Genomic DNA, 67,487 nt, shown 5'->3' on the forward strand with positions numbered 1-67,487 from the left:
ACCGCGTGCTATACCGCTACACCACTGATGGTCAACGGTACCGACACGAATTTCCCTATGCACCTCATATCTCAGATATAATAGATAGAATCATAGATATAATATTACATTACTGCCGAGGCCGGGAAAAAGCAATTCGTGGATGAGTAGAGTTTGACGAACGAAGCGTAGCTAGCGTAGCGTAGTATCCACGAATTGCCATTTCCGCTAAGGCATATATAGTGCTTTTTTTAATAATGCGAGGAAATAAAGCAAAATAATTAAAATATTAAATCAAATGCATATAGGCACGGTTTTAAAATGTTTGCCCGTATACTTTTTTTTTTGAGTACATGACACGACTCATAATGCCATTTCATTAGAAATAATAATGTTATTTAAAAACATTGTATTACCTCAGGAATAAATATAAAGTTTAATGCAAATGAAGCTTTGTATCACTAATTTACGGTTTAAAGTGCTACTGAACGCTTTTTAGTTAATTCAGCCATTTTGAAAACAGGAAGGAAAGAAAGAAAATACATTTATTTTCTTTTGTCACCGTTATTTCGGTTTCTTAAATTGTGCTTGAACTTGAAATATAAAAAAAAACAGTGACACTGTTCGAGTCATTTTGAAAGACTGTTTCTTCCTAAATTAAATCTTAGACTAGGACTTAAAAACAAAAGGTAGAAGGAATTTGCTCTTCAGGAATTTTTGGCTGTTTAGATTGACTTATCGTAGTCAATACGTGAATTTAAAAAGTAAAAAAAACTATACGCTCAAAGCGGCCGGGAAGTGTTTTTTTTATTTTTATTTGTGTCAGTCTATAAGAAAGAACTTCGCGGACTATGTTTGCGACAGATAGACGGACATTTCCGAGCATATTGGAGAAAACACGTATTTTCTAACTCTAGCTACAATAACATTGCAAAATACATCTGAAAACATTTAAATAATTATTCAGAATAATCTTAAAAGATAATCTATACATAATATTTCTATAGGTATTTAATTTTGTAAGCCTTGAATAGTCGACCAAGAAATTGGGTACCACCCTAAGGTTTAATGTCATTTGTAGCGCTTAAAACTTCAAAGCCTATTTTCACTCACAATTCAACATGACAATCAGCCTTATTGTTTTATTTCTGAACTAAGAACTGTCATTAAAATTTGTATCTATAGTACATTACTGCAGAGGCCGCGAAATAGGGGTTTGCCGGCCTAGTAGTTATAGATGACCGAGTGTTAACTTGGCCATCTAGAGAAACGAGGCCGACAATCCCAGTTCCCGGACAAGGCTTGTATGCTTTTTTCAAATAAATCCAAGAAAATAATACCATGTCACCACATCACTTGATGATGAACTTATAACAGAATCAATAACACTTATTTGAATTAATAACCAATCTTTTAGTTTAGGTATAAGTATTTGATTTTTTTTTTCTATTCCCGCCATAATATTCTATTTCATCGGTTTTTTTGTAAGCTGTTCGGGTTACTCAATGTTTTTGTTTTTTGTTTTCTCGAGATGATTTTGTTTATAAAAAAATGACCGCATTTTTATTTAAATAAATTATTACCAATAAATGTCAATCCTTGTTTATCATTGAATCCCTGATTTAATCTTAATAAATAATTTAGTCAAATGAGAGATTAAAATAAATTCACAAATACATTCACAAATCATATTTTTCTTAATTGGCAGTATGCCATAGATAGATAATCAATAAAAAAACCAGTAAAACAAAACAAAAGACAATCTCTTTGCTGGCCATGGCCAGGTAATGTTGTTTGAAATCCCATTACTCTCCTCTAATTTGAAATTAGAACGAATGATCAATAAGTGCTATACAAAGACGTACTTCGCGTTCTATCATCACGAAATCAAGGACGACTTTTCCTTGGATGTTTGAGAAAAAGCACTTTCTTGGTCGACCATACAATTAAGTTTAAAAGAAAGTACCAATGAGATGCGTATTTTGAGGTAGTTTTCTGTAATATAAAACGAATGAAATAGTCAAGTCACTCAAGAGTTTTTATACTAACACAAAACACATATTAGTGGTACCTAAGAATTGATATTAGTAAGTATAAAAATTGTACAGCCAAATAAAACAATGGATTGGTTCTTTTTTTCTATCATTTTTTAATCATTTTCTCGGCATGACTCACAATGTCATGTCTAAAAACGAAAATACAAGAAATTAACTATTATAACATGTGTTAAATACGTTACAGTATCAAGAAAAAGGTACTGTTACAGGTACAAAATTACCTACAATAAAATTATAATTATTGCTTTTATGACATACAATACACAGCCTGTTTAACGCAGTCGTACAATTTGTAATTCAATGTAGCAGGAACTTTAAATCTTAATATTTAGTGAAAATCGCAGTTATCCGTCATTAATTGATCGAGATGATCGAAATGAAATGGTATTTAGGTTATTTTATTTCTAATTTGGAGTGACATCGACGAAATTTTTATCATGTTTGTACGACTGCGATAGTTATTTGAATACTTAGGTACTTTTCTTGAGGATAAAGCGCTTCATCATCCCATCATCATCCCAGCCTATATACGTCCCACTGCTGGGCACAGGCCTCCTCTCAGAACAAAAGGGCTAATTGCCCTAAAGCGCTTATTGGAGTTCAATTGCTTGTGGTGATTTAAGGTTAAGGGGCTATTTCACCATCGACGGTTAGATGTGATGCCGTCTCTATTTGTTTTGTTCAAATAGACGGAGATGGCATCATATTTAACCGTCAGTTAATACTAATCAATGGATGGTGAAACAGCCCCTAATACTCGTATTCTAGGGTAACTCTTTATATTATGTCTATTCTTATCTTTGTCCTGCATTGTTATTGAGTTTTATATTTACTTACACACATTCTTTCACGATTCAATTGTAATTTATGTTTTATTCTAGCGTTTAGTTAATTAATACTAATTAAAGTAGCACTACGCTACGAAGAAACGAAATCAAATGAATGAGGATTATTTTAAGGCGTAATTTTGGTTACAACGCATTATATCAAATATGAATTTTATTCTCCAGTTTTAGCCAATGCATGTTGTTTTTTTTTTTAACAGATACAAGTATCAATGGGTAATTTTACTTTTGTGTACCTATCCAGTAATTCAAAAAATCGTATAAAATGAAATGTAATACAAGTAATTCGTTGATAAATATTTATGTAACTGTTCAAGTTGTGCGTTGTTCATAATTTTTTATTTTTCGTCAAATTTTCCTCAAAAACGCAATTGGGCCAATCAACTATTTTACCGCCACTTTGAGCGTCTCCTGCGTTACCAAAATTTTCTCTGGCGTTACCAAAAAATCCTACTTCCAAAAAGATATTTCACGGTTTAATAGGTTGAACTTACGTAGTATGGCATGTATTCATGCACACCATCTATTAAATTACAGAAAAAACATGTTTACTTACAAAAATCTGCAATTGTTTGAAAAATGTGGCGGACAGATTAGTGTCGGTAAAAAAGTTGATTGGCCCAATTTTACTCTAAAATTAGTACGTTAATTTTATGTCTACCTTTATTATATTGCTTAACATTGACTAACACTTTATTTGACACTTATGACACCCATAGAAGTGGTTTGAAAGCTTAGCATGCCTAGCTCATCGGTTCAACTAAAAAAAAAAAAACGGAAGAGCGTGTCGAACACGCCCGAAATAGGGTTCTGTAGCCATTACGAAAAAAATAAGTAAGATTTATAACGTTTTAAACTTTTGTGATTTTCACTTATAGTCAAAATACCACCAACGGGACTTATCACGCTAACACACACAAGTAATATTTACTTCCACGTTTCGGCAACATTGCAGTGGCCGTGGTCACGAGTAGACGACGAGTCGGTAGAGTGAGTCTACTCATGACATGACCACGGTCACTAAGTTTTTCCACCCACCGGTTTAGATTTTAGAATTTTAATGAAAATTTGCACTTTAAAGTTGAATATTTTGCAAACAAACACTGAATCGAAAAAGCAACCCTAACCAACCCTAACGGTTTTAAAAAAGATATCCAACGATACACCACACTACAAGGTTGGATGAGAAACAAAAATCACCCCCACTTTACGTCTATGGGAGGTACTCTAAAAAATGTTTTTTCTTGTACCAATAGCTTACATTCGTGCAGAATTACAGCTTTAGCATTGATAGTCCCTGAGCAAAGCCGCGGACGGACAGACAGACAGACAGACATGGCAAACTATAAGGGTTCCGTTTGCCACTTTAACCCTGTGATACATATTTGACCACGGTACTATAAAAATAAGCAAATTTTCATACTAAACTTACCCACCACTTTGTAGGGAAATCAACAAATAACTGAAAAATCTGAACTGATTATATACGAAATGATCATTCGACTTACTTATTGTTTCTTTGATGCCGGCTAAGCGTATCCGGACATTCAATATTATAATGTAAGAGGTAATCCACATGTCAGAACTTGAAGCTATTTTGTCCTACTGATTAAAATTAATGGCATAAATCGGAAAAAGGTGTTTATATTTATGTATAGGTTAATAATTATCCCACTAATTATAATAAATGCGAAAGTTTGTTAGTATGTTTGTTTATTTGTTACTTCATCACGTCTAAACCGCTGAACCGATTTAGATGAAATTCGGTATACATAGTTTGAGTCCCGGGGAAGGACATAGGTTAGTTTTTATCCCGGAAAATTTCATGGTTCCAGAGGGATAGTGAAAACTGTCGCGGGTAAAAGGCTAGTGTATAAATAAACATTAGCAGAATTTTCAGTTATTTGCGTTCCTTTTCCATCTAAATCCCTGTTTCATTCATTGACTCTACATAAACGTTACATTCGGTACCTATTTTACACACATACAATATTCTAAAACGTTAAAAACTAGTTCTCGTTAAAATTATCAATCATATCAACTATAAAAGGAGTTGTTAATCATTCTTTATTACAATCGTAAGGTACTAAGTTTCAATCACTGGTAGAAGGATTCAAATTAAAAAAATATTTAATATTATTCATTAGTATTTTTACACAAGATTCGTTACGTTATTAAAATTCATAAGATAGAGGAACATTATTAAAATACAGCATTTTTAAAAGTCTCACTCTCACTTAGAGGAAGATATTAGTTTTAAAACTATTTAAATTCTAAAAGTTTATAAGAAAATGGTTATGATCCAGTTTATATTACAGCAGTAAATGCATTCCAGTTGTAGTATTAGTAAATTGTAGGTCCACGGTGCTAACGAGTCAATAATGTGATCGTTCTAGGTCAGTGATTCCCAAAGTGGTCCAGGTGGACCCCCAGGGGTCCACGGGAGACTTGCTGGGGGTCTACGTAGGCGTGAACAAAAAATGCGGGTCCATAAGATGTTAATGGGGGTCCACGAAAATTTATCTGCTTTTGATAGTAAAGAGCCAAAATGTAAGCATAGTTTTTATAAGGGCCTACCTACATTGTTTTAAGTACCTAACTAAGCAGATAATATTTTAATAGGGCAAGCGACTGGACAGAACTCAGAAGCGACACAATTTTTATTTTTTGGCGACTTTAAGAATGTGGTAGAAATGTAGCAGCAGGGGATCCACCGAAACCAGTAAAATTTTGAAAGTGGTCCACGAGAAAAATAAGTTTGGGAACTACTGTTCTAGGTAGAACTCATTAGTTTCACTACTTCATTCTACTGAAAGGGTTTTACTGGAGCAATGAAAACAGGACATTATATAATCTGCGGATTTTTGTTATCATTTCTAGCGTCTACGCTACACATCACGGATAAATAAATAAAAAATCTTGTAAAAATCATTTTTGTCTCATACTGAAACTGCAACACTTGATCAGCTGATATTTTCTTGAAATATATTGAATTCTCTCAATTGCATCTTTAATGATCACTTAAATTTAACTGTTTTTGTTTAAATAACGTCAGTTGAAGAATGTGCACAAATCTGGAGAATGGTTTAGCGGTCATTCTCCCTCCACGGTCAGTATCCAGATTTGTGCAATTTATACCTATACTCTGTTCCAACGGGCGGCGAAAAAACGAACATTGAAGAAGTATATATTTTGTGTTAAGAGCAAATAATTTGCTCTTAGTACAAACTTTCAAAATAGACAATGTGCTGTTAGTGGTCACTCAAGACAATTAAACTTGTTGTAAATATAATGTTTAAAATGACGTTGGGAGATACATGGGAAAGGTTGTTCTTAGTAAGATTTTTCGCTTGCCGTTGGAACACAGTATAATACATGGAACGCTTTCGTAGCTGGGTAGGATTCTGAAGCTTTAACTGCCGTTTCCCCTGTGTTAAAAAATCCACTAATTAGGTATAATAAGTCCGTCAACAAAAAATCCAGCACCACGCGTGGTGTGTGTGTGTGATCGCAGAATTGCAATGAGTTAATCTTAAAAAATATATAATTAGTTCGTCAGTTATTTAGATGATCAGAAAATATGGGACACGTATTTTTTCTTTTTTATTCAATTAAACAAAAAAGTATGGAAATATAACCAGCGTGACGTCACGCTGAGCGACCTTTTTGCCACGAAATCTTCTGGTAATCTGGACTAGAAAGAATAATATCTTTTGCCCATAAAAGATTTCAGAGACATTCATGGTCATTATTATTAGATTTTCGTAGCAGTCGGGATACGACAGTTCTATCGCTTCAGACCTCCACCACCAACTTGACTTGCTAATAAGGGCAGCTGATCAGGCAAACGTATTTTCTGCAGAGTATCAAAATATTGGATTCCTCCTTTTTTCAATTATAATAGAAATAAGAAATACTCTACATGAAGAATATATTTACTAGAAAACCTAAGATTTTTAAATTTCACTTTTTTAAGCGCATCTTTTTTAGTTTTGAACTTTAATTGGGACGTGTTCTTAACTACTATGTTTCTGTGTTATAGATCTAGCACTTAACTCCGTTGGTTATTGGTTATTTTTTTGTGAAATGAGCTCGTGTTTGATTACAATGCTTAATGGTAAGCGTAAATTTGGTCTTAGATGGTGCATGCTTGCCTAGTTAATTCATTTGCTCTAAATAAAATACTGTCAGGATCACTGTTCCTTCACCGTGCAGCTTTGCTGCGGTAAGAACTTACATAAGGTGCTTTAGGTAATTAAACGGGGTTATTCCATTTATTTAAAATTTCTCCTAAACGTGTTGATGTTGTAACCACTGGCAGCACTTAAATGGACGCCCCATTTACCGCTCCTCGCGTCTCTCCAGATGATGCGAGGCGCTGACATCGGTTGGACGTGCAATATATATTTTTTTGGGTGCGAGTGCATTTTCGTGCCAAAAAGTTAAATACGAAATAACCCCAACACCGCTAACTCTAAAACCTGATAAGTTACAAGATTGAACTATTAATGTTATGACAAATAATCGTTTTTTGCGAATGACTGTGTCAGTCTAAAAGGCCTAGCTATAGTTTAATTTTTTTTCCCGAATTACCCCTTTAGGGGTTATTCCAGTGAAGTGATTCCCGAAATAACCCAGCTTTACTTTAGTATGGTAATTGTTCAAACTTTCAACTTTTCAAGATTTACATTTTTTTATTTGTGGTGCCATCCTCCATCTATGGACCCCAAGCCAACCTTACCTGCCCGTGGTGCACCCTGCCGTCTGACAGACTGGGCTCTGGCAGCTGGCTGATTGCGGCATAGCGCAGCCAAAATCGGCACAGTTAAGTCCCCGGGCCCCGGATTGGCTGCAGCATCGGCGGTGCAATAAAATGTGCCCTACGATCGCCAACTCGCATGCCCAGCGTGGGGGTTATGGGCAAACCCCTACCAGAATTAAGCGCACGGCAAAGAGATGGCCCCAGTTCCCGGTCGCCCCGCTATTCCTTGTCATAGTAGCGTTCATGGTAACGGTAGGGCAGAGGATGCTAAGAATCCCGGTCGATCCAAGGCTACCTAAGTAAACTGACCCTGGCTACCTAGAACGGACGGACTTTTAGGACTCTTCTAGCGCAGTTGGAAGTGGAGCTGGAGAACATAAGGGTGGCATATTCAGGAGTTAAGTGAAATACATAAAGAGGGCACCATCATCTTAGACTCGGGCCACCTTCTGTACTTCCGCGAGGATGATCAAACATCACAGGGTGGCGTAGGGTTCCTTGTTAATAGATCCCTCTCTAACAACATTAAAGAGATCTCCAGTGTGTCGAACAGGGTAGCGTACCTGATACTTCGGCTATCAAAACGATGTAGCATGAACTTTATTTAGTTGCTTGCATACTTGCTTCTTTGAAATGATTATGGTTCACGCGAGCGAAACATGCTCACTTGCAAGCTTGCTTAAATGTTTGCTTGCATGCTTGCTTGCTTGCATACTTGCTTGCAAGCTAGCTTAAATGATTGCTTAAATGCTTGCTAGCATGCTTGCTTGATTGCTTGCTTCATTGAATGTTTATGATTCACGCGAGCGTAGCCGCGGGTAAAATCTAGTTCAAAATATTAAAGTGACATGGCATTTCTAATTGTTTTATATACTTACTAGTATATTCCCGCGGCTTCGCTCCTCTCCCCCTATTCTGCTATTCGGGGCGGAGACAAAATCTACAATCCACACATCAAAGATCATAATAATCTGTCCAGCTGTTCAAGAGTTATAAATGGTGTAACTAATCCAGCTTTGTTCTATAATATATGTAGATTTAATATTCCTTTGCGGCAAATTTTGAGAACCACATTGCGTTTGTGGGGTTATTTCGGAATACAGATATTGAAAAAATCTGTAACTGTGGATATTACTAACGAAATAAAAAATAAAAATGAATGGGGTAATTTCAGCCTAAAAAGAAATATGAACCTTGAGCCAAATTATAATAAAGTCCACCTTTCAATAACACGCAGAATAACCCCGCTATATTCCGAAATAGCCCCTGTGCAAAAAAAATAAGTAACTAGTTTTTGAATACCAATATTTCCATAAATCGATCATATTTTAGAAACTTTTTTATATAGTATATAAGATCGATTAGTGGAAACGACAGAAATATCCTAAGACTTTAAATATAATTTACCAACTCGGAGTAATTAACGAAATTACAAACGTCATGTCAACTCATCAAAAATCCACGTGGAATTACCCCAAAGCACCTTAGTCATTTATGTGCTAGACCTGTGCTTTATTTCACGAAGGTAGAAGTTACAATTGACAAGCGGTAGTCTTCGTTTAATAGTATGCATTGAAAAGAGACTACCGACCGCCTGTAAATTGTAACTTGTAGCTGCGTGAAATAGGGCATTGTACAGTCGCCATCAGATATTTCGGAGCGGCCAGGGTGGTCAAAAATATCGGCACATGCACTCTATTATTAAGGTATTAGAGTTCATGTATCTATATTTTTGACCACCTTGGCTGCGCCGAAATATCTGATGGCGACTGTACTCACATCGGCAGAAATTAAAAATATCACGAGTGTCATTTCTTAAAATACGTTCATAAGCGATTTGAAATTATAGAATATGTTCAATAGTGAAGGTAATGAAGAAATGATTGTTTTATTATCTCTTTCTACTTTTCTTCATTCCGTTCACTAAGTAGTCTTTGTTTTAGAAAATTCCTGTTTAAAAGTTTGATCCAAAAATATTGTACACTCTCAGGTTATTTTTTGCTCAGAGTTGGATGCGCCACCAACGCCGCACCTGTAAACAAAATTGATAACTTGATTAAATATTCAATGAAACGCGCGAACTTCTGAGAGGCGATCGACTGCTAGCCAAATTAATACGAAACTTGTTATTAGTTTCGCAAAATTATCAGGTGAGCTACGATCGGGCTGGAAAGCTATTAGCAATATTTAACAGAAAGTATATATTTAAGTACTATATATAATTATTATTTAAACGCCAATAAAACATTATTTTTAGTTGGAAGTACAAGTGATAGCTTATGAAGCTGAGGAAGGTTCAATCGTGAAAGTTCCAGCAGGGCTACTACGAAACTCGAAACTCGAAGTTCGTGTCGTGCGGTCCCTCTGACACTTATACTATTTAATACGAGAGCGAGAGGGACGGTAGGATACGAACTTCCAGTTTCGTAGTAGCCCTGCTGCTTCAGTGTAAACAACTTCGCAAGAATAACATTGTCATACCCAGTGTTAATCAGTACCTATTTTATTTGAGAAAGAGAAAGATAATAATAAATAAATAAATATCACAGGACACTTGACACCAATTGACCTAGTCCCAAACTAAGCAAAGCTTGTACTATGCTATGGACACTTGGCATCGGATAAACATACTTATATAAATAAATACATTCTTAAATATATATTATAATAATAATACATTACATTTGATTATTATTATTACATTACATTTGAAATTTACCGCGAGCTTTGCGGTCAAGGAAAACATCGCGAGGAAACCTGCACAACCTGCGAAGCAATTCAACGGTGCGTGTGAAGTTCCCAATCCGCACTGGGCCCGCGTGGGAACTATGGCACAAGCCCTCTTGTTCAGAGAGGATACTTGGCCCAGCAGTGGGATGTATAGGCTGGGATGATGATATATTATTATAATTATATTATTTCTTATATTTCTATTTCTGGTGTACAATAAAGAGTCTTCGTATTGTATTGTATTTGTAAACATCCAAGACCCGAGAACAAACATTCGTATTATTTATACATATATCTGCCCCGGCCGGTGATCGAACCCGGGACCTCAAGCTTCGTAGTCAGGTTCTCTAACCACTTGACCATCCGGTCGGAATAATGGTAATGACAATTAAGTATCTATTATAATATTATTTACCCGGGAAATCAACCGTTAGAATTGACTCTGCGGCGGCGTGCAGTCGAACGACTCCTCGTTGATGAGGCGAAGCTTGACAGACTCGCGGCGCAAGTTATAACTTGTTGAGATATGGCAGTGTTTCACGTCCACCGTTAGAAGATCTTCGTTCAGTTCGACCCCACTCCTCTCCACGTCGGCAGCAGCGCTCGGCTTCCTCTTGTTCCTAAACGATGTTCCCCTCTGAGAACTCAAGTAACTATCCGTCGTCGTATTCCCATTGAACGTCTTCTCTGATGGACCCATTGGATCCAACTGAATGTTAGCCCTCAAATGAGCCGACCTGTCCATACAAGGCAATAACTGCTTGAACTCCTTTCGAAAATTCTCGTTCATCCAAGCGTAAATGAAGGGATTGTAACACGTCGACGACATCGCTACCACGTGACACGTGAAAAACGCTACCAGGTAATACTTCCAATGTATAGCGTACATGTAGTAATCATTGCACAAATTTATCACGTTCAGTGGGAGCCATGACATACCGAAGATTGTCACCATGGCTATCAACATCTGATTCGTCCGACGTTTTCTATTCTTGTCTATTTCCTCTTTCCGAGTATTCTTCGCTACGGCTTTCGCTTTGGCTCTGTCGTTCAACTTGAAACTTACGCAAGTGTAGCAGAAAGCGATTACTATAAACGGCAACACAAATTGCATGATCGATGTTACGGAACCGAACAATTGCCTAAACTGTTCAGAGGGCCAAGTTTCTTCGCAGTACTGATCGGCTTCATAGTACGTCATAAATATAGCGTAAGGCATCGTCACAGTCACAGCAAACGTCCATATCATAAAAATAACTGTGACACACGTCCCTATCTTCATTCTAGGTCTGAATGGGTAAATAATCACAAAGAATCTATCGATAGCTATAGACATAAGTGTCAATGTAGATATGTATACGCTGCAACCTTGTGCAAAAGGCATAATGTGGCATAGGAGAGAGCCCCAGCTCCAAATGCCGTGGAACGAGTAGAGCGGAGTAAAGGGGACGGCGAAAATGCACAGCAATATGTCTGACAGAGCCAAGTTGGTGATGAAGAGATTAGTGACGGTCTGCATGGCTTTGTTCCTTATAACAACGAAGCAAACTAGGGTGTTCCCTAATAGTCCGAGGACGAAGATAACGGTGTAGACTATGCAGAAGCCGGTTTGAACCCATTTGCTGTCGATGATGTTTTCGAAGTCGTCGGGGTGGGGTAGCGAAGCGTTGCGTGTCTTGCCAGAGAGGTTGTGCCGCAAGGCGGAGTAGCCAAACGTGCTGTTCATCTCGCTACAGATTCGGGCAAATAATTCACGCTTCGGCCGGCTTGAACTTTTACGACCTTCGACGGTGGAATTAACAACGGCAATTCAGACCTGTAACAAAACAGATTACACTTTAGCATTCAGTATTGTAGCGGAATGTTAAATTTTGTCGCTAATAAAATAGCAATTACTGTTTTCAAGGTGTTCCAGTTTCAAGGAAATGCGGTGAAGGTTCCATCTAACAAGGTGTCACTTGCGAACTCAATTATTAATTTGTTGTTTGGCTTGTGAAAACGTGAGGCAGAGTTTGTCATTATGCGGAAATGCAGAAGTTTTAATAAGTTTCTCATTTTGTGGTCGCGTAGATAACTTTAGCATCGCATCTCAGTTTTATGTTTAGGGAAAATTCTAATTTGCGAAGATATATAAATATTTTTCAATGGGAAGAACTTTACGTTTAGTGCTGCTACAAGACAAGATACAACCACTGGGTATTATAGGGTAATAGTTCGGTGGGGTAAAGCGGAGTTGAAATTATATTCCGAAGTTAATGAACTTTTACAGGTGGCGTAGAGGTTACATTAGAAAGACTAACCTAAGTTTAAGACCTCAAGCGTGTTTTCAGTTTCCTTTTATCTCGTAAATTAGACACACACACTTTTTGTGTACCTACCACATTGCATTAAAAAGTTCCTAAAAGTTCGTTGGTTAACAAGACTTTGAGGTTCTCCAATATCAATGCAAATACAGCTGATCAAAGCTTAACAAAGCTTAAGTTTGTGCATTATAAATAAAAACTCTATCTCAACGACTGACCATATTTGACACACAGATAAGCTATAACTTACTCACAAAGGATTCTTTTATTCCGTAAAATTGCATAGTTCCGACGGGATTGTGTTTAATGTTTATTTGGACAAAAAACGGTACGATATAAAAAACTAAAATAAAACTTAAATAAACGTTCACAGAGGACGCAGCGGTCATCAGTTACTTATTAATAAATAAAAAACCGGCCAAGTGCGAATCGGACTCGCGCACGAAGGGTTCCGTACCATTAGCTATACAACATTAGACTTTAGAAAAAAACTGGCAAAAAAATCAAGTTTTTTGTATGGGAGCCCCCCTTAAATATTTATTTTATTTTAATTTCTTTATTTATTTTTAAAGTGATTATACAACTAAAGATTCTGTGAATATTCCAAGCGTCTACCTGTTGCCGTTATTAATATCAAGTAAAAAACGGTAAAACAATCACGTTTGTTGTATGGGAGCCCCCCTTAAATATTTATTTTATTGTTTTTAGTATTTGTTGTTATAACGGCCATAGCCATACATAATCTGTGAAAATTTCAAGTGTCTAACTATTACGACTCAAGAGATAGAGCCCCGTGCAGACGGACGGGCAGACAGACAGACAGACTGTGGAGTCTCATTAATATTGTTCCGTTGGCACTCTTTGGGTACGGAACCCCAAAAATTACTCAGTGTGCTAAACTTAAGTAAAATTATGTGGCATGAAAGACAACATACTAAACTTTTGGATTGAACTCTCATAAATATCTTTAAAATAACACTTTATATAGAGGAGGATTACTTAAACCAATATATTTCGAAGAGGAAGAAGCAATAAAATAAATTTATGAACTGGCTCGGCATTGAAATATAGTTACTGCTATTACATTATTCAGAAGCATGTAATGTATATTACTTACGGGTATAAGGAAGCTTCGGATAAAATCCCATGAGATATAATAGGCTATAATTGAATGCCGCCCAATCAATAGCAGGTATCAAAGCATTTTTACCAGACAGCCCGAAGGAATTAAAGTATGTATGTATGTCTGTTTATCTTTTTGGCCCACTTAGTAGCCTAAACGGCCTAACGGTTTTCAAAATTATGGGGTATTAGTTACTAGATTTTATTAGATTCTTCAAATATGCCCCAAGTGCCATAAGGTAGCAAAATACCTATTTCAAAATTGTGTCCGCTAAAAAGAAATAAGGGAGACTTCATTTATTTGATTACTTCCATCAAAAAAGTATGCGATATAAAAGCTAATTTAAAAAAATCAATACCTAAATCCGACTGCTTTAGAAAAACTTTAATCAAAAACAAAAAAGGAAAAAACAACGTTGCATTAAAAAGCCGTGATGGCCTAGTGGTTTAACCTATCACCTCTCAAGCAGAGGGTCGTGGGTTCAAACCCCGGCTCGCACCTCTGAGTTTTTCGAAATTCATGTGCGGAATTACATTTGAAATTTACTACGAGCTTTGCGGTGAAGGAAAACATCGTGAGGAAACCTGCACAAACCTGCGAAGGAATTCAATAGTGCGTGTGAAGTTCCCAATCCGCACTGGGCCCGCGTGGGAACTATGGCCCAAGCCCTCTTGTTCTGAGAGAAGGCCTGTGCCCAGCAGTGGGACATATAAAGACTGGGATGGGATGGGGGCATTACAATTTCAAGATTATTATCCATGGAAACATCGAGACAAAAATTAGCCTATGCGCTATTCCAATCCAGCTATCTACAAACCAAATTTCATCCAAATTTGTCGATCCGTTTTTTTTTTTATGGTATAGGGGGCAAACGAGCAGGCGGATCGCCTGGTGGTAAGCGATTACCGTCGCCCATGGACACCTGCAACACCAGAAGAGTCACAAGTGCGTTGCCGGCCTTTAAGGCCTTTTAGCGTGAAAGAGTAACAACACACACACACACACACACACACACACGTACTCATAAACTTTAGTATTTATAATATTAGTGGGATATCTAAGCTCTAACTACGCATTGATTAATAATTTCATTACAACGAGACACTGAAACAACCACAAATGAACTGAAATTCACAAAAGGCCACGAACAATGCAGGAAAGCCATCAATAAGTGTCCGATAATAAAAAGACAATCGACCGCCTCCTTTTGTCCCCTGATTACAGAAGGTTGGCTGAAAGAAATTAAATTTTCCTCTAAATAAAGAAAGTGACTACCTAAAAGCCTTTTAAGTCGGGCCAAGGAAACGTAATCTCGGTACAGCCAGACTGCGCTTAGAACGGCACGCTCCTCAAAATGATATTTAATGTCTTTAATCTAAACAAGCTTGCAATATTTTAATATCTACAATATCGACTTACTAGCAGCCCGTTCTAGCTTTGCACGGGTGCTACTTTGAATAAGATAAGATAGGAAGTGCCACCAGAGTTAAATAAGTCAGTAACAAATTAAACAAGTCAGTACTTTAAGTAATAAGCAGCATGTTAATAGTATTTTCTCAAACATGCTCGGAAATGTATGCGTTAATGTCATGAAATGGAGACATGAAGTTTCTCATTTATGGCTCCCTACCACCTCCCTACATAACTTCTTGGCCTAGGCCATGAAGTATGTATGAAAATCCATTATAAAACTTTAACAAATCAGGCCAGGATTTGATTTGGCTTTTTACTATTGTAGAAAGCATCGCTATAATTTTCGATTTTAGTACCCTATCCTACCCTTACATTAATAAGTCAGTTTTTTGATACGAAATATGGTCATTCATTTCTAAGCCTGCTTTCTAGCTAGAGCTAGTCTAGAGACTCAGACAATAACAATAATAATTTACATGTAAGGTGAACTTAAAAATTTTCTACATCCACAGTTTCGGCAGTCTTCGTTTATTTTCCGAAGATACACGAACACGAACGTCATCTGTATTCCAACTGATCAAGATAATGAGTTGCTTGCAAACAAGAGAGTACCAATTTGAATAGCTTTTGACATTTGAATTACATTCTATAATCCTAATAATGTTCTTAGTTACATCATAGACGTTACATCAAAAAATATTGTTCTTGATTTGACGTCCATGTGGTTTAATTTTTGTAATTTTCAAATAGAAAGGTATTCCATTTTCATAGGCATTATAAATGCTTAATGACCACCTGCAATAGTTTGACCTTTTCAGAATTAAAAGCAGTATCTTGCGTAGGGTAAATTTATGGGGATAATAACTATGAAATAGCTTAAACATGATTCTAAAGAAAAGTAATCACATACAAGAAAATCAGCAGCAAACCACCAAAACATTTTAAGGTTACTTCCACAGTAAAGGAATCATGCAAATATTCTACTTACTTTTTTAGCCGCACCCACTACGCTCTTAACCTAAACACTGGCCATTGTTAAAAAGAAAAAAAACTGTTCGAATTTGGAATTTGGAGGCCGAATCATATTAAAAATGTATTTGTTTTTGGCAGTCTCATGCCATGTCCGTGACATGCGCGGTGTGTTCCACGCATGCGTCGTGGCAGTAGGGCAATTACATGGGTGAAATTTCCGGCTGGACGATTAAACGCAATATTGGATATTCGCAGAGTTGACGGGTGCTGGGTTAGCATACTAGCGTTTATCGCGGAGATAAAGCATCAATCTATATCACACATATTGGTTAGATAGAGACAAAAGCTTTTTGTCCGTGACAAAATTTAGCGTGCTAGGCTCATTGAGGCTTGCTGAGCTGACACAAAGCGTATTAGGGACAATGGGGGTAATTTTATTGTTATTTTGTGTTAAAATGTGAGGTTTCTGATATGAGTTGAGGAAGTAATATATGACGTCGTTCTCATGTTTATAATAATACCTGACATTGTTTTAATTACTTAGATGTTTCTATCTTGTTTGACGCTTGAAGCTGAAGCTGTAGGTTTGCACGAACATATATGTAAACTATGCCGACAAAATAGACAATAAAAATTTAAAAACAATTTTTTAGAGTACGTACCTCCCATAGACGTAAAGTGGAGGTGTTTTTTTTTCTCATCCAATCTTGTAGTGTGGAGTATCGTTGGATAGGTCTTTTAAAACCACTAGGGGGTTGCTAAAACGATTTTTCGAGTCAGTGATTTTTTTGCAAAATATTCGACTTTAAAGTGCACATTTTCATTAAAATAGAGCGTCCCCCCCCCCCTCTTTAAAATCTAAACCGTTCGGTGGAAAATTTTGAAAAAAATCAGGGTGGTAGTCAGTATATAAATCTTTCAAGAAAAACTATAACGGCTAAGTTTGCTTGAGAATTATTAGTAGTTTTACTCTTAAATAGCAGCCTAAGGTATAAAATATACCTAAACTTGGAATATTCCGTGCAAAATACGAAATTCTTAGAAAAATATTGCTTATTTTGTCATAACAATATAAATTTCTTAAATGAAGAGGTATTCGCCGGTACAAAAGCAAAACGCACTCGTGCAGTAAAACAAAATGTACCTACCAACAACTTAGTCTTGTCAGTAGGACATCTATATTCAAAATTCATCCTTATGACGTTTTTATTAAGAACGTGTCGGTTTTTTTAAAACTGCACGTTCATTTCCTGTTTCACGCGTTAATTTCCTACCTTCTAAACACAAAAAGACATTACGACTAGATTACGACAAACAAAAACACATCCAAATTTGAATCTTGATCAACGCGAACAGGCGAACACCTTTCAGAATGAAAATAAGGCCCCTGTCACACATGCTCGTTAGTAGAACGAGAGCATGCTACTATCGAGCAAATGCTACCTACTAGCATGTGTGAACAGGACATGCTACTATCAGCGTGCTTTTTAGGCCCTGCTATTCATGTCACACTATCATCTAAGCTGCTATTTTCGAGTATGCTAGTTGATGCGGGGGTGAAAAGGGGAAAGGTAATAAGCAAGTGTGAACGCGTTTGCTTAATGAGCATGCTAGCAAATGCTAGTATTGGTAGTGCCACGAGAGTTGCAAGCAAAAAAAGTTACTAAAAGTGAATTCACTCTCTTCTCTTTCTTTCTTTCTTACTTTCTTTCTTTTTAACACGATCATTGCACTGACATTGAACTAACAGGGGTATGCTATCAAAAGGCATGTTCCGTATCGGAGTGTTTGTTTTGAGCATGTTTATTTAGGAGTACACTCAAAACTACCATGCTTTTTGCTAGCAAATATAAACAGTCCATGAGCATGCTTATAAGTAGGGCCCGGAACTTTGCGTGCGGCTATTGACAGATTGTAGGGAGAGAGCACCGCTTCTTATCAATATCATACTATTATCAATGCGGTTAACCGACAGCTGTTAATTAAGTTGTAACTTTAATACATAATTGTAAATATATTTTTGCTTGGAATATTATTATAAAATACTTTATATTGGCGGTAAGAACTGAAGGAATACAAAATAATATTTTCTCAAATTATTTATTTTATTTTCTTTTTTTTATCAAAGGGTAACGTTCAGTGGTCTCAGACGGATATTTTCTCAAGTTATAAAATATAAAGGTATTCGTAATTATAGTGATTTCAAGAAAGCAATTTTTTCATCATTGACCGCTGAAAAAAGTACGTATCAGGTTTTATTTCATAAAAACATTGTCTTTAACGATAACATCGATAAAAAGCGGTGCTCTCTCCCTGCAATCTGTCAATAGCCGCACGTAAAATTCCGGGCCCTACTTATAAGCTTGCTAGTAACGAGCACATGTAACAGTAGCTTTACTCTTGTTTTATGTTTTTTTTTTATCAACGTGCGTTTGCAGTACCAGCCAGCCAGCCATTTTGTAAGGCTGTGTAGGTACTGACGACATTAATGAATTAAATTATAGCAGCTGTCTTCCGAGCGTGTAGTCTATCATAATTTGAGATTCTCTATTGTTTTCGACGGTTAATATTCCGAATTTGATTTACCTCCCGTGTTACGGGGGAGAAAATGAGGACTTTAATGTTAATTTTCTCAAAATGACCGTAAAAGTTGACATTATTCTTTACATATCAGAAGGTGAAGTGCATAGTTTATGGTCAGCGAAAAATTAAAAAGTTAAAACGATTGCAGGCGCGCTAGCTCGACAATAATGAATTAGCGCGCCTGCAATCAGTCACATTTTTTTTAAGTTAAAAAGGCCATGGCAATATTGGCACAAGTCGTATACATACAGCCAAGTCTAATGGCCGGTATCAGATATTTTGTTGGAACTCCGGACTTTTTCTATTCTGTCTGAAATGGCTTATGGTGTTTTCGAAAAATACACCTGCAGTTTATTTTTTAATGAAAAAAGGCGGGAAAGCATAAGAAAAATATTGGAATAAAATTAAATTTTTACTATATTTTGAGAAAAAGTTTATTCTATTTCAGAATTATTCACCATTTTTGAGAAAAGCTTTATATTAGTCTCGGCTGGAATAGCAATTGCTGGCTTCGTATTAGTTAAACGGACTCGCAAGCTCGTCCGTTTAATACTCATACTCAGTCAGCAATTGGCTACTTCCAGGCCACGACAATAATCTACTATTGATGTAAGGGCGGAGATAATGAAGTTATAAATTTACGTGCGACAAGTTTTCAGTCGGGGAAGTGTGGGTGTAGTCGATGCGTAGGAAGGCTCTTGTATCTAATGGATAAAAAAACTGGGTTATTTTGTGTGATTTTCAATAAAATTACTTGTCAGAAAAAAATGTTATTCACAGGATGTTTTTATTAATTTTATTTAACCAACAATGTTCGTAGATACCTCACGTGTTATTTTTGATTTTCGTTAACTGGGAACATTCAATAGATGAAATTAAGTTAATTTCTTCAGACACTAGTGGCATATTTCTTATTGTTTAAAAGATAATCAAGAACTAAGGCAATTAATTATGTACAGTAAAACTGTGTAAATTCTTAATTTAAAAGAAGGTTAACAAATGTTTTTTATGTATATTAAGTATGCTTTTTTTTCTTTGAATAATGATTTATTCTTTTGATTGTCAATGCAACTAAACAGTACACTGACTTACGAGCAATAAACGGTAACGCATCCGGCAAACCATTAAATATTTAAATTCACATAGTAAAATAAAAATAAAATCTTATCATTTCATTACAATCTATTGATTTTCGCTATCGACAGCAAAACTACCCCGTTAAGCCATATTTGCCGCGATCGGAAACCGCTTTGTGCGGCCGGACGCGCGCTTGAGTACAACTATTTCCCGCGACACGACACCGTCTTGCCTAGATCGCTTTCTAATTGATATTCTCGTGAATATTCTCTTTTCGAATGATAAAAGGAGTTATAGTAAAATTTATCTCAAAATAATGAATGCCATAACATTTAATTGTTGACAATTCAAACTGGCTATCGCTACAGGTTTGCTAAAACAACGATATTTAAAAAAAAAAACTAATAAATATATGCCTTCACCGTTATTTAATGATGACAAAACTTACATTAGTAATAAGATAAGTATTTTTGTTGCTTTTTGGTTGCTAGGCTAAATCCGGAGCCTCAAATGGCCTCAAATTTAAGATCTTGGACTTGGTTGTCTTGGACACACACACATATACCCACACGAATACGCACGCGCGTACATACACACACACACACACACACACACACACACACACACACATATATAAATTGCGTTATTGCGATTATAAACGCGAATAGTAAGATTGATTTTCATATTAACTGCACATTTTGTTTTCACACCTGTACTTACTCTTCTATCGCCATTTCGCTCTATTGTTTTAGTGTATAACGCGTGTAAGTGCTTTCCGAAGAAACGTTTTTACGGAACCCGGAGCCGTGTTGAGTGCAAAGTGTTTATTCAGTCAACACTCATTTGGGAGGGTTCCTCTGCGTGAAATAGGCTTTGAATGGAGTCAAATACAACGTTTGATAAATGCACATAAACTTTTGCTGGACATAGGCCTCTCCAGTTGCACGCCACTGAGCACGATCCTCGGCCAGTCTCATTCAGTTCTTGCCAGCTAACCTGCGAAGATCATCGCTCCACCTAGTCTGAGGGCGTCCTACGCCACGCTTGCCGATTCGCGGTCTCCACTCAAGAACTCGTTTGCCCCAGCGGTTATCAGTTCTTCGACTGATATGGCCGGCCCACTGCCACTTCAGTTTGCTTATCCGGTGAGCTATGTCGATGACTTTAGTTCTGTGTCGGATCTCCTCGTTTCGAATTCGATCCTTCAGAGAAACTCCGAGCAGCTCCGAGCTTTTGTCTATTATATACAAATAATTTCTACCGTGAGACTCACTCATATGAGCTAAACTCTATTTAAGACGTGAGTTACCCGAGTTTATTACATTAAGTAATAATTACTACCAATTTCTAATAGTCAGATTGGCTTGATATGGGGTATGTGTCTGCTAAATAGTAGGTACTCGGTCCCGGCTGTATACAGTCAGTATTAAAGGCCAAATTGTAAAATTCACAAACTTAACGAGTGATAGGTATTGATGTGACTCATAAGATCGACTCGACATCAAAGAAACTCACTTTTTTAACCTCCTTTTGCATGAATATGTTACGGATTTTAAAAACCTCATAAATAAGAACCCTTGCACTGACTGCGCACAATTCACTATCTAAAATTTAGATAGATATGTTCAAAAATAGAACAGTGTTTATACAGCTACAGCTATGCCAATTTATTACAATTTAAAGTGCATTCAAAGAAATTCGAATAATCTCCTGTCTGAAATGGGAATCGAACCGGCCAAATAGTAAAAAAAAATCTGTAATTTTGCAGTACTGATCAAAAACTCAATCATAAGGATATTTTTTTTTACTTTTAACATAACATCTTAAAGAAACGGTCGACCATGTAATTGACATTTATAGTTTCAAGAAAATGTATACAATTGTATTTTTTTACTACTTGGTGGGTTCGATTCCTGGTTAGACAGAGTATTTTCCAAAAAAAAAACTGAATGAAGTTTAAATTGTTTTTAAAACCAAAATCTTCTCCAATCAAAGTCTTTTCCAATGTTTAAGATACTTTCCATGTGGCATAATCGTGGGACAGCCTGTATACATGTGTGTTTAGTCAAACTAACCCAACCATCTGAAAAATATTCCAGAATAATTTGAAGACATCTTGTATAATTAGCCAACCAGCTTAGCCGCTCACCGCAAATTCGACGAGACAAAATTAGGATCTTTTGACAATAATTTAATTTAAAATAACGATGTTTTTGAGCACATAATATCAAATTGCGGTTAAAGATAAACTGGGATGAAAGGAGCGTCAAGATGCCATCTTAAAATGTCTCCTCAGAAATGTGAAATTGAATGACATAGCTTCCAAAACTTTTTTGTTTCTTGTAAAGGTTGATTGATTATACCTACTTTGTTTGATGCTTTACACCTGACAGTTTTCAGAATTTTACGGACATTACGTTTGAAATGTACCACGAGCTTTATATCCGATTTACAAAAAGGAGGAGGCTCTGTGTTCGACTTTTTTTGTGTATTTTTTTTTTCATTGACCCCGCGCGTAACTAGGTATAGTCAAATACAAAAAGTTGATGCATACACGACTTTATTAACTAACATTAAGGTTGTGTATTAGATAATCAAATCAACTTCTAAGCACAGTTCGATCAATATTTTGTAAGTCACTTACTTCGAAGATATTTAAATCAACAAAGTTTTATAACTTTGACCGTATCTTTGTAGTTGACTCTACCGTCACACGTGCGGAAAATTTCACCTGCGAAGCAATTCAAGGATGTGTGTGTACAAAGTTCTCAACACGCGCTGGGTGCGTGGGAACTGCAGCCCAAGCCCTGACTGACTGAGAGGAGGCCTGTGCCCAACAGTGGGACATGTATAGGTATACTTATATTAGATTATCCAATATGAATTACAACATTGTAACAGCAAACTACTTATATAACCTTATCAACTTAGGTAAGTTGAAAACCCCCCGACATTGTCATTTCAAGGTTCAGTATCTCAAAAACGGCTGAACCGATTATTATCAAACACAGCTAAAAACCTTCGCAAGGAAACTCGCTTTCACGTAAAAAAACCGTAACGAAATCGATCCATCCGTTTGAGAGATACGATCCAACAGACAGACATGCATTGGCGTCAAGCTTAAAACTCATAACACCCGACCCCTCTTTTTGAGTCGGGAGTTAGTTTAAAAACAGAAGGGTGAGAGGCCCTCCCTCTTATCTTTTATTTAGATAAAGTCTGGATAAGTGTAAAGGTGATGGCTTTATCTTATTATATGTCATAAAAAAATCCGTGTGGTGTCGGGTTAGAATTACACCCCTCCATTTATTTCGTGGATGTCGTAAGAGGTGACTGAGGATATAGGTTAAGGTATACCGTAGGCGACAGGCTAGCAACCTGTCACTATTGTACCTTTTTTGTCAAACTTAAAATATAAAATTGCAAAAAGTGGCTCCGAAGCGGTAACGTTTCGTGTGTTCTGCCTACCCCATTTGGGAATACAGGCGTGATGTTTGTGTGTGTGTGTGTGTGTGTGTGTGTGTGTGATAAAAAAAATCGTTCAAAAGGACAGCCACTTTTCATCATTTGTCGCATACAGCCTGCGGCTAAGCCGACCCTCATCAAACTGACATGTAATTAGGAAAATGGCTTAAATACTGAAACCTAAATAACGTGCAGGTAACTGATTTATTATTTATTATACGAAATGTTTACTCAAAATGGCTACGCCATTTTGATTACTTTTTACGCAAACAAATACTTTTCAATTAATCATCTCGGGCTGTGTCCGTCCCATACTGTAGGACATGAGCCTGTTCTCAGCATGATGAATAAGGACTTGGGCTTTAGTTCTTAGTTTTCAATTGTCATCATCATCATGTCAGCCGAAAGACGTCCACTGCTGGACATAGGCCTCCCCCAAAGCTCTCCACTCAGACCGGTCTTGTGCTTTCCGCATCCACCGCGATCCCGCGATCTTAACCAGGTCGTCGCTCCGTCTTGTTGGAGGCCTACCGACAGCTCGTCGTGTCGTGTTTTCAATGAGGGCTATCGCGTATGAATTCACCACTAGAGGCGCTAGTGTAGCGTGAGGTCTCCGAAATGTCAAATCTCATAGTTTTTGGGTGAGCTACGCGGGTTTATTTATAATTAGAATAATTTTGTGAATATTTTGCAATACCTGAAATTAATTATGGCAAATATGCGTTCCGGGGCATTTAATGTCTGTGTTTTGAGACAGTTTTGTCTTTCGGAAACCTTTGTCCTCCCTTTTTTCCGAACAAAACGGGGACTATGCAACACTGTGGCATGCTCGATATTTTTATGGTACGGTTTTAAGGTGTATTAAATATGATTTTAATCTAAACTTTGTTTTCACGCCCGTAATAACAGACTTTGAAAGCCATACTTAAAAACCTCACGCAACAGTGCGCCATCTAGTGAGACAAAAAACGATAGCCCTCATTGGAGTTTCGCATACATTCAAAAAAAGGAGAGTAGTTATGACGTCATCTTTTTTTTGCATGGGAAAAATGAAATTTTTGTTCTGAAACCTATCGTGTGTAGTATCTAATGAAAGGACTTACTAATCCGATTGTAAAAATATTTCACATCATTATATTTTAGTCACTTGTTTTAAATAAAAATAATAAACATTTTCAAAACATACCAAGTTTGGGCTACTACAGAGATATGATACGGTTGAATCATTATTCGTAAAATATACCTAAAATGATATGGAATAGCCTCGTACCCAACCCCAAGAAAGCAATTTTGAAAATATTTACATTTAATATTTAATTTATTTTTTTATATTACAAAACGTGATAAAATCACAATTAGTTGAAACAGGCATAAAAGATATTTGCTCATTATTAGCAATTATTATTATTGGTTCGCTTTTGATTCAAATGTTTGTCGTGAGCATGTACCCCGCTGCCGCTCCCTGCCTGCTTCCCTTTCTTGCTCGCTCGGCGGCCGGCGGAGCACTCAGTCACTCACGAGCTAAATGTAAATATTTTCAAAATTGCTTTCTTCGAGTTGGATATGAGGCTATTACATATCATTTTAGGTATATTTTACAAATAATGATTCAACTATATCATATCTGGAGCAGCTCAAACTTGGTTTGTTTTGAAAATTATTTTTATTTTAATTTTAAAAAAGTAACTGAAATATAATGATGTGATATATTTTGAAAATCGGCTTAGTAAGTCCTTTCATTAGACACCACACACGATAGGTTTCGTAACAAAAAAAAAATGGTCGTACAAAAAAAGATGACGTCATAACTCCTCTCCTTTTTCGTTTTTTGATTCGTATAGCCTAAAGATCAATCGTTCCGATTTTCATGCTTTTAACACGATTTGCAGCTTTTTGTGGCGCACCGCTAGCACTATTAGAAATAAAGTGGTTCGACTCTACCTACTTAGTATACTATAACCTAGCCAAAAGAAAATAAGGGCCACTTGAGTTAGATCGGTAAAATCAAAAATACGTTTACGTCTTTATTTGAATACATTCAGCAGAATAAACAGTATTTGTATTGTGTTATTTTGTAGGTATTAATAAAACTATTTTTCAACAAGAAATGCTAGATAAATTTATATTTATGTATTAGAATTTTCGTTTTACCGATGCGTGGCCCGTATTTTCGTTAGGATAGTATAGTATTTTTGATATTTATGTTATTTTTTGTCTAAATAATAAACAAAGTTCCTGAAGAAATGTATGTTTGGTCTGAATAATTAATATTATTCCTAGTATTCCCAAATCTAGCAATTTTCATGAAAAATAACGTTATTTTTCGTTCCTTATTTCTCTTCAAATATAAAAATTCCATTTTTATGCGAAGTACCACTATAGATTTTGGTGCCCACAGTTTTGTATGAAAAAGTGGGTTACAGCGTTTCGTTTGCACGCCGCTGCCAGTCACTAGAACAGCGTTGAATGAACTTCTTTATAAATAAAGCTAGTCATAGATAACCCTGTATAACCATAAAATACCGCAGGCTCAAATGGGTAACGTGAAAAACTAGTCACGAGTCCTAAAGTTATGTAAGTACCAGTGGCGTAGCGTCAGATGTATTCGTGGTAAAGTCGAAGCAAAAGTTCGTATACATTATTTTCATAAGTCATGTATGTCCTGTAGTCCTGTTTTGTAAATATTGGGCAAGCCGATGGGAATAGGGTAAGTCGCCACTGGTAAGTACTTTAGTTAAGATACGGACAGAAAAAAAAGTTTTTCTTTTTTTACTGTCAGAAATGTTTTTTCGAAGAAGCTTATAAGACTGTCATCATTTTTAACCTCGGCTAGGATTTTGTTTTCGCTTATAAAATGTATTAATTGTTTATTTGACTCATGAACCGCAATAATCTATAGTAGCCTAGAAATTAAAGGTTTATCTTTGATATCTCAAACATAGGATAAAGAGTATTTTTTAAACAAATTCATGTGTGAAATTACGTAAGGTCACGGGTGAGCAAATTAATTGTTGTAGTTCATGGATTAATGTAAATATGATTTTAGCATGGGCGGCGGGATGCGGGGTAAAAGAAAGTAAGTACATAGAACTAAAAGTAAGGTACAGAATGAAACCTCTAAATGCACCTCCCTATATGCAGGTGCGAGATACAATGCCCCCATCTGAAAATATTCCTACTGGCTGGCTGGCTGGGATTTTAGTATTGGACATATGCTATTTGTGCAATATAAAATACATTACGTTGAGAGGTTCCTACAAAGTATACGCTGTAAACTGCAGACGTAAGGAAGTTTTAAGTGGACTATAGTGTAAGTTTGTAGAAAGTATTTTAGTGCCCAAGTCTCTCCAAATGTAACTAGATCGAAGCAGAAGTTTCAACTGTCTCGATAGTGAGGCAACTTTGGCATATTTGAAGAACTATCATTTGCGTAAGAAGTTTTACTTGTACACGATAAACACGACTGGTCGTGGAAGTGATAATGGACTACAAAGAATTACTTTGCTCACCCGCGACCTTACGATCACTACGTCTATGCATCAAATGGGTGTTTATGCAGGTTCTCCTCCTCTAGGTGCACTGTAAGATTACAAACAAACATCACACAAATCCAACTACTAAAAAAAGTTTTACTGCTCATAATACGTAAGGTATACGCGTTGAATTGACTGAATGCGTAAACAAAATGTTTCGAAGGAGTTACATTTTATAAAGCTGACTTTTACTGAATACAGCTAACTAACCTGCCAGTCCAATTCGGACCCATTTTGCCTTTTAGCACGTCCGAATTGAATATCGAATAAAAACTGTGAGAGACGTGAATATGGCTTCACCGCAGACGTGACGTGTGTGGTGGATGGGTACTTCCATATTTCATGAACTGTTGAATAACCCAATATTTCGTGATTCAAGATCCTACTAATAATGATAAATGTAATGTGTTTGTTTGTGTGTGTGTGTGTGTGTGTCATATTTGCTCTTTCATACTAAAACAGATTTAGATTTGGATAATATTTGATTTACAGGTAGCTGGATCTTCGGAATAATATAGCTACATTTATTTTTGATATTTCTGCGAGATCACGATGCAAGTAAAGTCCCTAAATCTTAACCGCTAAGCGTATTGTTTTTAATTTTTCACGAGTTTTCTTCATGTAAAGTTATTTTTTAAAGATCCAGTGGCAATTTTAATAATATTTAAATAGAAAAATCCCGACAGTATAATTAATCTGCAATTCATTATTTTTCTTATTTCGAAGGTTGTCACGAATAAATGATTTATTTATTTCGTTCTTTCTTTCTTTACTTAGGTTAAGTAATAATTATTGATCGTACGAAACCGCGGGTAAAGAGTGTATACCACATATTTCTGTAATATTAACATGCGGTAAGTTCGCCATTTTATTACGGTTCGGATGACGTTAATAATGTATATTTTTGTGTTAAGCACGTACCAATATAATAAATCGAGAATTTGACTCACGCTCAGGACCTGTATTGTATTGAGATAATACTAGGTGTGGCTTACTTGAATTGTGCATCGATATAACCAGGGGTGTGCAAGGGTGCAGTATGCCGGGTATGCACGTACCTACTCAAAATGCGAATCTAGAAAAAGGACATTTACAATTCACCATAGCGCCGGGTGTTATATTTTGAAGATTAGAAATAGGGTAAGCGTACCAGTTAATGAACAGTGCTAGTGAATGAACTAAACGCATTTTTTTAAATAATAAGAATTTTGTACGTTTCAAACACGCCTCGTATTTTTCTTCGTTTAGCATCTTTACTTGTTAGGTTCTGGTAAATTTGCTTCGACTCCTAAGCAACACTTTTGAAATGGCAACGATATAAAGTGGACGTACGTATGTTGTTCTATGGAGCAGCACCAACGAAGAATCGGTGACATTGATCCAAATATATTATCTATTCGAACAAACATATTTTATATGGGTTCATTAACTGGTTTAAGTTTTCCAGTGAATGGACAATGTTGTCCATTTATTAGTTTCCAAGATCTAGTGAATGAACAATAACTTATTTTTGTACTTTAATTATTTTAGGACATGGAATCGACCAAATAAGTATATTGAATGTAGTTGTGTTAATATACTCGTAACTTCGCTTTTGTATTTTTATAATATAACCAAACATCATATTTTATTAATTCATTGGTTCCATTTGTTCATTCATTTTGCGTTAATTCACTGGTGGTTTTCAATTTTTTCCCTTAAATAGTGCTATATGTTCAAATTGTGCAGTAATACTGTTGAATAATGGTGATATTAACCAACTAGAGTAGTAGGTATTTTAAAGTAACTATGCCCAACTGACTAAAATTAATTTTCAAAGTCGAAAAATTCCTTAAGTGTTAATTCACTGGTACACTTACCCTACCTTCTTTTTTGATGCTCCTTTGAAAATGGCAGCTTAAAAGTGTTATACCTAATAACATTATATGTATAATATTTGGAACAGGCTAACTAGGTATTAGCTTTTATTTGATAACTATTATTTTTGTAATAAAAAAATGGGTTGTAATCAACGCAGCTTCTTTAAACTGTCATTTGTGCCTTCAATTTTAATTATTTGTCTACTAAATTAACAAATCAGCGACTAATTTGAAGCGCCTAATAAATAATTTTCAAGCGACCGTATATTGTGTAATCCAAGCTACGTTTTAATGAATCAGCATGACGATTATTATAGCAACTAAATTTGTGATATGTCTACAAATGTTAAGTTTCTAATAAGTGTCTATATTGTATTTGAACAATTTGAACAGACTCTAATTTAATCCTATTTTTATAAGGCTAAGTCGGGACTTCTATTTTCTGCTTTGAGGTCTAAAAGGCAAAGGACAAACCTATCATTTTTATAGAAACATCGAGGATAATGATCGAAAAGTATAAACACATGGCTAAAATCCAACAGCAAAGATCATTTGTGAAGCAATATTATCTGGGCTGCTATAAAAATAAAACCCAACATCGAAGTTAGCCTTCTGAACCTAACCTTTCCAAGTCGCTTCTGCTCCAAACCGTCTTGCTCGCTCGCTTCGCTCGCTAGTACATACGACTTGCGACTACATGTGACTTGTTACGGTATTCTGAATGCAGCACGCTCATTGGCGGAGCCGGCCGGTTCCAGCGCGTGCGTGCTCTCGTTCTCGCGCAGCGCACCACGAGGTGTGTTGCTAATGTTTCATTAAAAAAGAAGACGAATTATTAATTTAGTTGCTAAGTCATTATTTGCGATGCTCTTTATTGGGGGTTGATTAAATTAGTAGACAGATACTGAAACTCGAAAAAAAAGTAGCTGATTTATAATATTATTTTTAAGTCATCAATTTTGAAGATAATATATTTATCGGTAAGCCGAGTTACATTAATTGTTTTTTGTGAATTGTCAGTCGATTTTGCACAATTTGCTGGTTTTGTTGTTCTATTAACCCGTTTCTAACATACAAAAAAAGACGTTCCGTTGCGGATGCTGAATAAATCTTTAGTCGATGCACTTATTATTTCCCAAAAAAAAACAACCCTATTTTTTCATACGGACGCCATATACCTACCCTATATAATTCCGACAGTTTTGACGAATCTAATGTTTCTTATGTTGAAAATCATCCAACCTTTTATACTAGGTACAACAGAGAGGACCAAAGAAACAAACATACACGCATACTTACATACTTAAAGGTATGCGTACGCTCAAAAAACATCTCTCTTTTAGTAGTGGGGTAAAATACACCGTATACTTAACAGATTAATGTCCGTATAAAGGCCTATATGCTCAAACTCGTAGACTAATCCCTCAAAGATAATAGCGACTTAGACTTGCTAATATGAGAGGAGAAAGGCTCCTTTGACTCGGTAAGTCTTGTAACTAGCTCGGTTTGCAGCTTTTTAAAGCCTTGAGAATGTAAAAAAGCTAAGAGAATTGAATGCAAAACTGGTTTCACATTCAAAGTATAAAGTTCTGTACAAATGCAGCAAATATTCATTACTAGAGTTTACCCGTGGCTTCGCACGCGTAAACTATTCGATCTGGTAGTTACAATTGAAATTCCGAGATTGTACAAAATTCCTCTAGGAATTCCCGAAATTTATATCGTGATCTTCATTGAGGTTGTGTTAAGAACAACTGTACAAAATTTCGTGACTCTAAACCTGTGCTACACGCCTAAATTCACACAAAAACCGCAACCTAACATTACTCCCTACAACATGTGACGCACGTTATTGAGTAATAGCTAGTAAGCACGAATTAGCTAATAAATATGTGTAATTAATCTTTAAGTCCGTGCTTATACTTAGACTATCGAGAATAAAACATCTCTGATACCATTAAACTTCTCGATCTCCCTCAACCTACTTCATGGCGACATTGCCCAACGAACGGAAATTGAAACATCGAGAATTACCATCATAGAAGACATCAAGAAAGCAGGATGAACAGTGAAGAAAAGTTTTAAGTTATGAAGATAATTATTATGATTAATTAAGAAGACTCGGCGGTAAATTTGGAAGGAAGAAGATTATCGGGAATTATACCACAATTTAGACTCATTTTTGAAGAAACAAGATTCGTTCAAGATTACACTAATTATTAAGAAGAACGAACAGCGTTGTCCAGGGTTAACCCGGCTCGCAACTCAGAGGTGTCCAGAGAAATCCCGGCCCTTGAATTTATCTCTTTGGAATGACTGATCCTTCGAGTAGACTAACGAAATTTAGGTTATATTTGGAAGAATTTAATTTCAACTTGAGTACGTTCCCGGACGATATAATGCAGCCGCAGATGCATTGAGTCGGTTACCATTAAATAGCGAAGATTTAAAGAGCATCAGGACACACGTTGTATCAGTCACGACAAGAGCACAGGCAGAAAAACAGAGCAGGCAACTAACATGTACTAATAACAACGTAAGACCAGGTACATCCGCAGATTTACCCGCAGATGATCTACCTTAAATACTTAGTGGATATTCTCAAAGCACCTAAAAATTGTGTAGTAACTCAAATTACCAGATAATAAATAATAAATGCCAAAATATAACAGTGAGTGATAAAGGATGTTTTGTGTACGAACCGAATAAATCATGCATTCATCTATTATCCCGATTGTTATCTACCGTAAGTGTGTTAGCGAGGGAATTAGAATTATTTTGCAGAAAGTTAGATATAAGTGAAGTTTTTATAATTAAAGATATCCAGAACGCAGCTAATTTAAAAGCATTCTTTGCAAACTATACGTGTGAAATTCCTAGAATCCTTGTAATAAAAGGTGTTCAGTACAAGACTGGACATATAAAAATACGCGTGTAAAAACACTTTAATGTTATTATTGTAGAATTGCAACATTTTTAGTTTTAAGAAAAAACATAGGTTTGTCTATGTTTTCGCTCTCTCTGCTCAGCCTTCCTATTCGCTGGCTGTGCTTTGTGCATTTTTTATGTAAAATTACTTCAATAAAGTGATTAATATTTAATCTCGCATTTGTATTACACAAAAGGTGTACGAAAGTTATGACAAAGATGAAATCAGAGTAATTTTAAATAACTTCCATCTGTTACCAACTAGCGGTCACGCGGGGCGGGGGTAAACAGAATGCTAATTAACATAAAAAGATATTATTTTTGGCCAGGAATGACCAACGATGTATATAAATATGTAAAGAAGTGTACACATTGCCAATTCAACAAACACACTAATAAGTATTAAGGTGCCAATGGTGATAACCACAACACCAAGTACATCTTTTGAAAGAATTTCTTTAGATATACTAGGGCCCTTAGATGCGGATAATTTAAAATTTAAGTATATATTAACGATTCAGTGCGAGCTCTCAAAGTTCGTCGACGCTTAACCCTTAGAACGAAAAGACACTGAATATGTAAGCAAAGCGTTTGTAAACAATATAATTCTAAGATACGGCGTACCTAAGGATATAACAGATCAAGGTACCGAATTTATGTCTAGTGTGTTTACTGAAATATGCAATTTGTTAAATATTAATAAACTCCACTCAACTGCATACCACCATGAAACAATAGGCGCATTAGAAAACACACAAAGAGTCTAGGAGCGTACCCCAGGATATAATGCAGCAACAACAACACTGACTGGAGCAGTTGGTTAACCTATTGGTGTTTTTCATACAATAATACCGTACATACCGAGACACAATATACGTCATATGAGTTAGTTTTCGGTAAATTATGTAACTTACCAAACCTTTTGACCGTAAAAAGTAAATTAAAGAATCTCCACCACAAAAACTTACAAACGGGAAACCTTACTATGAACAAACAATAAAAGTGTCAAAAACTATTGCGACGTTTTCGTACAGCAATCAGATTCAAGAGCATAACTTTCGCGCGAGGGACTAAAACTACACTTTATAGCATAGATAATATAAGTTGCTACGCTTAAACTTTGTTTATCATTTTTATTTGCGGAGCGCGATCTACATAGATAAAGTTTTAGCATGAAGCCGTGAAGCAAAAGTCCACTGGTGAGAAAAAGCGGAAATGACTTAGCAAATAACGCATAAACATTATGTTTTTTTTTTAATCGATAACACAATATATTACATTAAAATTCATTAAAAACTACAAAAAAAAATTTAGGTACGATAAAATTAAAACAATACATATATTTTTTTTATTGTTATAAAAATTCATTCTACTTTCGTCATTTGCACTCATAATTAATAACACAACAAGGGCTTAGTCAAAAAAATATAAGGCTACAATTTGGCAATAAACTCGATTTCTTCAGTCTAATAATAGTCCCACAATCATTCATAGGAAACTTTTTTTCTTAAAACAGAGACAGCAATAGACTTCAAATATGAATAAAATTGTAATTACCGAACAGATTTCGATTAAATTCATATGGTACTTTTTTAAATATATCCTACAACACTGATTAATATAATCTATTAAATTTATGTAACTGAACGCTCTCCAGAACAGCCGTGGCTAATTCTTTTCTGGTCATATTTATAACTGTCAAGACAACGTTAATAATGAAGGAAAATGTTTGAAAAATTGAAGGGAAAAAAAAACAAAATTCTTCATTAATTCACTCGTGCCAAGTGAATAAGGAGAAGAAGTGCTATTCAATAAATGAAGACACTGACACATGAGATCGCTTTATGCGTCTTGCTTTTCCTTACTCTTCCATCCTCCCTGGCCAGTATTGAAGTATCAACATAGTAATCGATACACTTTCAACCCCGGGGATAGTTTAAACTCGTTACCGACTCGGGAAAAGGAGTATAAAATCCTTTCATCTTTAGCGATCCAAACTTAAAACATTGACCTTGCAACTTGATACACGAGGTTCATATATTTTATAGCTTCTAATTCAGATCAGTCGACAGAAACGATTAGTTACTAGCTGTTGCCCGCAACTCCTTCTGCGCAGAATTCGTTTATCCCTATCCCGCGGGAATCCCAAAAAACCGGCCAAGAGCGTGTCGGACACGCCCGAAATAGGGTTTCGTAGCCATTACGAAAAAATTAAGTAATATTGTTCTAAGGATTTCGTGTTTTAGTAGCATAGTAAAACTACAAAGTAACCTATAGTAGCTTCCCTCCATCTGTCTAAATTAAAAACACTTTAAAAAACTTCATAAGTTCAGCCTTTTACACTGTTTTACCGCGCGTAATTAATTATCTTAATTCTTGATCATCTTTTAAACAGAAGACTCATGTCTTAGAAAAACTTCATTTGACCTGTTTGAACGGTCTCCTAAAGTGAAAGGAAATTAAAAGTAACACGTTGTAGACATAATATACATAACCAGCGACGCTGCCTGGCTCCGCGCGGGTGTAGCTTTGTTTAAAGGGAGGTGAAAAATGTGAAGTTACTGTCTTTGATTATGATTACGTATAGTTTCTTTATTTTCCGCCTCTTTGTTTCAATATTACACCCGTGTGAAGCCAGGGCGGGTCGTTAGTGAATTATAACATGGCTTACTCACGGACATGTCGTTTCTCAAGCAGCAGGATCGTTGTCACTACTATTATAAGATAGGTACTACGTAACACTCCCTCCGTAGAAATATAATTTAGACGAAGGCATGATATTCTCATAACTTGTCGCTATTTCAAACCCATCTATTTTAAGTAGTTATGTTTTATTTCTGAGAGAGAGAGAGAGAGAGAGAGAGAGAGAGAGAGAGAGCATTTATTTACACATATTCAATCGACAAGGTAAAATAAACTATGTACGAAGGAAAAACATAGAGTTGCGGCAAGCCACAACGCTAGTTTTCGGTGGAAAACATTTAAAACTAAACATAAAAACATTAAAAGATACTGTCATACCAAGAAAGCCAGCGGAAAATGTAGTCCACAGTGAAACTTAGATACAAACCGGAAGCACGTATGGCAACAATTGATTTTAATCGTATTTAGACAAAAACCTAAACAAATTACGCCAAGATTTAATAGGGCTACCGCAGTTACAATTAATATACTCGGCGACATAAAATTTGCTCGACTCTACATACAAAGTTAAAGACGAATTAATATATTTATTTGCACCATCGACAAAATATCTTGCAGTTCAATAATGAACACCTTTTGCTACCCGAGACAGTAACTGAGAGAGTTCACCGATAAAGATTTGTACATAGAGTTTAGTGTTTGCATCGATCTTCAATTTTCAATTCAATTACCATCAAGTCATAAACTTACCTAATCGTTCTTAATTTTGTTAGGAACATACATTTAAAAATCAGCTTTTACAGCAATCGAATGTATTTGCAACGACTTCTCTCCATGTCAATTGATAAACAATTCAGTCAATTTACAAATATATAAGTAACTCGTAAGTCTTTCTGACTTCTATGCCATATGCCATAGACCAAATAAAAACGCCTTGCTTTGTACGCGTGCACTTACTAAAATTAGTTTTTTTGGCAAAATTTGGATTCATTTGTGCGCACGGCGAAACGTAGTTCTTGCATTCACAGAACATCTTTACTTTTTACTAACTTATCAGTCAGCCAGTCCCCCAAGTAGGAGGCCTCCCAACTACTCGCTTTCCGTTTCGTGGTCGCTACACGAGAACCTTTCTAACTCAACGGTTATCTGTTCTTCGAGCGATGTGGCCCGCCCATTGTTACTTAAACTAGCATGTTCTTCGAACAAAAGCCCTGCTGGATGCTCTGAGTCTACCTAATACCCTGCCCTTGCCCTGTTTCCCTACCTATGCAGCAAGTCTCAGGCCAGTACTTTTTTTTTACTTATATTCAAAAGCAGCAGCAGTGCTGAGTGTAACCGGATAGCCGGTCGGAGAACTTCATAAAATTCAAATTCAGCTTTATGAAAAATTCGCTCCTACGCAAACGCAGTCACGGGTAACAGCTAGTTCACTATATTTCCAGGCAGTGAACTCTCACGGTCGTCTCTGGACCAGCTATTATATAGTCCGGAAACTTACCGACCACTTGTTACTTGTCGAGATGATGGTGAGTGACTCCTTATATTGAGCAAATTGATTTATGATAGTCAATTACAGAGTTAAGACACAAACCACTTGTTACAGGAGATGTTAATACGCATTTTCTGCTTTGCTAAAACATTACTGAAACACATTGATCCTGGACATAATAAATAATAGGTGAAAGGGTCAAAAATTTAACGTGAAATAAGAGTGTGAGGTACCCATGTGGCTATGTCAGTTAAATACCCGTATAGATAAGTCTTTAACAAAGCGCTATACGTATGTATTACGGTTTTTTGAAGGTTTTATTTTCACAGAAGTATTGGTTCTTAAAACGAATCTTCACATAGCGGTTTTTCACGATAGCAAGTTTAATTATTCGTTTTTAATTCAAATACTTAGCAATTTTTCGTAAAGCATTTTATAATATTCGGGTTTATTTTCTCCGCATAATTTACCGGCAGATTTATTTAACAGTCGCAAATATATAGCTTTCTATTTCCAACAACGCTAATAATAAATATCAAGGTATAAAATTCTAGTTTACCTACCTAAACAAAGACTTTCATGTTTGTGATAGTTAAGAAAATCTACTGGTAAAAAATACAATTAAAACAAACGCGAACATTATAAAACGTTTTAATCAAAAATCACTACATAAAAAGACGAATAATTAAAAATCGCGTTTGGGAAAAAAGGCGAAAAAAAATTAAGTAACTGCAAAGAAAAAAGGCTTTTGGAAAAGCAATCGATATACACATATAATAACCACATTACGACAAATAGTTATTCGACTGCGCGCAGTATCTGAGAATGCTATGTGCTCATATTAAATGAGTGAGCTCTAACAATGTTAGAATTGTAATGGAAAAAACCGTACTATTTTTAACCCAGTTAAGATTCGTCCTCGGCGAGTAACTCGTGGAAATGGCGTGGTATGCAGTATGCAGCAGATAAGCGATACAATTTATTATTTCCTTTCCTTAGCGTTTATAAGCGCCATTTGTACTGCGAATAAATTACAGTGAAATAACAGAGTGTAACTAGAATAGCACTTTTCCTTATAATAACCTTAATAAAACTTGATTTTTGCTGAACCGATTTTTATCTCTTGATTTTTTGCGCCGGAACAGCGGATACACGCTGAAGGTGTTCCATTAGGTGTTGCGGCTTGCCGTAACATTATGCTGAGTGGGGTCCACTTTATACTATTCGATGTTTTTTTTTCTCCATCTAATGTATTTTTGTGTATCGAATATGTGTAAATAAATGTTTTTCTCTCTCTCTCTCTCTCTCTCTCTCTCTCTCTCTCTCTCTCATTACAGCTCTGCTGCAGTCGCGTCACTACGTTCACTTCAGCTCGTTTGTGGTGCGCGTGCCGCGGCTGCTGATGGGGACCATCGCGAGTGCTGCCTTCTGGCCGAAAGACGTCGTGTTCGGGTTCCGGGGCACCATGCCGCAGTTGACGTCGGTGACGGTGACTCAACGGGGTCACGCCGTTATGTCACCTAACTAGTTTTAAATGTTATTGAGTATTTTGTATGTCAGTCTGTAAGGTATTAACTATATGGGCCAAGTTGCCGAAATAAATGGATTTATTATTATTATTATTTTATCAAACAAAGCTAAGAACCACCGCAAGAAAACTCGCTTTCACTTAAAAAACCCACATAGAAATCAGTCCCTCCGTTTGAGAGCTAAGATGCCACAGACAGACAGACATTGACGTCAAACTTATAACACCCCTCTTTTTGCGTCGCGGGTTAAAAAAGCAAGGAACTACTCTGGAAACACTAGGTCTCGTGAGTTTTTTATAATGAATACAGTATGATATTTTTTTACATTTTCAACCACTGTAGCTCCACTCAGTCAGACAGACAGTATAATAGGGTTCTATTTGCCACAATTCAAATGCGGGGCCCTAAAAAATTGTATGTGCACTCAGCGCCACACTATATTTGGCCCACTCTACATACAAAATTACCTAATTAGATTTTTGGCCGCTCAGTATATTTTTTCTCCTCAAACTAGTCCCATTCTGTCACTATGTTGAGATATCAGCAGACCGTAGACTAATTAGTGCCGGCATTAGCCAGGGTCCTAAGTGCCCTGCCAAGCCCTCTTGTTCTGAGAGGAGGCCTGTGCCCAGCAGTGGGACGTATATAGGCTGGGATGATGATGATGATGAAGTGCCCTGGCCCTAAACTGTCCAACCCCAGAGGTCTAGGTGAAGTCGTAGCTTCACTCACATTTACATTACGAGCTGACCGTAGGGTTACCGTATTTCAAGAGGTTTTAGAATTTCCAATACGATAGAAGTAGGTATGTACTTACGTTTTACATATTTTATAAAAACGGTACAAAAGAAAATAATTTATAAAAATGACTAGATTATGCAAAATGAATGTAATTAAGATAAAGGAGCAATATATAAAACAGATGTTTACGTACGATATTATAATATTCGATATTCCAATATGTTGACATTTATAACTTAGATATAATGGTTATCGATATTTTTGATCATTCGATATTTTAATCACTCGACATTTCAATCTTCAACATTTTAACCATAACTATAACAACTTTCGATATTTTGATACAATCAATATTTTAATTTTCGACATTGAAATATTGTAATATGTAATAATATAATAATTCATTTATTTTGAACACATTTCCACATATTACTTTAAAAAAAGAAGTTGAACTTGCGATAAATTCTCGAATTTTTTTGGAGGAAATCAGGTTTTTACATTATTTTTACATTTTTGTACGGTAACCCTAACCCACAGGGACAGCTCTTGGGGACCCGTACTATGTCAAAATAACTAATGTCTCTTTTTAGGGTTCCGTAGCCAAAATGGCAAAAGCGGAACCGTTATAGTTTCGCCATGTCTGTCTGTATGTCCGTCCGCGGCTTTGCTCAGAGACTATCAATGCTAGAAAGCTGTAATTTTGCACGAATAATATATATTATAAAAAAAAAATCAGAGTACCTCCCATAGACGTAAAGTGGGGTGTTTTTTTTTCTCATCCAATCTTGTAGTGGGGGGTATCGTTAGATAGGTCTTTTAAAACCATTAGGGGGTTGCTAAAACGATTTTTCGATTCAGTAATTTGTTTGCATAATATTCAATTTTAAAGTGCAAATTTTCATTAAAATCGAGCGCCCCCCCCCCCTCTAAATTTAGGATGGTTGTAAGTATATCAAACTTACAAGGAAAACTATAACGGTTAAGTTTTATTGACAATTATTAGTAGTTTAGAGTAAATAGCAGCCTAAGGTATAAAAATACCTAAACTTGGAATATTCCGCACAAAATACGAAATTCTTAGAAAAATATTACTTAATTTTTTCGTAATGGCTGCGGAACCCTATTTCGGGCGTGTCCGGCCGGTTTTTTTACATGTTTCAAATATAGTTGATCAATTTTCCTGTGTTTTTGATGAATTTAAATATGTGTTCAAATAATAAACCCTCTTGGTATTCATTACCTACCTTAAATTATCAAAACCTTCTAGTATCATGAGTGAGTGACAGAGATAGACAACATACAGCCTAAACCAATGAAACTAGAGACTTCAAATTTAGCATAAATAAGCAAGTATTAAAATTATGCACTGGAGTGGGTTCTTTTTTTTATTCCACTGGCACGAGCAAGTGGGTCTCCTGATGGTAAGAGATCACCACCGCCCATAAACATCTGCAACACCAGATGCGTTGCCAACCTAGAGGCCTAAGATGGGATACCGCAAGTGCCAGTAATTTCACCGGCTGTCTTACTCTCGACCACGCCGAAACACAACAGTGCAAGCTCTGCTGCTTCACGGCAGGATTAGCGAGCAAGATGGTAGTAGCACTCCGGGCGGACCTTGCACAAGGTCCTACCACACCCCCCCTACCCCCTACCCTACCTTTTTTGGCATAATATTTTTTGACATAATCTCGTATCGCGTAGTATCGCTTGGCATTATTATGTATTATATCACCGAAAGTCATATGGCACAACCTCGAACGTATGAAACTCATATCGCATAATAATGTTTGGCCTAACACTTTGCGTGGTGTGAGTAAGGATATAAGTTCTGTATGGGGTCGCAGTTCAAACCTAATCTACTTTGCTGGTATACCAGCTCGTTTTTTTGTAAGGCCACAGCTCTAACCTAACCTACTTTTCTGTTCGCAATTCGTTTCCGTGTGAGTTTTTCTTGTAACAAAAATAGAGCCACGTGCTCATTATGCGAAATTATGCGAAACGAGAATTATGTAAAATTACTCTTATGCCAAGTACATTTTATACGAAGTAATTATTCCGCTAAAAAAGTTTATGCGATACAAACGCGTTATTCTAAGTGAGTTTCAGGCAAACAAGATTGTATCAGATAAGGAATACTCAGAGAAATAGCCCACTTTTAATTCCTCCACGGAGAATCAGCAAGCATAGAGTATCACCACCAACTACCTACTACAGTTTTGGCATAATTTCTACTCCTTGAAAAATAATGTGCTGCGGGCGTTTCCAAAATCTAAATCAACGATGTTGTGTTTTTGAATGTTATGATGACAATACATATCATCGAGCTGATGAAGCTAGAAGCTAGGCAATAAATAAAAATGATTCATTTCGAACTTTGCATAATTATTACTGCGGAACCCCCAACATAAACATCCAGCCTCGCGCTTACCCGGGCTGAGTAATATAAGGTCCATTTGCGGGATCACTCAACTGAATCAAAGTATAAGTGAACTTTGACAGAGTTAATGTATGACGGCTGTGTGATGGATGGATGACATAATGATGGTAACCTTGTGGGGGGACGCAGGGCTAAAAGTGCCAGGGGTAAATTTTAAGATGAGAACAGAAAAGCGAGTACAAACTGGAACGATTCGTGTTTTTGTCGGGAAATGCTAATTATATAAAATCTGTTATTGTAATGATTATGTATATTATGTATACCACATTATCGCATTGGAATAAATGAATAAAAATTACACTACGCAATTACAAGCGCCATTTTACTGTTAATTCTATTTATACTTAGTACTTAGGATATTAGTTACGAAAGAAAAACAAAATGGGCGGTACAACCAATCCCACAGAATGATAAATTTTGCCTTTGATTGTTTGTGTTAACAACAAATACACATGTTTTGACGAACTACAAAACCGACTTTTAATGTGTCTTAATTTTTGAAGGCTGTGTTGTTCCATTTAGATTGGAAAATATTATCATAATAAAACTGTTTTACAACGCCTAAAGCCATATCACTATTCGGAAACAGCAATAAACATTCTTTGCATACGTGCGTAAGCTACAAAATTTACATCATTTTCAAGGCTCAATTTGTGCTTTATGAAAATTGCCACTTTAGCCCTGCTCTTCCCTACCGAAAATCACTTGCGTGACTGAAGATATTTAGACAGGATGACAATGCAAGTACAGTCAGCCAAAAATATATACATTATATATTTTTTTTACAAAAAAATATATTAGTTTACTATTATTTATTACTTAGTTACCTACATTACGATCAATAGTTGCTATTTTAACATAATTATACCTGGGATAACTCGGGGCAAGTTCTAGGGATCTGATATCGATAAAAAAGATGTCGATATAATAAATTATGACACCATAAAAAAAGTAAACAGTCTTATAAAAGGTGAGGAAATTTCAATAACCAACATGAATGAGAAATTGGCTTAGGTCATTATAAATATTTTAAGAATGCTCCGTTGACCATTGCGGACGGTGAGAAACGTTTAGCAGTTTAATTAAAGTGGATATTTTCATCTAGACGGCAATCATTAATACCGACGAAAATGGAAAAATATTGATTATATATTATGAAAACTATTTTAAAATAAACGTATAAATACACGTCTTAATTTGTTTATTTTTTTATTTTTAAAATGAGCAGAAAATAAGTAATATTTAATTATGTAGAATAACATTCAGATGTTGGCAGTAACATCAATATATTTTTTGTCGATAAAATATTTTGCTACATCACTTTCCCAGATATGATCATAATTATACTCCCGGCGTAAGAACTGAATTAAGTCAAAATCAAATTTCACACTTGTGCTGAATATTCCTCAACAAAGTGGATACTACAAAATCCTCTCTCAAATACGATTGTCTCTGAGCGGTTTAAAATTTTGTTTTGTTTTGTTAATACTCGTAAAAGAAACAAATGAATGCTCTGATGGAGTACCAGCAAATTCTTTATTGCTTTTCATCATTCCGTCGTATCCGTAGACCTCACAAGAAGAATAGAAGTGTTGCCATGTATATTTTAACATTTCCCCCGATATAGAGCCCATCAAAAACAATACACGTAAAAAATGCAAGTCTCGCAACAACAGTTCTTATATTGCAAAAAAAAATGTTATACTTTATATTTCATATTTTTTATTATGTAACAGTTGTTTGATTTAAGTCCAACTCCTCTGGTATTAACCGTTGGCTGGAAATATCTGGAAACAAATTATAAATGTACATAGAATAAAATTCAAAAGAAAACTATATTGCTATGTGGACTTTTAAAGATAAGCTTATTTTAGAGAGGTGCTGTGCGAAAATAAGTAAATGAAGCTTTTCTATTGGTGCATGGAAACACATTCCTCGCAACGGTTCACTAATATTAATGTTCTGCTATTTAATATTCTGCGGAAGTATATTCGGCGATAAGTGTTCTGCTATTTAATATTCTGAGAAATGACGAACTGATAATTATGCAAAGTTATGATTATGCAAATGTATGATTTGGCTAAAAAAATATATGAGATACCTGTTATGCGAAGTGTATTTCGGAGAATCGATATTATGCAAGATAAGGGGAATCCCCTCGTAACACATCCTCGCGCATCTATGGTGGAAACGCAGCCTTACTGAGTATGAATGTGTAAAATTATATGAACATTGAATCTATTATTATTACTATACATATATTTAATATTTAATTATAGTACATAGTAATAATAGAATAGTGTGGCGCGACACGCACATGCCTGTTTTTTAAGCAGTTTGTTGCTTACCGAGCTGGAAAAATAAAATATATAAACTTTAACCATAAGCATGGTCGTATTTTTATCACCAGCGCCATAAGTTTAATAAACCTTTTCATCTAATCTAACGTTCATTTTGTTATGTATAATTCTTGCAACTAGAACTTATTATACTCGTAAATAAGATTTCAGCTTTGTAAGTTCACGTGTGGTTTATTTATTATCCGATTAATTATTTTTATTATCAGTCCACTGTTAGACGGAGGCCTCCCCCATAGACCTCCAGTTGCTTCGGTTGGAAGCGGCTTGCGTCTACCATGAACCCGCGGCTTTAACCAGGTCATTCGTCCATCCATTGGTGGACGTCCAACGCTGCACTTCAAATATTCTACTCATTACTAGTTCTATGGTGGCATCCCCAAAGGCGGTTGCATCTAGCTATAGATATTATAGTGATAATGAAACTTCACAGTCTTGTGGACACAATGAAGAAACGAAATGCTAACAATGAAGAATATTTTCTTATTACAGAGAAAATATAGCAAGAAAGTAATCACGGATAAAACAAAACGGTCTTTCTTGCATTACAGCGTCAGTAGTAAAATTTAAATTAATAAAGGGTTCATAAAGAATGCTAATAAGCCGTGGTAACGATATGGTTTGACCTGTGGCCTCTCAAGCAAAGGATTGTGGCTTCAAATGCGGGGTTGCATCACTGAGTTTTTCTTAATTGGAATGGAAACACCTTTTTAAAGACTTTATCTTTTAATTGCGCGTTTTCACTGTTCCAATCCAAAGCGTAGCAGACTTGAGTATTTTAGCTCGATAACTCCACGTATTTTTACAAGCTTTTCTTTAGCTTGCCCTTTTTTATTTATATATGTGTTTATTTGTTTGGGTCCAACTGACTTGAAATTTGGCACACTATGTAAATTTGGTGACATTACCATCTGGTAGTGACATCTTGGTGGTCCTGCCAGGGTCGTCTCCGCAGGAGGGAACTCCTCAATGGTTAAAAGTACCGACTTGAAATTTAGTACGGATATGCAGTTTAGATAACAATGGAAGTACAGTCAAGAAAAAGTACAGTCAGCAAAAAAAACGTATTAAAAATGTTTTTTTTAACAGAAACTTATTTTAGATAACGTAGCCAACTTAAAAAAGAACTAAATCCCCTGAAATTGTCATTTAAAAGTTCAATATCTCAAAAATGGCTGAATTGATTTTTAACAAAAATAGCTATAAAAAATCACGAAATAAACCCGCCCGCATCTAAATCGGTCATTCCGTTTGAAAGCTTCGATGCCACAGACAGACATGGATGTCAATCTAATACCTTGTTTTTGGGACAAAGTATCGGGGATTAAAATAGGGTTCCTGTAAGACAGGGACTCCTAGCACAGGATCCAGAGCCGTAGATTCTTTTTCGTAAGTTTTTTTAAGCAATAAATTATTTTCATTTTCATTTTCAAAGTATATAAAGGGTTCCGATTTAGCTGACTAAGTTACGGAACACTAAAAAACAAGTATAAAAAGAGTTTAACTAATAAAAACGAAACAATATTTATCTTCAGATGAACTCCAAGCCAGGATTTCCCTCTTTTCTTTCATATTCAAGCAATCGTCGTGAGAACCGACACGTGGGACCAGTCACCAAGCTTAAGCAAATCCAATGACAAACGTTTAACAACACCAAGGTCCTTTGAGATACTGAGGCCGTATTGTATAACACGCGGACACCCTTAGGGTTGTCATTAGTGTCTTCGCATGTTATTAAAAAAGGTAATGCCCAGGGTTGTTTTTTTAGGAAAATTTAAGTCAATACCGATGCTGAATTTAGCGTGATTAAAATTCTTGTGACTTGTCATTCCGTTGTGCTAATAAACGTGGGACGCTGATGACGTTTGACCGCGGGGTCAAAACGCTCGAATATTCGCCCTGTAATCGCATATCTTTCTACCTTCATCCTACACCGTGTCACAGAATGAAATGGCGGAAACGATGGCGATTGCTTAGTGGAGCACTATCTGCCATCTTGTAGATAATAATCACTTTATCAGTTTATTTATTCATTTACTATGTTGCTGTTTATCCCACTGCCTATATTTATTTAGACCGGCCATTCTCATTTTATCGTGCAACTGTCTAATTACCGTATCGCTTTTTTACCGCACTAGGGACACGGTAATTAGACATGAGTGTACAGATAAATGTAAATGGCAGCCGTCCTTTTTCTAGATGTTCACTCAGTTGCAGGTGGTAGGACCTTGTGCAAGGTCCGCCCGGATTGCTACCACCATCTTGCTCACTAATCCTGCCATGAAGCAGCAGTGCTTGCACTGTTGTGTTTTGGCGTGGAGAGTAAGACAGCCGGTGAAATTACTGGCACTTGGGGTATCCCATTTTAGGCCTCTAGGTTGGCAACGCTTCAGCATTATGCTGAGCCAGTGTCCGATTCACAACCGCAATGACACATACCTTTGTGTTGTTTTTTTTTGTACCTAATAATATTGTTGTCTTGTGTTGTGAATAAATGTATTTTCTTTCTTTCTTTCTTTCAATACCCCTGATGTTGCAGATGTTTATGGGCGGTGGTAATCTCTTACCATCAGGAGACCCACATGCTCGTTTGCCATCCAGTCGAATAAAAAAAAAGTTGCAGTGTCGTGTCGCTTTTGCATGAGAAAATAAGACAGTTGCACGATAAAATGAGAATGGCCGAGACGTTTATTATTAGTACGATAAATATATGCCGAAGAATCCAACTCGGATGGGCAGCGTTTCGAGAAACTTCGTGATGTCTTCTCGTCCAATATTCCGCAGTGCCTGAAGACTAGAGTCTTCGATCAGTGTGTGTTGGCAGTGATGACTTATGGCACTGAGGCATGGCTGTTGGCCTCTTAGAGAGGCTCAGAGTCACGCAACGAGCTATGGAGAGAGCTATGCTTGGAGTTTCTTAGCGCGATAGAATCCGGAATACGGATACTCGTCGAAGAACTAAAGTCACTGACATAGCTGGAAAAATATGCAAATTGAAGTGGCAATGGGCAGGCCATATCGCTCGAAGAACAGATAACCGTTGGGGGAGAAAAGTCCTAGAGTGGTGACTACGAACCGGAAGACGAAGCGTTGGCAGGCCTCCCACCAGGTGGACTGACGACATCGTGAGGGTTGCGGGAAACCGGTAGATGCAAGTGGCGAGTTGTCGTTCATTGTGGCGTTCTAAGGGGGGAGGCCTTTGTCCAGCAGTGGACGTCTTCCGGCTGATGATGATGATGATGATGTATGTGTAGATGTATTTTGGTTGCGTTTTGGTATCCTGTTCTGTACTGTGTGTCTCTATTGATGCACCAACTTCTGTAAACTAGTCCTTCCTTCTTTTTGTAAAAAAGGTTGCCTGGAAAAGGTCACTCTTAAGCGATAAGGCCGTCTACAGTACAAAATTCTCCTATTACGTAACAGTTGCACAAAGTACTATTGTTGCGTAGACGTAGCTATCATCTATAAGGTAACGGGTGAGCAAAGTGATTGTTTATAGTTCATTAAACCTCCTCTCATAATGGACCTCCGGAAAGTAGGTAACGCGTGATTCAATAAATTATTTATTAAGCGTTATTCAGCCAATATGCACAACGAATGTAACGGTGTCGTTTGTTAAGGTGAAGCTATAAAATTAGCGGTTGTGTAGGTCTATTCAATATCTTAGTTTCACTGCAATAGCCAAATCAAATCCTGGCCTGACTTGTTAAGGTTTAATTATTCGAAAATGATTAAACTAACTGATCAAGTGTTGCCATCATGCTTCCGGATTCTAAGTTTCTTTGCGAACTAGTTTCCGCTGGCGTTTGCGTCGTCACAGTACGTGTGTTTATATTATTGTGAGTTTAATTTAAAATGGATCCCACTTCAAAAAAACGTCGCAGCATACCGCAACATTATGCTGACCTGGCTGACTGGGCCCAATTTATTCTATTCGATGTTCATTTGTATTTCTCTCATTAGCTTTTGCCCGCGGCTTCGCCCACGTGGAATTCGGTTATCTTATCGCCCGATGTTCGCTCGGGAACTGTTCATTTTTCCGTGATAAAAAGTAACCTATGACATTCTCTGGTCCATAAACTATCCCCATGCCAAAAATCAAGTTGATCCGTCGCTCCGTTTCGACGTGAAAGTCGGACAAACATACAAACACACCCGCACACAGTTTCGCATTTATAATATTAGTACCTATGGATATGGATTCTAATGTATTTTCCTCTCCATCGAATATGTGTAAATAAATATTTATCTTTATTTTTCTAAATTTATTTATTAGACCTACAACTATCCGTCCATTGTATAGCCCAACATTCGTAAATTAAAAAAATTGTTAATTCTCATCGTAGATGTTTTATTTTAGCATTTTTGCGCTCGTGTATTTTCGACCTCATCTTGGCTTGAAGGCTTGAATAAAATTACGGAAAAGTTTCGTATTTTTACGAGGAAAACCGTAATAAATCCTTAGCATTTTGTTTGATAATAGACTTCGTTAATGCTGAAGGCACTGTTAAGGAAAATTAAATTAACGGTGCATACTCATAAACGTAATTGTAGATAAATATTTACGAAAAAAAGGCTTTTATTTTTAAACTTATTTAAATACCTATCCTTAATTTTGACTTACGATATTTTTCTTCGCCGTATGTACAATTTATCGTAAATTTCAAATGTAATTTTGCTCATAAATTACGAAAAGCTCATAGTTATGTGCCTGGATTCGATTACAGGGCCCTCTGCATGAGAGGCCATAGGTCGAACCACTACATAAAAATGACATTATTTATGAATTCAAATAAAATCTACAGTAACCAGCCACACTCACCCACCACCAACCAAGCTCCCTCGAATTATGGAAAAAAAAATCTTATAACGAGACCTTTGTCTCAATTCGCAGAATGGCGATTTCATAATTACTACAATTTCCAGATTTGCATGATTAAGGTAGTGGAGTTGCAGTAATTAAGTACAAGTGCGAGAGTTTTGTACTGCAGCAGAAAGCTATTAAAAATTATTTATTGTTTCTTTGTATGGCATGCCACGCAGGAAAACACTTTATCTACTCGTTCATGCTTCATTTACATTTAAATTCCGTACTTGCTTCATTGATTCTCTAATTTTTCGCCGAAAATTGTTTATTAGTTTCCAACCAACTTTTCGCATAATTTCATTTCGCTAAATGATCACTTGCCAACTTATCAAAAGATTTTGTCGGCCATTCTCACTTCTTGACGATTTTCATCTAACTACCGTAGTATTTTTTTTTTTCGTTAATTCGACCAAATATCATTACAATATGGACAATTATAACCTATACTATTAATATTTCAAAACGGCGTTAAAATAAACAAAATAGTTACTGATTTATTGAGATACATTTTTTTTTACGGACACGGTAATTATAAAATTGAATTTTAGATGGCTACGGTACTTAAAAAGAGGATCTTGTTTTTAGAAAGTCTATCGAATTGTCATAAAAGTTAAGTCTTAAGCTGCGTTTCCACCAGTAGTGCGAGGAATGTGTTTTTCATTAACCAAACGGTGAAAACGCAGCTTAAGTGTACCAAATAATACAATTCTGTAGTAATCTTAGCATTATCTTTATTACAGAAACTGAATTACAAAAAATAACATTGACACATAACAAACAATCTCATTCTTAATTATTCCTTCTAATTGTCATTCCAAGATAAAACTATCCAACTAAAATGTAATAATTCAATAACACTAATTATTATTTTTTTTATTTCAATTATAAGTTCAATTATTTGTTTATAGGCAAATGCCTTTTTTCCTATTTTTTGCAACTACTTTTCTCTTTTTTTGTTTTATGTATATAGTTCTTTTTCTTTGGACCGCTGGATCAATAATAGGATATTTTTTTATACTTTCACGCCACTGACGTGCTGCAAGTCGGTTTTTGTCCTTTATTATCGTTGTTTTTTTGGGTTTTCCCATTATCTTAAAAAATATATACAATAATAGTTTTGAAAACCTAGTTTTGTTCCTTATTATATTGTTATATATCTTATATTATATTCAAAATTGTTACTATTTTCATGCTACGGTACTACGGCCCCCAAATGCCTCCGCGTTCCCCTGATGAAATCCTAAACAAGACTTTAAAAATGTGCTTAGTACCTAATTTTTTTTAAAGCTGAGGGGCCTCATTCAGCTTTGCCGCCCCGGGCCTCTGACGGGCTTAGTCCGCCACTGGGCTGGACAGGCAGATATTTAATTATATATTCGTAAGACTAGGTTTAATCGAATTGCATTTTAATGTAGTCAAACAAACTTTATTTTAGCTACCATGATTTTAAATGACATTCCACTTCTAACTAAAATGAGAAACAGTAGGTTTCAAGACACAGGTAGCGTGCGAACAGGCTACGGTAATCAAAGAACAAGGGTTTGAAAACTTAAATAAGTATGATAAACACACAGTTTGTTCAAAACCCTTTTTTCACTGTGCCCAGTCTAAGTTACGAATGCAAAGTTACGGTTGCATACTATTTAGATAATTTAATACTGCCCGGTTTTCTGCCAATTTGAAATTATTCTGAAAGCGGCCAAGCGCAACTGACAAGTGTAGAGTTGAAAATTAAGTAGAATTTTTATTTGGCAAGGTTTTTGCAGTGTTTGAGATTTTCTCTTCATCACGAAAGTTCCAGTTTTCAATCAACCTGTTGTAGAAATTTAAACATAAAACGTGGAAAAATTAATATACACAGCATAAAAATAACAAAGCAATTTACGTCTGACTTTAGCTCAAGTTCAGGGAAACGACGGGCTAAACTTTCAATTAGCTGATACAATTTGAAGATTATCTTTCCACTCAACTAATGCACTTGTCATGTTCTTCCCGCAGAATCTGTTTTTCTTTCCTCTTTGTTATTAATTTGCTAAAATCTCTGGCTTTAAACTTCTAGTGGTAGATCTTGCATTGAAATCTTCATTTAGCAGTATACTCGTATTACGTAAACGTTACTAAATGATCCAAGTTAAACCAAGACGTTTTAGCTCGTGCAGAACTAGCATACAAATCTACACATTAAAAGATTTCAGCTAGCGAAGAATTCGCTAGTTCTGACTTTTACATCTAGGGCATGTTACTCGTACTTACTTACATTACTTAATTCAAGATTCTTATCATGTCTTTTCTTCATTTAGGTGAGAGGAAAAAGGATAGAAAGAACGTAGTTTCTCGTTTAATCGAGATGCTTGGCTGTTTTTACTTGCAAAGAGTGTTTGGCATCTCGCCATAACTGCAAGCACAGCTCAAGTCTCTACGAAATGCAAATTGATCGCCACAACTTTTTAATTTATGCCAGTAATTTAATTTAAAAACAGTTTCACGGATTTAATGAAACTTTAACTTTTAATGAAAATTGAAAGTTTATGGCTGGCTACTTTCAAAATTTCCTTCGTGATTTTTACTTCGTAAGTAACCTTACCAATAATTTTCAAATATGTAACTAAACACAAGTAACATAAACATTTTTGCTGTAAAATTTAATTATTTGTGGTGTAGCATTTTTTTATAATTATACAAGTCAAAAGAAAATAAGGCTGTCTTGAGAATTACCTACATCGCTAATATATAATAGTTTTTGCTAATATTAAAACAAAAATGTGCGTTTTTATCTGAATACATTAAATTGAACAAAAAGTACTCATTTGCATTGTGTTGTTATATCGTAAAACCTTTTTCAGACATGGAATTTTATAAAAAAGTATTAATAATTATAGTAGGTAGTAAGTTTCATTTTACCAATGAAACTCACGTGGCTCCTTTTTTCTTTTGGGTACCTAGTACATATTTACTGATTCTAAATCTTGTTATTAGACATTATGAGCGAAGCAAACTCCCTTCCACTTGCAATATATAGAAGAGGGGCATTATCGTTACCACTAGTTAAAATACATAAGTCGAAATTGTAGCCAAAATCATCACAAATAACAACATCATTATTCAAAATTTGTAACAAAAGAAGCTTGTAATTCTCCTATAATTTACGGCAAGCAGTTTAATTATTTGCTTACCGAGTATCAGATAATTAAATAAATAAATATCACGGGACAATTCGCACCAATTGACCTAGTCCCAAAGTAAGCTTAGCAAAGCTTGTGTTATGGGTACTAAGCAACGGATAAATATAACTATACAGATGTTTTTAAAGAAAATGTATAGCTTTGAAAATGACTTTTAGAATAATTTTGGCAATCGCCAGACCTATCGGGTGGAGTTTGGAACCGGGCCAAGATCGGAAAAGCATTGATGCAGATCGGTGACATTACCCTATACGAGCTTATGCAAAAGTTTGCCTCTGTCCGTGACTCCAATCCAATTTTTCTTAACTCTAAAGAACGTATATTTAAAAATATAGATGACGACTCTGGTCATACCTAATGCCTATACCTACTTCGTTTAATGAAATTCAGCATTAGAATCTTATAACGTATAAAATAAAGCCACTTCTCGCCGTCTGTTCGCTAAGCTATTTTAAACTAAGTGATGGATTTAAATGCGGTGTTCATCAGTTATAGATAATTTTTCTCGGAAGGTTGTATACAATACATACTCGTATAGCATCAACGTGCCCAGGCTTCGCGCGGTGTAGTTTTTGCGATTGTACCCGGACGCATCTAATCTAACACAAAATTATCTTCTGAACGAGTTACGGCAAAGAAAGCTTCCCGCGCCCCTTTCTACATGCAAATTTCGTCCACACGTGGTATTAAGAGACTATACCGTAATATTTTTTTACGAGCCACTTCCCAGTTCATAGAACTATCAATTTTGCCATAAAACTGGCTGGAAATGATTTTCGTAACGGTGTTTTGCTTTGAACGCCTATTTCGATGAGAAATTTTGTTGCATTATATATATCGTACAGTCAAATAAATTTCTAGACCATTCAAAATTTGACATTTCTACATTGTTGTCATTCGGTAAAATTTGTTAGACAAATAACATTATTTACTATGATAAGGTTCGGAGGTGACCTAGGAATCGAATTGACAATTAGCCACAAAACACAACACAGTACAACACACATACACACAGGTGTACAGTTAGTACAAAATTTTGCAAGATTTTATTATAAAGTAGTAAACTGCAATTTCTCATGTGAATTCCGAAAAATTCAAAAGTGTAAGCCCAAGGTAGGTATAGTCAATTAGTCAACCACTAATAGGATACAACTTTTTTTTTAATTACTGAAATTTAACTTATTTAAATCAATCCACCATTTATGGTTTGATTTTCACCACGAGACTTGTTGTGATATTATTAATACGTGTTAGCGCCGAACGTAAATATAAAATTAAAACCTTTTTCCGCCCGCCTTTCACGTGTTTTAGCCTAAATTAGATTTAGCTTTTAGGCTAATTCAGTCGGGTATTTTAGCCTGCGCCGGTGGCCAATTAGCTCATGCGGCTAAAGTGTCTGATAAACTTCATTAAATTACACACTAATTGACATGATATCAGTATAAATTTGTCGGATTTGTGGAAAATATACATGTATGATTTATTATTATTTTGTTTCGCGATAATTTTGCAGGTCCCGCGTTTGCCAAAATATTTAAAAACTATTTATGGCGTAAAAGAGCTTTGAGGAAGGCAATATTTGAATCAGCGTACCTATAGTCCGTTATGAAGTACATTCTAGGAATTGACTATCCTATACTATTAGGCACCTAAAGTTTATTAAAAAAAAACACCATGTTGCTGCAAGCCGAGTGATTTTAGACCAATATATATTTGTACTGAAAGAGATGTCACATCAGTGTAAAAAAAATGGTGGGTGTCGCTGACTCACAAGTGTCAAAAAAAAAGTTTGAAATATTTGACATCAAAAATGACCAAGTTAATGTTGACCTAGAGACGTCTTGCGTTTTGCAAATTTATTCCTCTTCATGCCATTAACAACATACGTTAATCACAAAAGAAACGGACCAGTATTTTTCAAGATATTTAGAAAAATAAAAAAAACTTTCAAGTGACATTGCAAGGAAACTGTCAATAATTATAACTAGCATTATTATCAATACCTAGGATATATTCATTGGCTAATAACGTCAGGGGCATATTTTGTTCCCTTACACGGGTAGGTATAGCCTTTCATGACTCCCGTGGGAATATCGAGATAAAAAGTAGCCTATGTGTTATTCCAGATGTCCAGCTATGCTAGGATAAGTAGGATTAATAGGATAGTCAGTCACCTAAGCTGCTTATAGATCTAGTGAATAATGTTCTAAATACGAACTTTTCCGACAAAATATATTATTCATTACTTCTGTACAAAAACAGTCATAATAAAAAATCCCAAAAGGTTTACGAACACTGTTTCTTATGCATATCTACAAATCTGCAACTGGAGTGCCGAAAACGCCGATGGGCGTCTAATTTAGCTTTCCCTGGATGCCGCTGACGCCTATGGGCGTCTGTTCTGCAGAAGCATCGGCATCGCAGCAAAGTACGTAATCTGGCGCGCGGCGATGAATGGGTTAAAGAGCTTCACAGACTGCAATGCAATATAATGAACAGATTTCTTTTTCCCTGAATGGCAACACTGGCATAGATAATAAATCGCTCGTTTTTGGCTCGTAATTCGAACTTGTAATTTTATTTTGCTTTATATACAAAATGTGCAAACCCAATATCATATTTTCTCAAGTTTTTCGCGATTCCCAAGGTCAAAGAATCGAATTGCTTTAAAATTCCAGAGAAATAATGCGTTGTTTGAGAGAAACGTGTCAAAATGGTGTTGTAGAGCGCGGCGGCGGTTCACTTTTATATTATAGATTATATAGATGTAGATACATTGGTACTTAAATACATATTACATAATATTAAACACCCAAGACCCCAGAACAACTTATTTTTTGAAAGCTTATATGAAGTATGTGCGTGCATGGTTGTTAATCTTTCATGATAAAACAGCTGGACATTTGGATAACATTGGGCACCTATGTAGAAAGCTGGATCTTGGAAATTAAAATGACACGTACCTACGTACGAGTATACTTATATCCCGATGAGGATTGGGATGAAATCTCGAAAGATCAACCGTTAAGTTTAGAAGCTTATTTTAAGTGTTCCTACTATTCAACGTTAATGAAGACCAAGCAGCTGCTATAAGTTTCTGACACTGATGGTTTTTCCGAAAGCGAAAAATATTTCAGGATTTTTATAAAACTAACCTAGATCAACGAGAAACGAAATCTCCGCCCTTTACAAGCTTGTTAGTAAATATGTTAAGAAAGACTACACTAACTATAGATACAATACTATAGAAAAGCACCTGAGCCAAACTGGAAGCACAAAAGGGCATTCAAAGACCTGAAACCAAATAAAACCTGGATTGACGGCCTAAAACGAGGCGAAATAACTAAAAACAACCGTAGCGACATCATCACTATAGCTACCGAATTTTACAGGAATTATACAGCGCAAAAGAGCCGCCAAAAGACACCAGCTACATGGACCAAGGTACATCTAGCAAAATCAAGAATTTAAATAAATCTCGGATAACGGAAAGTGACGTCGTAGAGGCATTGAATAAACTTAAAATAGATAAAAGCCGGGCCGGACAACATAGCAAACGAAACCTTAAAAATAGCTGCCCCAATACTAGAGGTACCCCTTACAAATCTATTCAATTTCGTGTTAGAAACTGGAGAGACGCCCGCCCAATGGTCTGAATCAAAAATCATTTTGCTATACAAAAAAGGAGACCCAAATGACATAGGAAATTACAGACCAATAAGTCTAATGCCGAGTACATACAAGCTATTTTCCACAATTCTCAACAAAAGAATAAGCGCTACATTAGAAAAGAGTCAACCAGTAGAACAGGCGGGATTTAGAAAAGGTTTCTCTACCATCGATCATATCCACACACTTGAGCTACTTATTGAAAATACTAGGAGAAAATAGACCGCTCTACTTGGCATACATCGATTACAAAAAGGCATTCGATTCAGTGTCACATAATTATATCTGGGAACTCTTACAACACAGAATGTGGAAAGCGAATATATACAAGTAATCAAAAGTATATATACAACAGCAAAAGTAGAGTTCAACTAGAAACCGCCGGCTCTTGGTTCCCAATAAAGAGAGGGGTAAACAGGGGGACCCACTATCACCTATACTATTTATAGCCGCATTAGAGTCAATAATAAACAAACTTGACTGGAAAGAAACGTGGCATAAAAGTACAAAAACAAATATCTAAGTCACCTACGTTTCGCCGACGATTTGGTGCTAATTTCTGAAAAGGAACCGAATTGCAGTACATGATAGAGTCACTAAATAACGCTAGCAAGCTTGCTGGCCTAGAAATGAACCTCTCCAAAACTATGATAATGACCAACAGCACCAAGATACAAATATATGTAGACGATGAACCTCTTCGTTATACCGAGCAATACATCTACCTCGGCAAACAAATTAGCTTCGATAGTTCAAGCAACTACCAGGAGGTAGAGCGCAGGGCACAGTTAACGTGGAACAAATACTGGGGTTTAAAAGAAATATTTAAGAGTAATATGCCGATTAACCTGAAGACCAAGGTTATGAACACCTGTCTTGTGCCATGCTTGACTTACGCTTGCCAGACCTGGAAGTTCAATAAAAATGTAAAAGATAAAATTATGACCTGCCAGCGCGGAATAGAACGCAGTATGCTAAATATAAAAAAAATACAAAAAATACGACATATAAAAATACGCAACATCACAAAAGCAACAGATGGTCTGACACAAGCTCTTACACTAAAATGGAAGTGGGCTGGACATGTAGCGCGTCTCCAAGACCAGCGATGGACAAAATGTGTGACAGCGTGGAAAGGGCCAATAGGCAAAAGAAAGAAAGGGAGACCCCGAAATAGATGGGAGGACGAAATAAAACGTACAGCGGGTCTAAATTGGATGGATGCAGCAAAATCCAGAGAAGTCTGGCTTACCTTGGAGGAGGCCTTTACCTGCAGAGGGGTTCTTGCAGAATAATTTGCATGAATAAAAATTAATCTTGTTTAAATATTATCTTGTTGAAAAAAAAAAAAAAAAAACAATAAAACATACTAACATAATTTAAATTAATTTGCAACTAACACCACTTATTTGTAAGCTTAGATTCTGGAAGAATAAAGGCTTTTTTATTTTTATTTTTATTTTATTTATTTTATTAAAACTAACCTAACCTAACCTAAAGGGTTTCTACACGATGGCCCTGAAATAAATCCTGAAATATTGACAGTTTTAGAGTTTGCGAAATGAAACAGGTTGCCAAACGTTACGTTGCGAAAAGTCAGTACTAGTGTCGGACACGCTCGAAATAGGTTCCGTAACGTGTCCATTACGAAAAAATTAAGTACCTAATATTTTTCTAAGGATTTCGTATTTTGTACGGAATATTCCAAGTGTAGGTATATTTTATACCTTAGTCTGCTATTTACTCTTAAACTAAGTACTAATAATTCTCTCGCGGCCTTATCGCTCTTAAGCGATAAGGCCGCCTATTGCTTAACTGTATTTTTTTCTCTGTGTATCTGTTTTCTGTATCGCTTACTATTTCTGGTGTACAATAAAGAGTCTTTGTATTGTATTGTAATTCTCAAGAAAACTTAACCGTTATAGTTTTCCATGTAAGTTTGATATACTTACTACCATCCTGAATTTTTTCAAATTTTTCCACCCACCGGTTTAGACTTTAGAGGGCGGGCGCTCGATTTTAATGAAAATTTGCACTTTTAAGTTGAATATTTTGCAAACAAATCACTGAATCGAAAAATCGTCTTAGCAAACCCCTAATAGTTTTAAAAGACCTATCCAACGATATCCCACACTCCAAGATTGTCTGAGATAAAAAATCACCCCCACTTTACGTCTATGGGAGGTACCTACTCTAAAAACATCTTTTTGAATTTTTATTGTACCATTTTGTCGGCATAGTTTACATACATATTCGTGCAAAATTACAGCTTTCTAGCATTGATAGTCCCTGAGCAAAGCCGCGGACGGACAGATAGACATGGCGTAACTATAAGGGTTCCATTTTCGCCATATAGGCGCGATAACCCTGAAAATGACATAATGTAAAAGAACCGTTATAGAATATCCTCCTTATATAATATCTTCCTTATAGAATTATCGCTTTGATTTGGATATTGATTTTAACCGTAATTTAATTTTTGAAAATTCTCGCGTTTTTTTATCCGAAATCCCGGAATTTCAATTCAAATGCCAGAATCAGAGCAAAAATGACTAACACGAGCAAGCGAAGTCTGTGGTCCTGTTTCACTTCAAGTTAACTCATTTATCTTTTTCATCGTGATGAGGAAAAAGCTGGAAGACGTCGTTGGCCATTAATTTCAATTAATTTAAGTAATAAGGCACGAAATTAATGAATTACTCTAACTTGCGAGTCACGCTTGTATTTAGTAATTGTAGCTGTAATGTGACATGCTATAAACAATTTTGAATTTTGAATTTTGAATTTTTAGTACATCGAGAACATAACTACCTTCCTATGTATTTCATTTTGTAAGCAACTATTCATCATAATCTACTCCAGGACATAGGATACCTCTCTGAATGAGAGAGCTTGGGCCGTAGTTCCCACGCGGGCCCAGTGCATACTGAGAACTTCACACACTATTGAATTGCTTCGAAAGTGTTTCCTAAACAAAAGCTATTGCGGTTTTTCAAATCAATCCATTAGAGTAAAAGTCTAAGCCCTTGGGGAGGGCTATATTTTTGCGCCGTTTGGTGTTGAGACCCTAGGGCCGTGGGGGCCAGGCGCACGCGATATCGCGAAAGAGATATCCGCGCGCCTCATTGCTGTTTCAGGTGACCAGAGGGCTGGCAGCTATTTCGGGCAAAGGATTAGCCTTGCGATACAACGCGGGAATGCTGCCGGCCTTCTGGGCACAATGAACAGCGACGGTGACCTAGGAGGGATTTTTTATTTATAGGTTAGGCTAGGTTATATATTTTTTGTACATAGTCATATTTTTAAATGTTCAATGTATTGTGTTTTATTGCTTTTTGTTATAAATAAATAAATTAAATACTCCTAGTAATTAAAAAAAAAAAAAAACTAAAATCTCTACGTAATCATTTGTAAGCAGGTAAAAGGTTTGACTCCCACGGGATCCCTTCGACACCCATAATTTTCTTGTTTCGATTTTCGATAGCTTAGTTCGATAGTTAGAACTTGGTACCCATATTATTTTTGGCCATAATAATAATCAATAGTCATAATCGTTGCTTGGTATAACGCGAAATAAATATAATGATAATTTAGAATAATGTTAAAATAAATAAAATAAAATTGATCAACATAACATCAAAAATTTATAACAAAAAATCGAACCGACTACAAAAAAAGCCAACCAAGAGCGTGTCGGACACGCCCAAAATAGGGTTCCGTGGCCATAACGAAAAAATTAAGAAATATTTTTATAAGGATTTCGTATTATATACAGAATCTTCCAAGTTTCGGTATATTTTATACCTTAGGCTGCTATTTACTCTTAAACTACTAAAACTTTTCTGGCAAACTAAGCTGTTATAGTTTTCCTTGAAAGTTTGATACACTTACTACCATCCTGAATTTTTTCAAATTTTTCTACCCACTGGTTTAGATTTTAAAGGGGGGACGCTCGATTTTATTGAAATTTTTCACTTTAAAGTTGAATATTTCGCAAACACATCACTGAATCGAAAAATCGTCTTGGCAAACCCCTAATGGTTTTAAAAGACCTATCCAACGATACCCCACTCTAAAGGGTTGGATGAGAAAAAAAAACACCCCCACTTTACGTCTATGGGAGGCACCCTAAAAATATATTGTTTTTGAATTTTTATTGTACTATTTTGTCGGCATAGTTTACATATATATCCGTGAAAAATTACAGCTTTCTAGCATTGATAGTCCCTGAACAAAGCCGCGGACGGCAGACAGAAAGACATGGCGAAACTATAAGGGTTCCGTTTTTGCCATTTTGACTCCGGAACCCTAAAAACCATGAAAATAATTTTCTACCAGTATGAAGTCGGTGCCTCACCACGAGCCAGCAGGCGTGGACCTTTAGTCGTCTACCTCACCTACATACTATACGAGTATATTATGTATGGGCTTCAAACACTCCTGTTGGCTCGTGCTGAGGCACCGACTTCATACTGGTAGAAAATTATTTTCATGGTTCTTTGTAGTGGGTTCAATTTTTTGTTATACATATTTTTCCACGCTTTTTAGTGTAAATTATCTAAGATACAATAGTTTAATGTCAACTGCTCGTAACCTTTTACGAAAGATTGCTTTTTCCGGTGCAGAGACGTTCATTATTGAGGAGTCCTGGTGCTTCACCACCCGCTCCATTTCACCATATGTATTACGATGAAGATAAATTGCTTAGCAAGCAACTGTGTCAAAGTAATTGAAATTCAACCCGTGAGGTACAGTCAAGTGCAAAGATATCGACACGGCTAAAGTTGCAAAAATATGTATACACGACTTTATGCCCTTAACATTAAGGTCGTGTATAGGTACATATTTTTGTAACTTTGGCCGTGTCAATATCTTTGCACTTGACTGTACTTGTTATTGAGTAGTAGCTCTGTTGGTCAAATGCGATCTTCATCATCAGTTCCACTTCACGAAATGATGATTTTCAAGAGCAAATGCACGAATTGCTACTAAATATAACCAACTTACCATAGGTTTGCAGGTGGTAGGACCTTGTGCAAGGTCCCGGGTTGCTACCACCATCTTGCTCACTAATCCTGCCGTGAAATAGCAGTGCTTGCACTGTTGTGTTTCGGCGTGGTGAGTAAGACAGCCGGTGAAATTACTGGCACTTGAGGTATTCCATCTTAGCTTGAGGTATGCCTCTAGGTTGGCAACGCATCTGCATTACCCCTGGTGGTAATCTCTTACCATCAGGATACCCACTTGCTCGTTTGCCATTCAGTCGAATAAAAAAAAAAGTTTCCCTACAATATTTGAAGAGTTCCCTCGATTCCCTTAGGATCCAACCATCAGATCCTAATTTGGTGCTTAAGGAACCTAATTATTGAAGGCATTCCAAAACGATCTACAAAAAAAAATTAAATTGGTCTATAACAAACATAAAAAAACCGAATTGATAACCTCCTCCTTTTTTTGAAGTCGGTTAAACGACCCCTTACAAAAAGCAGCTGCCAGAAAAGTAGGTTAAGTTAGAACTGTGACCCCTTACAAAAAGTACCAGCTGACAGAAAAGCGTTATGTCAAATAATAATATTCCTTTTGAATTTGAACCTTTCAATACAAATTACCATGACCACGTTATGACCAATAACGGTATGAAATTCAATAGTTCTGACTAATAAGCGTTATGTCAAACAATAATATTACTTTTGAATTTCTACCTTTTGATACAATCATCACATTAAATGTTATGAGGTTATGACCAATAACGATATGAAATTCAATAGTTATGACTAATGAAAGGGGGCGAAAGAAAATTATGACTATTGAAATTATGACCAAAGATAATATTAGCAATGATTATGACAAACAACGGTATGGATAAACCAAATCGAAAGTTTAACGTTATGGGAGTCAATATAGACCCACACATGGTCGGAACGGCCTTGATTTCTCAATAAATTTACTCCTCTGTGTTTTGCAATTCAATACTGCGTATTCTGGATAAGGAACACTTTAAGGTACATTTGTCTTAAAAAATATTAAACTACTTAAGATATCGGTTAAACGCTCAGTCAGAGTCAGTTCACGTTTTCTGTCCCTCCTAGCGAGCCGTCTGGCGCCTCCAGGCCGGTGGCAGAGCGGTGCCACCTTTCGCCAGCCCATCCACGTCATTCTTCAATTAAGCCAATGCCTCTGCTTGAGGGGAAACGTAACCTTGAGCACCCGAAAAATTTTTCAACAATATAATACAATATTATATAATTATATATTTTATTTTAGTTTTATTGATTTATTTTGATCGATTGGTTTATATAAATTAAAAATTATTAAATAATGTATGTAGAAACTTTTTTGTTTGCGGCTGTTGACACCTGATTACCTTGGTCTTAGACGAAGATTTTACTTTATGCACTAGAGCATAAAAAGTAATTTTATGTCGCCTAGATCCAGCATAAACACGAACTTTACGAGCATGAGAAGTGAAAAATATTTTTGGGGTGTCTGAGGTTTTTAGAAAAAAAACACAAACTAAGCAATAGGCGGCCTTATCGCCTCACTATCGCTCACTTAGCCGTCTCAGACTTTTCCTGCTTATTTATTCGGCCCGGGCTTATAAGTATGCTATTTCATTTCATGTCACAACCCATGAGTTGCGTTCATGCGAGCGCTCAATCATGCCGAGTGACAAAAGACGCGCGGCGACGGCTAAGCCCGGACAAACCAGAAACATGCCCTCACCCCATCAGTCTTGTCGCGGCGTACTTACCTTCGAATCTGTTATGTGAAACAATCAGGGGTTGCCACCAAGATTACTTTTCAAGTAAAATTAAGGGTGCTGATAAACAGAGCCCGGAATTTTCGCGGCATTTTTGATCTGTCATAGTGACTTCTCACTTATGGATTTTGGATATTCAATATGGATTTATCGATACACAACATGTTGAAAAAGATTAGAAGTAGAGGTCAACAATAAACTGTTTTATTCCAATTAACTTTTGAGCTGTCGAAAATGTGAAATAGACATAAATATTGCATCTCTTACCATCAGGTGACCCACTTGCTCGTTTGCCATCCAGTCCAATAATAAAATAATAATAATAATAAATAATATTTTTTCAATGAAAACAATGAATAGTTGGGTCAATCAACTTTTTCTTGTTTGTTATTCCGTCCCGTTGTCCAAGAGACAACAGTGACAGAGTTTCTTAAAAAAACTGTAATAATATATGCTATTAATGTGCTTAGAAGATAGTCCATAAAATAATGGGCTTGCAACTACATACGACAAAAATGTACTCTGAATGAATTTTAACCATAGAAAACATATAGAAACTCATGGTTTTAAAGAGTGGTCCAGGGGACGTAACCATGGCGACAAGGTACAAGAAAAGTTAATCGACGCAGTTTACAATTTCTAATTTAATAATTCAATTTCTTATTCAGTCTGTTGTAGTGCTAATACGTGTTCTGTTAGTGTCGTTATAAAAGATATTACGATTATTATTTTACGATAAATCATTATCGATATCATTTAGGTCACATTTAGGTAGAGTCGATAAATGAGATGTTACTGAGACAGATCAAAAATGACGTGATAATTTCGGGCTCTGCTGATAAATTTTAGCATTCACTTGTAACAGAACACCAGGGGTATTGCAGATGTTTATGGGCGGTGGTGATCTCTTACCATCAGGAGACCCACTTGCTCGTTTGCCATCCAGTCGAATAAAAAATAAAAAAGTGAATTGCCGACCCCTGGCTTAGCGTGTCATAATAATATGACAAAGATATACGACAATAAGAAATTTGGCCGATCTTTTAGATGGTAACGCTACGACTATGAAAGGCATACGGTTATCGTTTTCATCGACGTCACGTACCACAATTGGCCAGAGACCACAATTGTCGCCTTTTTCAAGCTAAGCTAAGCTGAATGTGTAGGAAGTCGACAGTTCCTGACAGTTTTCTACAGTTGTTGTTGATGGGCAGGCCACATCTCTCGAAGAACTGGTAACCGTTGGGGGAAAGTTGGAGCGGGAAGACGAAGCGTTGACATTGCGAGAATTGCAAGCAAGCGGTGGAAGCGAGTGGAAATATGTCGTCCGCTATGGCGTTTTACTCGTAAGGGGGAACCTGTGTTTGACAATTAACGTCTTTCGGCTGATGTTAATGATGATGATGAGTCGAATGAATGTTGGAATGCAGTCAGTAACGATGTTCTTAGGCGTTTCAAGAGATCTGTGTTTGATTATATCAGTGATGTAACATGTTTTTAACCCCCGACGCAAAAAAGGGGTGTTATCAATTAAACGCAATGTCTATCTATCTGTCTGTCTATGGCGTCGAAGCTTCCAAATGAACGGACCTACTTCGATTCGATTTTTTTTATATATTTCGATTTAGATTTCGAAGCAAGTTTCCTTACGCTGGTTTTTAGCTAAACCTGATTAAAATTGGTTCAGCCGTTTTCGAGATGTTGGAGTTGGGTATTTTTCAACTGTTTAAGTTGGTTAATTTTGAGCAGTTGGCAACCCTTACGGCAATCTTTCTTGCCGAAAATCTTACAATTAATCAGCCACATTTACAGACCTATTTCTTTGCGATACGGTTCAATTTCGTGAGGCAGTGAGCAAATAATGAAGAGCAAGCTGGCAAACAAAGTCCCTTTTATTAGCTATTTGTAATCCAGTTGAATTTTCCTTTCGTTTTTGTGTTGTTGCTTAGAAATAATACTACGGGATAAGAAATTGGTTTTAAATATTTGTACTGGATGAAATAATATTACAGATGTAATAAATAATGTTTTGCCATCGTACAGTCGAGTTCGTAAACTTCTGAGCAAAAATTTGATCAAATATATCTGAACATGCTTCTATGCCGTTAACAATAGAATCGTGTTCAGATATTTTTGATTAAAATTTTTGCTCACAAGTTTGTGAACTCGGCTGTACGTGTATTGTCGAAAAAATCATATTTACTAGCTTTCTCAACTAGCTTACTGAAGTTTACTGAAACTAATTGAGAAAACAATATTTCGAACTTTTCCGACAAAAGACTACGGCAAAACATTATTCACTTTATCTATATTGTATAGTCGCCCAAGTACATTGTGTCTTAAGGGCGGTAAATAAGGAATTACGAACGAGAGTCTATTAGAAGCCCGAAGTCGAAGATGGCATTAATGTCTAATTTTTCGTGGATGGCACTCGGTATACTATTACGTAAATAAGTTTGTTAATGTCGTTTGGAACTCGAAACAGAAGATCAGTGTTCATTTTCTTTCTCATATGAATCTTTAGGAAAACGAAGAAAATCGACGAGTCCCGAGCGTCAGTAATTATTAAGATTTTTTTTAGTACAGTAACTGAATCTGGTTCCAGCGTTAACAACGCGTCGTCTATGCCTAAATGATCATATGATGTGTTCTCATAGGCCCTAAAGTTGATATACAAAGAAATATGTATGAATATGTACCTAAGTGTCGTAGAAATACCGATTTGTTTATTTTTTCCCTTGCATTGACTTAAGTACTTAATTTGTTTTTATGTGTTCAAAATTTACGTGCTATGTGTTTCCTTTCACTTACACACAAACTAGCAGTTTGTGGGACGAGTTGTGGTTAAAGGCATAAAATTGATCGATGAGAGATGACAAGCCGTAAGCCAACCATCTGCTGGAATATTCCAGATTAGGTAATTTTAAAACGTCTTCTGTACATAAAGCCGCGTCCGAGTTGAGTCTTGTGAGTCTCGAAATTGAGATAAATGACCGCTGCCATCTATCACGTGGTAAGTGGATTTTGTCAAGCGCCTGGCGATCCAGCAATTTGTCTGCTTTTCAGCGGGAATCTACGGATATAAGTGACGTGTGGTGCAGACTTGAGGCGTATTAATTATTATACTGCAGATTTAAGGGGTTTATTGTGCTGATTGATTCTACCGAGTCATGACCGATGAATACGAGGTATCCATTGATAACGTGAGGTAAGTGTGGCGATTTTTCAACCCCCTCTCCTCTTAGTGAGAAGTAGTAAGATTTTGCTCTATCGCCTCCTCCCTTAATGTAACATGTAACTAAATTTTAAATGCACCTGTCTAAATTAGAGCGGTTTTTTTTTTATTTAATTTAACTCAATTTTTTTACAACTTCCCGCTTGCCCCCCCGCCCGAGTTGCCCGCGTGGGAACTATGGCCCAAGCCCTCTTGTTCTGAGAGGAGGCCTGTGCCCAGCAGTGGGACGTATATAGATAGGCTGGGATGATGATGATGAACTCAATTTTTTTACAACTTCACACTGTCTCTTGAACGTGAAATTAAGTATGTGATAAGTATTTATCGAAAATACCCTCTCCCCACGTGAGATTGAGTGAGTTAGGTATAAAAGTATAAAAAAATATGTATGCAAAAAAGGAAGTGTCATTATTATGTACAATATTATACCCATCAAACAATTTCAACCATACAATTTTAGACCTTGCGAAGGGCACCCGTAGAAAGCTTTATTATCAGCGAGTAACATGTGGGGCAGTTTTTATCCTGGGAACGTGTTGTGTGAACGGGGCAGAGACAAAATCGTGAGCAACAACTAGTCTCACAGCGAAATCGTTAAATTTAATTAACTCCGTTGATTTCAATCTAAAACATTCTGATTCACCCTGTTTGATTTGTTCCATCAGTCATCATTCATTCAGTTTGACATGTATTGTAGCTCATGTAGCTAATCAAAAGTGACGCAGATGTAAATCTTTCCTATGTAAAAGGTGTTGTCGTATTCGTAGTTTGACATTGACCAAATACCGATTATTGGTGATACTATATTGGATTACGTGATATTACGTCCTCAGGCAGTGTTCGGCCCAAAAAACATAGCGTCAAACAAATCTCCCCAGGGCAGCCTTTATTGCGCCAGTCATTTGATCCGGTGCCGTTTTTAGTGATCCGGATATCCTTTCGAGATGTAACTATTTGAACATGAACATAATTGAATTTCGTACCTCAAAACTAAATTTTTACACGTATACTTACACGTTTCACTTAGTTATACTTAGGTTAGGTTAGGTGTACTTAGTTTCGTCAGGTAACTAAAACTAAAAGCAAGAAATACACACCTACAGCTCCGCTAAAAACGCTTTTCTTCGTTGCGTATGTCAAATCCCAACCCGACCCTTATCCGGCTCAAAAGTACCGAAAATACCCGCCGCATTACCGCGCTGTATTGCCAACGATATTCGTTGATCCAAGTACGAGCCCGACCTCGGATCACAACCCCTTTTGCGCATCCGCAACCCTAAAGCCCTCACAAACGTCTTTGCTTCGGAACACCATGGACCCCACCGCGACTGGGACAAAATCATTCCCTGGCGTTAAGTTCTGGTACTTTGTTAGTTGTACTTGAATGAAAGGTTTAGGTAATTAACTAAATGTAAGCAATCTTCAGCTGCCAGATTTGGTACATTCAAGGATTTTAAATATTTTATTTATCTATCATTGTAATACAAACTAGACTAATGAATGTATTTCAAAACAGAAATGTAAATATTAATATAGTTTAATGTGGAATTTCAATAATCAAGACACCATTGACGGTTTTTTTGTTTACTATTATAGTTAATTTGCAGGTGGTAGGACCTTGTGCAAGGTCCGCCCGGATTGCTACCACCATCTTGCTCGCTAATCCTGCAGTGAAGCAGCAGTGCTTGCTTCTGACGCTCGCGATCGCTATCAAATGACAGATTTCGCATACAAAAACTGTCATTTGATTGCGATCGCGGGCGTCAGAAACGTTAGGCAATACGGGCTGTCGTAATAGTATTCATCGTCTCTTTCTTTCATCCTACATCATGTGGCAGAGAGAAGACATGAAAACAGTTGTGATTCCAAGTGTCTTACACAAAAAGACCTGAGGTAGGTAATAGGGTCATGAAGTTGTGCGTATTCGTTCACTAAACGGATCGCTCGCAACTTGTAGAATCTTGCAGATGTACTAGTACGGAGTTCGGTCTTTTAGTTCTTTTAGTACAAAGTACGTTACAGTCTATGCATGGTAAGCTCCAGCTCCCATTCCTTCTCATACCTAATAGCACACCAAACCGTGTTTTGCAATATTTTAAGCGCGCTCAAGTAAACAAATCCATTGAAATAATTCAATGCAAACATATTACATACTTTGCAATACGTTTCGTGATAAAATTAATATCATTTCTCCAATATTGTGTATTATGTGCGCTCGTACCGTGCATACAAATATAGTCTCGAAGTAATCTCGTCGGTACTCTTTGTGAACAGCACCTACTTACTATACTTACTACCTTTTCATAAAGCTTCATTCAAATGAAAAGAAATGAATCCCACTATCCATGTTAACATTATATAAGCCGAGCGACGACCAGATGGCCTAGTGGTTAGGGAACCTGACTACGAAGCTTGAGGTCCCGGGTTCGATTCCCGTGTCGGGGCAGATATTTGTATGAAAAATACGAATGTTTGTTCTCGGGTCTTGGGTGTTTACTATGTATTTAAGTATGTATCTATCTATATAATTATATTTATCCGTTGCTTAGTACCCATAACACAAGCTTTGCTAAGCTTACTTTGGGACTAGGTCAATTGGTGTGAATTGTCCCGTGATATTTATTTATTATATAATTATATTTATCCGTTGCTTAGTATCCATAACACAAGCTTTGCTAAGCTTACTTTGGGACTAGGTCAATTGGTGTGAATTGTCCCGTGATATTTATTTATTATTTATAAGCGAAAATAGCTGTTTTTCTATCTGTTTGTTACTCCTTCATGACTAAACCGCTGAACAGATTTAGGTAAATTTTGGTAAGAATGGAGATAATTTGAGAGCCTAAGAAGAACCATGAAGGACATAGGATAGTTTTTATCCCGGGAAATTGCACAGTTTCAGCGATTAACGAATTCTTTGAAGATGAAGTCGCAGGCAACAGCTAG

At 36.3% G+C, this 67,487-nt stretch overlaps 1 protein-coding gene across 2 annotated transcripts; it reads right to left on the reverse strand.

Moving 5' to 3' along the window:
* Positions 1-9,134: 9,134 nt before the first annotated feature.
* LOC141430061 (prolactin-releasing peptide receptor-like) lies at positions 9,135-34,337 on the reverse strand. Of its 2 annotated transcripts, none has more exons than XM_074090604.1 (3): positions 34,305-34,337; positions 10,789-12,189; positions 9,135-9,675 (listed from the first exon to the last, which is right to left on the reverse strand). In XM_074090604.1, exon 2 carries the CDS (start codon positions 12,097-12,099, stop codon positions 10,804-10,806), a length of 1,296 nt encoding a protein of 431 aa, XP_073946705.1. In that variant the 5' UTR covers positions 12,100-12,189; positions 34,305-34,337; the 3' UTR covers positions 9,135-9,675; positions 10,789-10,803. The 2 variants fall into 2 exon arrangements, with proteins under 2 accessions (XP_073946705.1, XP_073946704.1); XM_074090603.1 differs by lacking the exon at positions 34,305-34,337 and adding an exon at positions 16,201-16,343.
* Positions 34,338-67,487: the final 33,150 nt, after the last annotated feature.

This window comes from Choristoneura fumiferana, chromosome 8 (genome assembly GCF_025370935.1).
Source record: "Choristoneura fumiferana chromosome 8, NRCan_CFum_1, whole genome shotgun sequence".
In the NCBI taxonomy this organism is placed as follows: domain Eukaryota; kingdom Metazoa; phylum Arthropoda; class Insecta; order Lepidoptera; family Tortricidae; genus Choristoneura; species Choristoneura fumiferana.

What these genes read in the sequence shown, in the direction of transcription:
- LOC141430061 (XM_074090604.1), bottom strand. Translation starts at nt 12,099, where the DNA reads ATGAACAGCACGTTTGGCTACTCCGCCTTGCGGCACAACCTCTCTGGC.